Source organism: Etheostoma spectabile, chromosome 21 (assembly GCF_008692095.1).
Source record: "Etheostoma spectabile isolate EspeVRDwgs_2016 chromosome 21, UIUC_Espe_1.0, whole genome shotgun sequence".
Classification (NCBI taxonomy): Eukaryota; Metazoa; Chordata; class Actinopteri; order Perciformes; family Percidae; genus Etheostoma; species Etheostoma spectabile.
In genome coordinates, this window is record NC_045753.1 from 4,398,929 (window position 1) to 4,471,017 (window position 72,089).

A 72,089-nucleotide genomic window follows, 5' to 3' on the forward strand; every position below is an offset into this window, starting at 1 on the left:
ATAAAATAAATAAAATAAAAAGTGGAGTATCTAAAGTGTAGGATCTAAAGGCTTAATGTAGTGGAGTAAACAGGACAATATTTCACCCTGAAAATGATTAGAAGTAAAAGTGTCATTAAAAAAAACGACTCAAGTACAATTACCTCAAATTTGTACTTAAGGACAGTACTTGGTTGCATTCCACCACTGGCAATAATGAACACTGTTACATATTCATACTCCATAATACACTCCAAATGCTAAATGGTTTCCTTCATTAAGGATAAAATGAAACTGCAAATGGAAATTTGCTATTAATTGATTCAATAGAATTTAGGGATTCAAGGCTCATGCCTAAAATTCTTGACTGAATTGACGGTTAAATATGTACGTTTCTTTCTAATCTACAATTTATAGTCCAATATGCGTTTTATCATAAACACAAACAGATTTCTGTATAACAGTCTGCTACATTTGGTTATTTCAGAATTGACTAAATCTAGCCTGCAGTTAAAAATAAACCATTACGCTGATAAAACAATAAATTTAACAACATCACTGGAAGTTAAATATCAGAAATATGTTAAAAGTAGACATTAGACCTAAATAGTCTAGATGAAAGTATAAAACCTAGAAAACGTTGATTTATCCACAATAAGTGATGGGGAGTGACGGAATACATGTACCAGCGTTACGTATTCAGAATACAAATTATGAGTAATTGTACTCCGTTACAGTTACAATTTAAAAACTGTAGGTGGTATTTAGAATACGGTTACATTGTTTAAATCAATGGATTACATGACAAAGCTCTCTGCTTGTTCATGTACACAGTTGGAACAGAAGAACACACCAGTAGTAAGTAGTACTTGATGGCCGTGTCCCTACTCTTAGAAAATACAATTCAATGTGGAAGTAATCCAAGTATTCAGAATACGTTAAATCGGATTAACGGAATACGTTACAAATTACATTTTTGGGCATGTATTCTGTAACAGAATACGTTTTGAAAGTATCCTTCCCAACACTGTCCATAATTCCCAGTGCAGATACCCACATGGGCTGCTTATTCCTCTAGTATGTTTATGATGTCTGCGTTCCGATTTTTTTCAAAGATTGTATCAATTGGGGTTCAAATGGTAACAAAATCTGGACTAACCAATACTGAACTGTAATAAGCATTACAATAATTACATTATGCATTTGGTAGGCAAACGTATCGTTGGCATTTCTGTTCCTACTTATCTGTTCAAACCTGCTGATGATCTTATTGATGCTAATGTATCTGCTAGGCTATTCCTCATAATAAATCAAATGTAATCTGGAGTGTCGGGAGTACATAAATACCATCAAAACCACAGGATCTTTCCACTGAAACTAGTTTTGCTCGTAGTTCACTGTTAAAGCAATGGTTTGGTCGTTTTAGAAATGCATTTATTGTTTTTCCCTTCCTTCCCCAGGATGAGATTAGAAGATGGATCTCAGGCCTGTGTGTTAAGTGCAGGTTCCTGAGTATAGTATATAGTACATTGTGCAGCCCTACATTGCAGTCCATAGGGCTCTGTCCCTATACGTCTCTCTACTTGACCGGGTAAACAGAACATTCTTAATCAAGAATGCTTCTACAGTCATGTTAACTTGTCTTTCCTGATTGTAATACAGTCACTCTACAACCCCAGTAAGCACCCTTTGACGTGAAAAATCGGTGGAGTTCCTCTTAACCCGTGTGTTGCCCTCGGGTCCAAATTTGACAAATAAAAAAATAAAAAAAAGGGGTTTCTTGCAACCAAATTGCCCAAAAATAACTTGGATTCATGCATGTTGTATGGAAGCCATGCAACATTCTTCACAGGTAAAACTAATTTTGAGCGTTTTATTCAATTTCATAGCATTTGAAAAATGGTTTTAAATGGTTTTAGAACAGTATCCTCACTTTGAGAAACTTTGAGACCGACTAAACTCAGAGGATGTTGAGTCATCTGATCTTAACTATAAATCCTCATAATTTCTGCTTTTATTAACTCAAAACTTAGATGTAATGTCCTTTCAATTAGGTTTATTGCCCATGGATAAAAAATAAGTGTTGAAAAAAGTGACAAAATCATCGAAAATAGCAATAAAAATGTCAGGAAAAGCGCCAACATTTTGGGAATTTTGACCTGGAAGGACAGGAAGACAACGCGAGGGTTAAACACACAGACATGACATCGATAGATTCTCTCATCTCACTTTTGTAAAGAAAGCACTGTATTTTTTTGTTGTTGCTTCTAATACAACGTCTACTCATATTATTAAAAGCCATCACAACTTGTCCTGAGTATTTGGATGGAATCAGATCAATATGTCATGACACGTTCAGTTCCATTTCACCAGTAATACATATTTAATCAGCCAATAGTGCATAACATGAGTCATACTGTAATAACACTTCTATATGAACTGCGTGTTTGTTTCAGTATTGTAGGAAAGTTCATCAGTTTGAACCTGTCTCCCATTTGTTTCAGTCAATGTGTTCGCCCACAAGAGCAAGAGCAGGATATCCTGATGTTTCCACACACACACACACACACACAAATACACAACCTCCAAAAACACAATGCACCTTTCACACTCAGGCTGACTGCGTGGTTTCTCCATTATCCTGCCAGGCAGAATGGCTTGTTCCACCCGGACACACTCAATGCCTGCTCTATCTTGGGGGATACACTATCCTCTATATTCACACACTATTAAGACCTCATAGACCTGCCATGCTTTCTCTATCTCGCTGTCGGCCTCTGTCACCAACTGTGACAGAAGGCCACACACTCTGTCTCACAGTCTTTACATACACGCACGCATAACCCAGACAGAATCAACTGCATCACTTGAGCCGATTGGCTAAAAATACACAACCTCTTTTCTCTCAGAGAGATTCCCTCTCCCTCATAGAGACAAGCCCAAAATACTCCTCTCTTCATTTCACTGGGTTTTTGTTGCACTTGGTATACTGCAGTTCCTCCACTGAAAGCCCCCAAATTACACAAACATATACTGTATATACGGGTAAAACTCCACATAGGCTACACCAGTGGTTTTCAAACTTTTTTTCCTAAATGTACTCCCTTTGAAAGATATTTTTAGCCAAGCGCATCTGAAAAAAAGCCTATAAAGAGGTAAAATGCTGCGCCTTTTTAACGGAAAAAACACTTCAATGCCAACATACATTTCAAATGTTTAGATTCATCACCAAATTAGTTTGTTATTATAGTATAATTTTAGGAATTATGCATAACATAGGTACTAATACCCCCATTTGAGCTGCATATATACTCAAAACAAGTCCCATTTCACCAATTAAGACACTATAGATTTCCCCTACTAGCCCAAATTAAAATTCTTCCAAGGCTTAAATATATATATAATATATATATATATATATATATATATATATATAAATAATAATTTAGCAGTAGTGGAAGAAGTATTGAGATCTTTCATTGCAAGCCTCAATGTATGTTAAAATACAGCATTACAAGTACTGAGTCCTACGTTCTTATTTTACTTAAGTGAAGTACAATAGTACTCATTAGTGAATGAAATGATACCTATAAAGGTGTTAGTATTTGGGATTATCATTTATCATTATATTATATTTAATGTTTTAGCTGTCTAGACGAGGCTAATTTTAAACTACTTTATTTACTTTTCTACTGCTATAATACTGCATTTTTCACTAGCTGATCATATGTTTTTAATGTAAAATATTGATCTTTAACTTTTGTGTTGTCTTCCCGTCAAAATTGAAAATCAACCCTAACTTATTGCCTTTATTTTGGAATTTATGGTCAAAAAACCTTATTTATAGGAAATTACACCTAATGTTAGAGTTAGAAAAGCAATGAAATTAGGAATTATTTATACTAAAATTAAAGGAATGGATGTCGATGCATAATCACAGACTGGAATATGTCAACTTTTACTCAATACTATTTCAAAACCACTTCAATATTTATTTCAAATGCTAATGAAATTAATGAAAAGAGATTTGTACTTACCAAAGAGCGTTGTGTGGAATCCATCATGTTATTTTGGGTAGTTAAAAAGAACCTTGATATAGGAAAAGGGGTCAATTTGACCCGAGGACAACATGAGGGTTAAGTTGTGACTACAGCTGCCAAAAAATCTAGTAAAATGTAATCAGGGCTGGTCCCTGAAAGGAGATCCTCTCAACAAAGTAAATCAAAAAATAACAGTATAGCATTGCTAATGAGCAGTTCTCAAAGCTGGACTCAACAGCAAATGGTCAAAATACTTTCAGTTACTGAGAAGCAAAACCTCAGGACCAAGCAGGGCCGGACTGACCCGCTAGGGGGCCCTGGGGCATAGGCAAGGCAAGGCAAGGCAGCTTTATTTGTAGAGCACATTTCAGCAACAGGGCAATTCAAAGTGCTTTACACAAAATCAGTTAAACAGATAAAACACAAGTAAAAACTGTTAAAAATCATAAGCATTAAAAACCGGTAAAACACAGGAATAGATAGTTAAAAAATAGACACATAAAACACAAACAACACATAAATAAATAAGGTGTGGGCCCATGTTGACACAGGCCCCCTCAACAAGATGGCCTTACTAGCTGCCTAACTTAATTTGTGATTGTAGCACGCCCTACGCTGCTCCGCCACTCTGTACAGCACCCCATGGTCCTCCACAGAACTCTGGGAACTCAGTACTCACGTCACCAGACAAGTCAATTCAGGCCATTATTTCGAATTCACTTTTTCGATTTGGTCACATTTTCTGATCTGCTCATTTTCACCCTGTTAAATATTTGTTACTGCATTATGCTGGCAACATTTCCTGTATCCATTTCCAATTTAAAGCTCTTTAACGTTTCAATGGACAGAATCCCATTTGCCAGCAGGCCTTTTATTGTGAAATGTGCAGGACCATGTTCCGTGACTTGCACGATTCCCATACGGTACTTTAAATGTAGCTATTGCCATACATTTGCCATCTTGTGGCACTTGTACAGTATACATAACAACATTACAGTGGCCAATCAGGGCAAACGCGCTGCTACGGCCAAAACCCCTTCCATTAGGATCCACGGTGGAACAGACATTAAGCCAACCGCAGAACAAGCACTGGAACAAGTTTGTGGTACAAATACAATTCACTTTGAGCTTTTCAGCTTAAGAGCGGCAGAGATGTCTGAGATGTCAAAGTAAAGCAACTCTTAACCCTTGTGTTGTCTTCCCGTCAAAATCAACACTTTTGATCGATGTTTTTAACTTTTTCTTATGTTTTTGTCCCTTTTTTTCAACATTTTTGACACTTTTTTTTCAATGTTTTAACATTTGACGTTTTCATCACTACGTTACACTGACTTACTAAGTTTAGTTTTACAGGTTTTTTTTGGAATTCATGGTCAATAAACCTCAGTCATAGGAAATTATACCTGATGTTTGAGTTAGAAAAGGAGAAATTAAGAATAATTGAGACTAAAATTAAAGGAATGTGTGTTGATGGATAATCACAGACTGGAATATGTCAACTTTTACTCAACACTATTTCAAAAACACTTCAATGTTTTTTTTCAAATGCTATAAAATTGAATAAGACGCCCCAAAATGAATGAAAGTAGAGATTTGTACTTGCCAAAGACCGTTGTGTGGAACCAATCATGTTATTTTGGGCAGTTATAAAGAACACTGATATAGAGTGATAGAGTGATGTGCTTCTTGATAGTGTGAGAGACAGCAAGAGAGAGACAAAGAAAGGGCAAGGGGTTTGTTTGGGTTGATAAAACTTATGTGCACTTAACATACCCCCGTCTCAGTAAGATTTAAGTTTGCTTGTGCATTGAAATACATATGCACCAACATGCATGCTTTGGATAGACTATACGTGTGTGTGTTGTGTGTCTCTCCTCACCTGGGCCATGGTTTTCAGCAGGACTTTGTCTGGCTCCTGGTCCTCAGCATGGCTTGTGAAACCTCAGGTTGGTTCTCCGAAGATGACGTTGAGGCGTGGGGGGAGTTTGCTTCACACACACACACACACACACCCTGTTGTATCACTCGTGTTGTGGACCCAAAGCTCACACACATCACCTCCTCTTCTGTGACAGTCCGTCCTCTGAACCGCTTGCTCTTGGAAATCACAGTATTCCTTTCTTTTTCCTCCCCTTCTTACTGTTCTCGCCTCTTCCTGACCACAACCTGCGTGTATATCCCCTCTTTTTTTTATTCCTTTCAACTGACACAGAAGGAGAGACTATGTCAGAAGAGCTTATATCCTTTTATTTCTGTCCTCCACGCTCCTGTCTTCCCCGCTTCATTTTCTGGTTGGTTGTAATCTGGGCTCACACTACACACTGCCTCTCCTTTTCCTCCTCCTCTGGCTTGCTCTGCTCTCTCGCTCTCAGCTGCTCCCCCTCCTCCTTCCTCTTAAACCCTCCTGCTTTTCCCTCCCTCACTGTACACAGCATTAGTGGGAGACAGAGGGAAAGGGAGGGGTGGAGGGATCAGAGGGATAGGGTGTGTACCATGTGACCTGATAGCGTAGTAGGATTCCCCCAGCAGCTGTCGCACTCATTCCTTCATAGTGCTTCACTCTGAGCTTCATACACTTCCACTGATGACCAGTGTTGGTAAACTGTCAGTGGAGCAGGGATACATCATCAGGTTTGACGGTTATATCCATCCACGGTCTAAAGGGTGTTCAACATTTACCCCCCATGAGGTAAAATCTTCAAAGGAACAAGTTTGGGGAAACGTATGGACGCAACGAGTCAAATTCTCAGCCAGGATTGCCTCCACACGGCTCTCACCGGAATTTGATTGACTTCATTCTCCGCACAAGACATGCTTTTATTTAAGAGGAAAAGTCAAATGCAATTGCATGTCTCATCTAGCTTTACAGCTATACAGCTTGAGTCTCATAAAGCCCCCAAAAGGTTGGCAAAAAAGCTCCTTAGGGATCAAAGACAATAGATAAAAGCAACAAAAATGGTAATAATTGCCCCAAAAATGTTTTAAAAAAAACAGGGAAAGGTAAAAATCATGTTCCAAAAAACCCCCAAGATCTTTTACCGTTTTCCTCCCCCTTAGTGGTTTTTTGTTATGCTTTGGGGATAAACTTTTTTGGTTCCCCTTGTAACCTTTTTTTCCCAAAGGGGAAAAAACCCCTGTACCCTGCAAACAAAAAAGTAGAGAGACAAAGTAAAATCATATGCTTTTTTCCCCAAAGGGGGGTCCATTTTGAGTTTTACCATTTTTAGGTTGAACCCGCAGGGGGCCAAAAAATTTATTGGTGAGATCTAGAGGAAAAAAATGTCAAGTCACTGGCAAAAAGCCCAAAGTCCCAAAAAAAAGGGGGAGAGGAAAAGGGCAGAGAGGTTTGGAAAAAAACCAGATTATCTGGGGCCCGTGGTAAAAGGGAAAAAGCAGGGAGTGGGTTTTAGAAAGGAACTATCAAAGGAAAGGGAGGGGGGGTGATGGCGCTGGGATGTGAATGCCTTTGGGTTTGGGAGACTGGGGTTTGATTTCCCCCTGCAAAAACAATTTAGGCCCCAAAGTGGCCCTGGCAAGGACACCCTTAAAAACCCCAGGGGGTTTAAAACCGTGCCCAAACCTTGGGCAAAAATGGGAAATTTTAAGTTTTTCATATATAGGAAATTTTAATAGTGGTCACTAAATGACAGTAATGTAAAAGGTAAAAGGGTTTAAAACCCAAAGCCCCCCGACAAAAGAAAAAAAAGAGGAATATTAGTATTAAAGGGGGAGGGGGGGTGAGTTTTAATTTTCAAAGGAATGATAAGGGGGCAGGTTTGAAAACCCCACGAGTTTTTAAAGGGAAAAAACCCAAAACGACAAAAAAAAAGCGGGGAAAAAAAAAAAAAAAAGTTCCAAAAGGGGGGGGGCCCGGAAAAGGGAAAGGGGGGGGGGGGGTGGAAAGGGGGGTCCGGAGGAAGGAAACCCGGGACAAGCGGGGCCCGGGGGAAGGGAAAAGGGGGGGGCAGAAGGCTGGCAGAAAGGCGAGGCTGGGGGGTAACCCAGAAAAAAAAATCCGGAACTTTTCGATTTTAGGCGGAAGGTCAGACTTGGAACCCCGGGGGGGGGCCGACTGGAAAAATAGGAGCAGGGCCGACTTAAAATGATTTGAAACCCCCGGGCCCAACCCAAAAGGGAAATTTCCTTAGGAGGACATTGGGCCTAAGTGGGCTGCGGAGAATCTAGGCGTGGGAAAAATGAGGCTCAGAAATTTCTGGGTAATATTTTGAGGACCGGGGGCTAGGGGGGATTAGTTGGAACCTTAGCTAAAGGCTGTTTGTGCTTCTGCGTCGAATCAAGGGTAAACCCCCCAGAAACCCCCCTGCATCGCGGGAAACCCCCCTCCGACCCTCTGCCCGTAGCTCAAGGCACCTCCAAAAAAGGGGTTTAATTGGGTAAAAAAAACGCCGGAAAAAAGGGCTGTGATTGGTTCCCCGTGTGTGGGGAGCCTACTGTGGGGGGAAAAGGGAACCGCTAGTTTAGACATAAGCTTTGCAATTTAATCAGAAAATTTTTGGGTTTTCAAAAAACGGGGTTTTCGGTTTGTAAAGTGGTTTAAAGTATGTAAAGTTTTGAAAAAGCATAAAACGCCTTTTAAAGGGTTGTAGGACCCCCGGGAGGAAAAGGGCCCGGGATTTTATCGCCCTGGTAGGGACGGTTTCCCAAAAAAAAATTTTTCAAAGCCTGGAAATTTTGGGCCCTTGGGTTTCCCCGGAATGGGTTCGGGGGGGGAAACAGACCCGGGGCTAGCTAACCGGGGGGGTGGGGCGGAGGCTATTTGGGGAGTCAAAAAAGGGGGGTAGGGGTTGGTAGCCCTTTCAGGGGGGTAATTAGCGTTTGAAAAAACTGGGACGGCAGACTTAAATCCGAAAAGCATTTAGGGCAAAGAGACATTTAGGATTGCCGTGAAAGTTTTAGTTTTTTTAATGGACATACAATGGACAAATTGGTTAGGGAAATTTTACTTCTATCTATTTTTCTTTCCAAAAATTTGGGGGTTTCTAAAATTTCCCGGGGGTTTGGTTCAGACTGATTGGGTTTCCCCTGTCATGTCTTTCCCTGTTGACTTATTTTTTCGTGGTGTCGCAGTATTCCCAGATTTTGGGCATTTTCTCGGTGAGTACAATGGTATTATGCCGAAGGAAACCCATGGCCAAAATACAAAAAAAACCATTTTCCAAACCAAGTGGAACAAAAACAGGGAGTAACAGCAGGGAATTAAAGGCCCGGGGTTCTAATGGTTCTTCTTTGTAACCGGAAAGTTGTGTTTTTTTTCCCCTTTTTTTGAGGGGAAATTTTGTTTTTTAAAACCCTTTAAAAAAATTTTAATGAAAATTTAATTGAGGCAGTGCATGGGGTTTGGCCCATTCAGATATTTTTATGAAATTTTAAAACAAAAGCTGTCCCGATAGGGAAAAGAAAACCCAAATAGACAATAGTAAAAAGAAAAATTTTTATTTTTCAGTTTGAAATGAATTTTTTTCCAGTGAAAAATTTCCCTTTTTTTTCATTCGACAAAGACTTGGGCGTCCTGGGAAAAATGGTTTTACTTTTCTGGCGGGTTTTGTCTCTTTTATCAACACGTTTGCTCTTTTTCCCGGGGTTTTTGGGTTTTTTTTTTTTAAGTTTTATCGGGTTTTTTTCCAAACCGTCCCCCTCCAACCCAAAACCCCGTTTTTACCGGGCACACTATTTTTGGAAATTCATGGTCAAAAAAACTCATTTACCCGGAAATTAACCCAAATACCACAATTATGAATTATTTAGACTCATGGGTATATGTCAACATTCAGTCTGTTTCAAATGCATTTTCTTTTTAGAAAACACCCGAAATTTAATGAAAGTGGCGATCCTATCTTTTGTTGTACTTGCGAAGCACAATGTGTGCAATCATCCAGGTCATTTTTTAGTAATTAAAATCATATTTTTTGATACAGACATTTTAAAAAACGGGTACAATTTGACCCGAAGACAACACAAGGATTATACACAAATGTTGCCTCATTTTTTGCATTAGGACTTTGTTGCAGAGCCGATGTGAATAATTCCAGTTTATCACAACTTGTTTTAAACAAGTTGTGATAAACAGGAATTATTCATTAAATTTGACTGATCGGCTCCAGAACTACTACGACTACCATTTGTAGTCACTGTTCCATTAGCTTTGTTGTGACTATTGTTGCCACTGTGCATCACACCCCCAACCAGCACCGTCAGACACCACCCACCAAGACCCTGGATCTGTCCAAAAAAGGGAGTTTTTCCTCACCACTGCCACTGAGGAATTCCTAGAATTGTTGGGGCTTTGTAAATTATAGAGTGGTCTAGACCTACTCTATCTGTAACGTGTCTCGAGATAACTTTTGTTATGATTTGATGCTATACAGAAAATTGAATTGAATATTCCTGGGAACATCTTAGCGTTTAGACCATGGTTCACCTTAGCTCTAAACTAAATTCAAGAGGACACTATTATATAGAAATAAATCATTGTTGTGCGCCCTAGTGTGAAATGTCAACATGTTGTATTACAGATATCGGTTTAAGGGCATCTCTTTTTCCAATTAGTGCAGTTGTACAATAACTATGTAGTTAATCAAACTATATTACATCAAGTATAGACATTTGAAACTGTGTTTTTTTAACACACACACACACACACACACCTTGAGGAATGAGGAAAAGGACATCCTGTGGTGCTTCCCTTGAGCTGTATAGCTGGAAACTCCCACCCCACAACAACAGGAACGGGCAGGCTGGCCCGCCACGTCGACCTACTGTTTTCCCCTTCACAAATCACTCTTATGACTCCTGTTTGCACAGAAGCTTCATGCGAACAGGCACATATTCTGGAAAAAAAAAAAATATATATCCATCAGACTTATTTAATTTATGGCTTTTTTCCTTCTTTTTTTTATGCTGCCGGTATTTACTAATTATTGCAACTGAGCGTTAAACCCCTGATCACAACCTTAGTTCTAACTCAGTTTAATTGGGGCGTATTAAACAACCTGTGAGTTTACCAGTGAGCAAGGAGAAATCTCCGATGCTTGAGACAGATATGAAAATGCTGCTCAGGATTGAAATTATGGAAGCCTGATGCTGCCATCTAGTGTACCATCAATGCACATAGACTCCATTGAGCCACGGGTCTGAATCATGCACCCTACCATAGATGGGGGTTCCCAACCTTTTGACATACCCTGTCCTATTAGATGACCTCAAGTCACCCTTTCCCGTAATGTTCCAAATTTGTTTATTTCAAATTTTCCTAAAATGAATGTTGGAAACTTGATTCTTTACTTGTACATAGGTATATTTCAACAGTTTATCCCTCACTTTGAGCAAACTATCAACTGTTTAGTCATTACTTTTAGCCAGTGGTGGAAGACGTTTTCATAGATTTTATGATCTTGGGTCAGAGCGAGATTTCAAAGCTGATCCGATTATTGTTTATTTAGGAAGTGTATTTAAGAAGTTGTAGTATTTTCTCAACATAAAAGGAACACTTCGTCAGTTCAACACAAATATTCAAAATCAACACATCTGGTGATACATGGTTTTCACATGGTTGTCAGATAAATGTAGTGCAGTAAAAAGATCAATGTTTATTGATCTGAGATGTAGGCCAGTCTAGTATAGAGTACAGAGTAGCATAAAATGGAAATATTTAAGTGAAGTAAAGATGGCGTACCTTGAATTGGTATTTAACCCTGGTGTTGTTTTTGCGTCAACAGTGCACATGATGAAGATCATGGATGCATTAAGAGCTGAAGATGAACCCTTATTGTTATTTTTCCGATGCTTTTGGCCCACGTTAAGTCTTAAGGCAGTACCAGGACGTTTTAAAATTTTTTTTTTTTTAATATACTTTATTAATACTACACTACATACTACACTTTTCACTCTGTTGTTATTACACACAGGGCTGAATTACACACACATGCTCAGGACCTACACATGCACTAATGGAGAGATGTCAGAGTGAGGGGGCTGCCCCGAGCAGTTGGGGGTTCGGTGCCTTGCTCAAGAGCACCTTGGCAGGGCCCAGGAGGTGAACTGGCACCTCTCCAGCTACCATTCCACCACCATACTTTGGTCCGTACAGGGACTTGAACCAGTAACCCTCCGGTTCCCAACCCAACTCCCTATGGACTGAGCCACTGCCACCCCTAATGCTTTTCTCATTTTAATGCTATCTCCCACTCCCACCAGCAGGCTATATACAGTACACCACTTACAACACTAGTTTTACAATTGTATTTTTAAATGCATGGTCAATAACCTCATGTATGTGGCTTGTACCTAATTTTTTAGTTAAAAAGACATTGTGAATACTTTGTGAATACTAAAAATTAAGATCAAAGGAAGAGCTTTGTCAAAGTTTAGTTAGGATACAGTTTTGAAACCATTTACAGTTTTTCTCAAATGCTATAAATTAAATAAACCAAATTTCTGATATAGAAACTGGTCAAATTAGATCCGAGGACAACTCGGGGGTTGTGTACAGTAGACTACTTGCTATGGAGCTAGATTTGTTTCTTTGTTACATGCGAGGAAATAAAGGATCTGAGAGAAAAGAAATGTTTGAGTGGCTGGCTGCTAGCTATCTATCTATGGCGGTGACAGTGGTGTATTGATTCAGATGGACTCCCAAGACAAGACGGTGCTCACCCCACTAGCCAATAGGAACTTGGCCCCGCCCATGACACTATTTTCACATTGAGAGAAAAATCCTGAGCAAAAAATTGCATCGAGAGAAAAGACTTAGGTTTTGAGAGCGAGAAGAAAAACGTTTTGAGAGAAACACTTTTTTTGAGAAATGTTTTTCACACTGATAGCAAAAAATATATATTTGACAGATATACTGTATATTTCTTTTCAGAAATAATTTTAAAAATTTCAAATTTATATTTAAACTTTTTTTAGTCTCAAATGTTATTATCTTTCTCTCACATTATTTATTTTCTCGCATGTAATAAAGAAACAAATCTAGCTCCATACTTGCTGATGAGGATTAGGGAAAAGTATGCTAACATTGAACAGTAGATGGCGGTAATGGTATTGGTACAATGCATGACAACCAAAGAAGAAGAACTTGCACTATCTACAAGCTAATTGACTACGCTACGTTACGCTATGTTTTTAGCAATGTGACCTTTACTGTCTATGTTTGTGACCAAGGGGGTTATTATTACACATCCATGATTATGACATCTCAACGTAAACCCGGACAATGCACAACGTAGAGCTGGCAAGTTAGCATATTTGTTACAGTGTATGCTAGCTAGCCGTGGAGCTTTTAATGCTTGCTGTCACTTCCATGGATATATTAAGAGAACGTCACTACCTGATGTGAGTCCTGTCGCTAGCTAGAAGCCGCAGCAGCAGCTTATGTCCTCGTTCTCTTAATACATACATGGTGACCTCCAGTTAGCAGTTTGTTTGTATGTAGGCTACCTAACGTTATACAACCATGGTATTAACTGGCAGCTCAGGGGGATAGCTTTCCTGTCAGCAGGGTAAGCACCACAATATTAGCTACCTGATATTCTGGTTGACAGAAGATGGCGACAGCTCGATAGCCAACTATTGGCCATTTGGGGTAACCGTTGAGTAAAAGTCAAGTTAATTCATATCAGAAATACGTAGCGTAACGTCAGCTAGCTTAAGTTATAGCATGTTTGAACGGCTAACGTCAATTAAGCCAAACTTCATTAAACTGTTGTAGCACTTTCATTGGTTGCCACTGAACGCACACTGTAACGTTACCCACATAATAGAGCATAACGTTACATGTCTAGTGGCACTCTGGCTAAGCATCATACATACGGTAAACAGCATACTTAACGTGGAATAAGGCACATCAATTTAACGTGTAAAACGTTAAATTACGAACCATACGGTGCATGTACGATGAGGCTGAATAGCAACCAAAGTATAGAAAATAATATCTTTATTTGTCATTAATGACGCCGACACAATGCAGGGCCCACAGGGCGTTCTGTCACTACACATCAAAATTTGACGTCACTCAAAGTTATAATCAAATGGGAAATGGCAGCTTCAATGAAGGGCTAGCAATGCTCCTAGTGCTGTTCCACGGAGCTGTGATGCGTTTAAAGGACATGGAAAATCCAGTTACCATATTCTTTCTGGAAATATAATTGTAACGTACTGAAAAAAGTAATTGATTTTTCGACACACATTAATTTAATTGTAAAAAAAATATATTTTTGATTTTGACAGGGCCAGCAGAGAAGGCCCTGATGGCCCTGACAGCCCACCACTGCAATTTGGCATATCCAAACATCAGCAATTACCATCAACATTCATACCGCTTAAGTCCTTAGCTAGTGTTAGCTATTAATAGGTGTTATACATTTGTGTCAATTCCTTTTTTCCTTTAACTGCTAGTGAGCTCCACAAAAAGTGTTCCCTTAATAAATAAATAATTTCCACCCAAATACATTTGCCAACACAATCCAAAACCATTTGTGTTAACTATTTATTTTTTTCAAAAGTGTGAAAATGCTGTTTGAAAGTTGCATTCCAGTGCAAAAACATGAGAATCTGAGAATCCAAAGTTTTCTTGTTAATACAATCCTGTTTGCAGATTCCAGTGTCCTGAATCACTGACCATTGGAAAATACTTCTACTGCTAAAAATGGGCTTTAACAAGTGCAAAGACAATAATATCCAAGAGACAATCATACAAAAAGACAAAAGCATGAAAACATTGAAAGACTAAAATACAGCTAAATATAAAATTTGTAAAATACAATAAAATAAAAGGGATAAAGTAAAGTCAAATAAGACCTGTAGGCCCTCCGTGAAGCCCAGGGTGTGCACGGATTAAGTTTTGGTCTAAGAATTGGTCAAATATTGAACCTTTTGCGATTTGATTATCCAAACCGTTACTGATCGGCTTTCTGTTTGTCTGCCTGTGTTTGCAGTCATGACCAGAGCAAGGTGGGATCTGAGGACACAGAAAAGTTCACGTGGAGCGATAAGGAGTGACCAGGGGGCTTGAAGGCTCATGTCTACTTCCCAAACATTAACGCCTCTCGACTGTGGCGGCGGAGAACGCCTCAGCATGGTGAAGGCAGTAAAGATGGAGCTGCTGAGAGCACTCGTCAGTGAGCGTTTGTCTGCAGCTGCCGAGGAGATCTTCGAGCTTGTAGAAAGAACCATTATAGAATATGAAAAGGAAATGTCCTGTTCCAAGTGGGTAGTGGACAGCCACCGCAGACTGCTGGATGATGCCAAGTCACATAGTGAAGGTCGGTTTATCCATGATAGCAGTTAGCAAGACACATTTTCAAAACTGTCCACAAATATTTACTTTAATGTAGTTTTTAATTTAATGGTGTTAGCATGTAGCCAAATAATATGTCATCTTGCGCTTCTACAGAGCATCTCATACAGAGGGTGAATACAGATGCAGCAGCCATGGACAGTATGAGAAAGAAAAAGTGTGTTTTCATACATTAAAGCATGTAAACATGTTCTAGCACAAACACAAAACTTTACAGACTTTACAAATTGTCTTTATTAAAGGAACACTGTAATATTAATGTTTGTGGAGCTCACTAGCAGTAAATTAAATAACTTTACTAGGTTAAATTGGTACATAATAAAAGCGTAAATTGCATGCAATATCAGTAAGTCAAGTGTCTCTTGGGCAGAATTAATAGATGTGTTACAGATGCTGTCAATAAAACATGGCTCTTCTGTGAGTAAATAATCATTTTAAAATATTTCTTACTTTTTTTTCTTTTCTTCATTTCTGGAATGTTTGACTCAAATTACCTCGGAGAAGTTACCCATCAATTGTATACCCAGTGTTACTGAACCTGACACACTAAACAAAATAAAAAAAGTTAGGTGTGATAGAGTCACACTATGCAGCTGGCAGTAATACCTGAAGTAAGTGCATCTTTACCCAATGTGGACTGTTCCCAGCAAATAGACAGAGCCAGGCTGACTACTATCTGTAGTGGTAAAAGGAGTGACTGGCATTGACCAGCACCACTATCAAGACTGTGCTTATAAATGGTGAGTATTTTGTGCAAAGAGCCAGTTAAATATTATGTAGTCCAACTTTAAGTCAAATATTCTCAAACATGATTTTTTTTTAAATTATTATTATTGGAGAAAATCGAATATCACAATATTTTGGACCAAATACATTGATGCAGATATTGCCGGAATATTGTCAGGTTGACTTGTGGTGCTTTTACAAAAAATGTACACAGTGAGATTTTAGATAAATCAGCAGTAATATGGATACAGTGACTAAGTGGGTAAAGGAAAATAATAGAACAGTTACAACAGTCTGGTAAGTTCAGAAAATTACTAGTGCTGTCAGTTAAATGTGTTACTAACGGCGTTAACGCAAACCCATTTTAACGGCATCAATTGTTTTATTGTGAGATTAACGTTCTTTCTGGCCTAGCAAAAATTGTAGTTTTTTTCACATGCTGTTGCAACAACTAGTAACATTTAAAAAAACTACAACACCCACCGGATCTAGCGAGACTGGAAACTAAACTATGTTTTTTACCCATTTTATTGATGGTCAGTATTATTATTAGTATCAGTGTGAGAGATTATTTGCTCCAAGTAAAATTGAACACTACATATCCGGGGGGGGGGTCTTTAACACTACAGCAGGCTATATGCCAATGTTGTTTTCAATAAAAAAACATTTGCAAAAAGCGAACCGATCCACTTTTCCATGTTAATAAGAATAATGGGACAAAGAGAAATCAATGGACATTTAGAATAAATAAAAATGTGAGATTAATTGCGAGTTGACTATGACATTAACGTGATTAATCACGATGAAATATTTTAATCGTTTGACAGCACTAAAAAGGACAGAACTTTACTGTAATGCAGCCTTTAAAACCAGAAAAAAAGACATCACTTGTTTCATATCATGATGTTACGATATCTAGTCTCATATATGAATGTCGATATTAATATATTGCCCAGCCCTGACTTGGGGGTTTGTAAGATGTTAGAATTGGACAAACATTTGTAAAAGCATGAAAAAGTATTGTCCTGAGGAATCAGATTAAAGAAAGAAAGTGTATTCCACTGATATAGTATTGCAGTTCCATAAAGTCGAGGTACTTATGAGCGGAAGATGAATGAAAATAAAAAGAATGGTCAAAAGCAGCAGAGAAATAAACGTTGTTGTCTCCTTTGCTTCAGACTCTTTCCAAATGTGTGCCTCGGGGGTGAAGTTGTCGTCTGGTCAGCAGCAGCAGCGTGCTGCCAGCGTGTGCTGGGCCGAACCAGAAACCACCGCGTCAGAGCCGACAGAAGATTGTCCCAACATGGACAGCACTCATCCGGACCCGTCTCCCGCCAGTGAAAATGATCAAAGTGGTCAGGGGATACTGATTGACATCGGAGACGACGACGTGAAGCAGGAGTGTGACGTCAACATGCCTCTGGATATCGTCAAAATGGAAAAACGTCCCGTTTGCGTGAGTGTTTTTTCTTCTGAAAAGACAACGGTACAACACATCAAAAATCATCCAGAGGACAATTTGTCACTTTACCAGTGCCAGTTCTGTGATCTCTACTTCTGCCACATGTCTAAATTCATCATTCACTCCAGAACGCACAATGGGGCCAAACCATACACGTGCCACCACTGTGAGAAAAGCTTTGGCGAGAGGCATAGTCTGCTTATTCACAGACAAAAACACATCGAGGAGAAACCATATCTGGGTTTCATTCAAAAGGTGGAGGCAGAAACTGACCTCAGGTCAGTGACACATGCCAGTGGGATGGAAGAGCTGGCCTGCAGACAGGAAGATTCTGGCATTAACATATTCCCTTGTACTGTCACTCCCTATGATAAAAGTGAGTTTGATCAGGAGTCTCTGCAGCCCCTGAGTCTTTACCAAATCCAGACTGTTGCCGATATAGATAAAGACTCCTCAGCTGCAGCAACAGTTGATCCCATTAAAGCCGAGCCAGCTGGAACTGATGTCGGCGTGTCAGACGGTGCCATGTATGATCAGTTGCTCCTTTCAGTGAGCCCGAGTGAACAGGGCGACGGTAAGACAGAGCCTAAACATCGCAACATAAACAATATCCTACAGAGTAGACCTTCGAGAAAATCCGCAGAGCTCAATGTTCCGTTTGAAGCAGGAACAACACAGAAACCCCACAAGTGTCCTTGTTGCACCAAGTGTTTCTCCTCGACTAAGACTCTATTAAGACACGTACGGACCCACACTGAAGACAAAGCCTATCAGTGCCACTTATGCGGGAGGAACTTCTGTCAGAAGTCGGACCTGGTCAATCATACCAGGATACACACAGGAGAGAGACCGTATCAGTGCCCAGAATGTCCCAAATCTTTTGCGCAGAAAGGCAACCTGGTGGTTCACATGAGGAAACATGCTAGAGATAAACTGTATCAGGGCCAAGAGCCCAGCTGGAGCTGTAGTCAGAGGTCATCTTTCGACTGTCAAATGCAGAGCCACAGGTAGTTTAAGGGGTTTTCAGTTTTTTTCTAAGGCTGGGTATCAAACCTCAATACTGGGTCTGGGGTTAGCTCTAGCTAAGTTAGCAACACCAGTTGATAGCAATGCATTGCACACATTTTTGTGCATACAAAACAAAAAGGACTGTGTGTACAACTGATTTATGGAGACAGAAGTGCTAATACTTTCATTTTACAGCTTTAACTGCGGTCAATGCACAACCTTGTTGGATTTTGAGTTTGGGGGGTACTGCGAGGTTTGTCCGACTTCCCAACTCGGGATTCCAAGTTCAGGAGGTGTGTTTCCGACTTTGACCTCGGGAATTCCGACCTTTGGATACAAATGAAACGCACTATGAAAGCTGGAATTGAATGTTCCGTTGGACACATCGTCTTGTTTACTTTGAATATACATTCCTGATTATAATCAAAAATTGGCCACTTAGCAAAAACTCATCACAAGGTCCAATAGTACAGTCCTGGCCATGTTCTCCTGTTTCCTGACGAGGCATGTGTAGATTTCACAGTGAACACAACCATTAAAGCGCCCATTTTATTATTGTATTTTGAAGTTGTACCAGAATAGGTTTACATGGTTTAATTAAAAAAAAAAAACACCATATTTTTGTTGTACTGCACATGGCTGCAGATCCTGTTTTCACCCTGTGTGTTTAGGAAGCTGCAGAGTGAGACATCTCACTTTCATCCTATCTTTGTTGGGAGCTGCACATGCTCCAAGGTCCATGGTCAATAATTAATGTTCAATGTTTCATTTTAGGAAGTACTTTATTTAAGTTCTTCTCCTGCTACCTGTGTTTAGACATCATTCAGTATTTGAAAACGTTGGCTTCTTTCATTAAATGAAAAGGAGAAACTTTGTATCGTATTGGCATTATATTTCTAACCAAAACAGCACTATTTGAGATTATGGGTACTTTTACTTGTGAAGACTTTTCCTCTGTCACGTTCTTTCTTTACTTTATATTGTCTTTATATTTTCTGGTAACCCCAGTGTGTTCAGCGAGGCTCACTGGGGTTACACAACCACCACCGGGATTGCTATAAATAAGAAGCAGCTGACAGTGGAGGGACTGAAATGAACTTCTGAATCATAGGGTGGGAATTGTGACCTCACATAAAATCATGGCCCTGAATTTGGTTGCTAAGAGAAACCATTGTAGCAGCACTGTGTTCAGCCTTGAGATAACCTTTCTGTACAAGCATGTATTTGTGTAGGTCAGTAATTGTATTCCCATGTATTCTTTGTATTTATTATAAGGTAAAAAAATGTACACTTTAATTTGTACGAAATATGTGTATCTACATAAAATGTCAAAATTACAGTGTAAAACCAAGCTTCTGTCTCAGCGTTTGTTCAGTGAATCCTGTGGAAAGCTACTGTTTTTACAAGATTTGGGCCGGTTTTGCCGGTCCGGTTTTGTACCAGGCTAAACCGGTTTAGCTTTCATTGTCACCCTTTTGGCAAAAAAAATAAAGATAAAATACATTTTGAAAGTGTGTAACGGCGCACCGATCTTTAAAGGGGCTCTAACCGAGGAAAAGGGGTTTTGGAGAAATTTATTTCAAATACAGCAAAATTCCCACTATCCCTAGGCCTTCCCCGGACACCTGTAAAAAAAAAAAATTTCCCACTATCTGCTGGGAGCCCGTCCCCCCAACACACTGTAAAAAAAATTAAAAAAAAAATTGAGACCACTAAAAGCACACTGGGGATACAAATTAACAAGTGACTGTTGGTCTGGTTTTGCTTTTTTTCATTTTTTAATAGACGGTCCTGGGTGACTAAAAAGGGGGGGACCCATCGCAGCGATGGGGGGGGCCCGGGCAAAATACGTCCCCTTTTTTTTTCCCTTACTACATAAAGCTACATGGAACATATGCTCCAACAAGCCACTTTGAAACGCTACTGTTTTCATGAATACAAAAGTTGGATGACTCTACCTGTAGACTAAGAAAATTGCATGGCCCTCCCCTCAAAGAATACAAAGACATGACCCTCCCCTCAACAAAGAATACAAAGACATGACCTCCCCTCAACAAAGAATACAAAGACATGACCCTCCCGTTTTCCTCCGGTGGTCCATTCCATAAATACCCAACAGTCCCTAGGCCTCCACGATTTGGGGAAAAATATGATTAATGATTTTTTTGCTTAGAACTGATATCAATTGACAGAATTGATTCTCTGCCACAATATATGCGGATGTATGTGCTGGGTCCATGCACTTTGTGTGTGGGACATCATTTGAGTCGTGGCCGTGTTGTACTTATACACGGCAGTGTTTGCAGTGAACTAAGTTGTTTTTTAAATCCACGCAACACTTCGCCGTGACCTCTTCATGATTACTTTTAAAATCAATGCTGAAACTGGCAGGTAACGGAGTATGGCGTCAAATATAGCCCCCGGGAGGTCAAATATTTAATTGCTGCCACACAGTGAAATTCAGACTCTATGCAACGCAACCTGCATTAGTTTAATCAATAACAAATGAACTGCATCGACAAAATTCTTAATGATCAATTATTGACTGATTGATTGATTAACCATGCCTATCCAGGGCAAGAAATTAACACCTGCCCACCTGCAAAATGCTGGTAAATTTTGCCATTGGCGGGTAACACTGTCAATCTACTTGCCACGTTGGCTGGTAGCCAATGAGAATTGAGCGATTCAGACGCGTAACTATCGGTAAGCAGGGTACGCCGTTGCTTACAGGCCCGGACCAATCAGGGGCCCGCATCACTGGAAGACAATGATTGACAGCTGGGGCCCCCTATCGCATTTTCATTACTCGCAACAATCCCAGCAGTCCCACGTGCATCCACTGACCAATCAGGAGTGAGAATGGGTCAAATTCATTTCCTTGTTTCTGATATGAAGACGAGACGTGTGTGACTCGAACATCTCACATTTACCAACAAAATGTACAGCGAAAGACGTCCTGCATGTATATGTATATAAATATAAATGTATAAATGACATGTACAATTTATATATAGAGACATATATATACATAGTATATAAAATATCACAACATATGTGTTGCTGTATATTTCCAAATAGAAGTGCTCCAAACCCTCCCACATGCCGAGTTAGAACCCGGGGAAACTCAAGTAGTCTTCCCACTCACACAGACAGAGAGCTTTTTACGTCTAAACCGTCCGACCTCGTAGCGGTTTGAGATTTTTGCCTCGATAAAAGCGTTCTAAATAAAACATGTAGTGATTATTATTACCACAGATACTAAGTGAGAGAGAGAAAGGATGCTAACTGGAACAGCACGGCAATCTGGGACAGGCTCCAACAGAAACATCCTGCTGAATGGAAGGCTGAAAGCACCCAGAGAAAACCGTTAATCACTAGGGACAATAAGGAAAAAGTACACAACAGGTGTAATGTGTTCAATATTAATAATTACTTGATTTACGATGACTGAGTGAGGCTATTTTAGAGATTATACCATATCTTTTCTATTTTTCCCAATTTAAGATTAAGCTAAAACCTTATTGCAGAATTGACAACACACTATTGACATGCCTGTACACTTTGGCAACACTACTGTATATGAAATGCAATAGTAATAATATAGTAGTATCAATTTTATATTCCATATAAGATTGGAATATAAGATTATACATTATTTACAGATTGTAAATCACATCTGAAATTCTCTCTATCGCTCTTTTTTAGTATGTTTTTATTGATTTTCACAGGAAATGTACAACCATGAGGGCTTATTTATTTAATTAATTTTCATCTCTCTCCCCCCCTTCCCCGAGTCTGGGTGTGTTAGTTTAAACGGAGATTAATTTTTCTACTGGAGCTAAAAACTTAGCTTATTTCATAATAAATGATCATTTCATTTATCCATCTAACAACACTGTGTGGAAGTAACAAAGCAAAAGTAAGGACAAAGATGACAGGTGGACTGCTTATGTACCGTCTGACTTAACAGACAGACACCACCCTACTGTGGACGACAAAGGAATCCCAAGTCCCAGCTCCCACTGATGCTATCCCTCCATCCTTCATCACCTGTTTGTTTCTCTGGATAACAGGCAGAGCCCTTTAGTGGAAGGAGGGGTGAGTGGAAACCCCTTCCTCCAGGGGAGTGAGACCGCTGGACACCTCAATGGTCCTCTGGAAAACAGCATGTTTGACTATTATTCTCACACCCACACACAACCTTACACACAACCCCCCCCCCCCCCCCCCCCACACACACACACACACACACCCACCTCCATGCCGGTCAGTAGCTCCTCTCTGGATGTGGTGAACAGAAGCTCATAGAGTCTGTATTTCTGAAACAGACTGCAGCCAACAGAATACGCAGGGTCAGCTGTGTCACTTGAATTATTCAGACACCATATATCCTTTAAGAGCAAAGAGCTATTATACATACAGCATCTATCTTAAATGAAACAAAACCACAATATTCTTGCTATAATGTCAAGATTTTTCCCCAGCAAATAAATGTGATGGTGTCATCCCAAATGCATGGTAAATTCTGTTCATAAATACATAAAAAGGTGGCTAAACAGTGGGTTTGCAGTGGTTAAAAGTAACAAAGTGCTTTTACTCTACATGAAAAATGGCCTAAGGCTGCAACTTACGACTGTTTTTATAGTTAATAAATATGTAAATTATTTTCAGTGTTTCCCACACAGACTAATTTCAAACAATCAACACCGACCAGCATATATTGCGTTTTATCTAAAAAATAAGTTTTAAACGCTATTTAAAACACACAGCGTATTCATTCAGCTGCATTCCTTTCCCTGCTCTCCACACACACACACACACACACACACACACACACACACACACACACCACACACACACACACACACACACACACACACACACACACACACACCACACACACACCACACACACACACAGTTTGTCTCCATGACAACGAGAGAAGATGGCTGCCAAAGTTCACAAAAGGTTGGTATCTCGTGAACACCTTTACAAAATCACACATTAAAAAGTGCAATAAAAAATATTTTATATTCTGAATACAATGTTGTCAGTGTGTTATTGTTAGAGACCCGACCCTTATTAGCAAACAAGCAATTGCGTCTGAAAAAGCGTAGGGAACAGGTCTGAAACAGAGCTCAACAGTCCGACCAGTTATTAATTTGTTTATAATATTTTCAGGCTTCAACCAGTGCTGCTCACGCAGAAAGACTGGGTCAGGGAGACAAAGACTTGTTAGGCATTGAAGAAAGACTAAAGGACAGCATAAAGGACAGCATCCAACAATGTGTCCTCCTCAGTTTTTGACACTTGATTGTTACAAAAATAAGTATTTTAAAAATGACAAACAAACCAAAAGCAAAACACTGGAACATAAACGTGTCCCAGGGCCAAAACATACTGACAGGAAAGACGTGGGGGGGGGGGGGACACACACACACACACAAAAGGAACGTAACAGAAAGAGTGACGTCCACAGCGTCCACAAATAATACATGCAGAAAACAGTCATGCACAAACAAACACATGGTGAGTTGGTATTTTTAGATACTTAGTCTATATTGTAAGATCCTAAGTCAATATTGTGAGATATTAAGTCAATATTTTATGATACTTTTTCAATATTTTGAGTTACTAAGTCAATATTTTGAGAGAATGAGTCAAAATTTGAAAGTTTCTCATTATTTTGAGATACTTCATCAATATTTTGAGATACTAAGGCAATATTTTCAGATACTTTCAATAGTATGAGATACTAAGACATTATTTTAAGAAACTCATTATTGTTAGATAGTGAGTTAATATTGTGAGATACTAAGTCAATATTTTAAGATACTAGTCATTGAGTCATACATTATTTTGAGATACTGAGTCATATGTTACGATACTAAGGCAATATTTTAAGAATTTTTTCTAATTTGAGATACTAAGTCAATAGTTTGAGATACTTGGTTAATATTTTTGAGAAAGTGTTGCATTATTTTGAGATATTAAATCAATATTTTGAAATCCTCATTATTTTAAAATACTTGTTCATTTATTGAGATCCTTATATAATAATGCCTCTATTGTTTAGCTTCAATTTATTCCTAAGTTTCACTCCACTGTTTATTTAACAGCAGCAGTTACAAGATACTTTGCATATTAAAATGTTGTGAAGCATGTTAATACCAGTTCATCCAGAATGACCCCCCCCCCAACACACACCCTCAGTAGCAGTCGAGTGAAGCATTCGCACTGTCAAGCTCTGCCTGAGACTATTGATTCCAATGGAGGAAGTACGATGCTTTTGACCCATAGTCACTAAAGTAAATATGGCATCCCATTTTTTATAAGCCAAATATCTCCAGAACATTAATTAAGTTTGTTAATATAAAGATATTAACAATATGCAAATATGACTTTTCATCCATCCACGCAGTAGAGCAATAGGGCCCACATAGACATGCTGGCTTGGATTTCTAGTGGGTAAGCATTTTTAACCTTTCAGATGTCTCTGAATGAGTCAGACACAGAGTTTGAAAAATCTAGTTTTACCCGTAAATACAGATTTAAGGATAAAACTAGATTTTTCCAGCTCTGTGTCAAATATAGTAATTTAGTATTTTAAGGATCCTCTGACCTGGTTCTGATGTAAGTTATGAGTGCTGTGGCTTCTTCTCTGTCTAGAAGCGGCGGGCTGTCTTCCTTTAAAGTCGACCACTGGCAGGCAGCACCTAAGGCCTTCGCAAACTCCATCAAGTTCTCCACTAGAACCATCTGTTTCTCTGTAAATTAATAATAGGATATGTAGTTATATCAAGCACTTACTGTATAACTACCTTTTCTGCATTGTAGCAACATGAAGTGAATTCAAATGTATAATTTCTCATCTAAATTCACTGAAATATTAAAAAGTAACACCTGCACAATCCGCTGAAATCTAATATTCCGGCATGGATGAGCCCCAAAAGCTCGTATCTGAGCAAAACTTATAATGCTTTGTTGAAACTGTATCTGACATTTAACAATTTTACAATGGCTTATGGTTTTTGAGGCTGTAATTAGTTGTGGTTTCCAATATTCTAATTTTAAAAAGGCAGGTTTTTTTTTGTAGTAGATTGCTTTAGATTGTGCAGGTGGAACCACAAAGCTGTGTCCAAAATCCTTCACTATATCAAATGAAGATAAGGTCATGCTTTTCTCTGTATGTGCTACCCACCTCTTATGTTATCCAGCAGCATGTGCAGTACAGCCATGGTGAAGGAGATCTTTATGGGGGTGAAGTTGGCCTCTTTCGCCCACCAGAAGCCATAGACATAGTAATCCAGCAGGGCAGCTTCCTTCATACAGATCTGATGATTCCTCAAGCCCAGAATCGCAGTGATTTCACTACAGACAACAGAGAGCAGATCTGGATAAATACTATTTCAAAACAGTCACTTAAATGCTGCTAAAACATCTGGGCCATAGCTACCAGTGAGAATAAGAAGGCCATGATGTCCGTATGTTTTTTTTGGGGGGTGTGAATTTGTGGTTTTTAGAGAACGAATTTAGGGTTTACATTACACAATAAAAACGTACACACTAATTCAAGTTGTATACTCAATTTGATTTAGGCCAACAAAATGATAAATAACGAAAGGCTTCAACATTTCGGAATTCAGAATCATAATTCTCCATTCAGCCTTGAAAACACCATTTAACCTGTGTTGGGAAATACAATGTCCAGTAAGTACTATTAATGATTAATCAAAAAGGACATAATATTGACAGTATAATGCAGTTGATGGACAAACAGCAGGGACACAGTATCAACAAACATGCTTTAAAAACCTAATTAAAATAAAAAAAGAATGTGAAATGCATTACTGCAGCTGTTTTCCCACAAACCGCTACAACCATAACTTGTCATACTTTGTATGAAATTAGACCATAACTAGAAATAATGTTTTTCTTAGACAGACAATGAATAATACCCTAATAAATGGCCAAATGCCTAAATTATCCCGTAATTAATAGATAAATAAGGTACATAAGCCTTACTTTCTATCAAATTAGACCAAAACAAAAAATATTTGGTTTTAATTTAGGTGAATGTATGGTTTCTTATTGGCTTATTGTTTGTTTTCTGTCTAAAAAAAAACCAAATAACTTCTTGTTAGAATTTCTCCACCAATATAACTTCCTTATTTCATTCTGATATCATGTCCAACAGTCTTTAAATACTTTGTCCAGTTTTGGATGACACATACCGAGGCAGCCATTTTATGGCATTTACAGCAGGGGTGTAGTCTACGTAATACGCAGGTATACGTACACTAAGAAAGCTCCGGGATTTCTATATACCCACTCAAAAATGCTCAATGACACGCAACAACATACTTTCCATTATAGTTGTGACATACAGTGAAAGTTCACACACCCATGCTAAAGATGCTTGATTAAAAAGAGGAATATAAAAAAACATCTTTTGGAAATTGATCTTAATGCCTTCATTCAAAACATTTAGGTAAATCCAACCTTTTAAGGACACCAATTTTCTTTGTGAATGACTAATGTATCATAAATAAATAATTGTTCTTCCTTAAAATACAGGGGGCATAGGTATACACCCCCTATGTTAAATTCCTATAGAGGCAGGTAGATTTTTCATCATCACATACCCTTCACCAGATTGGCATGGTTTTATTTCAGTTAGACTAATAGCTTGTTTGATTTGCATTGAGAGATGATTTTATGGAAAGTTCCCCATGCCTATCTCTAGGTATGGTGAAGGGTATGTGATGATATGGGGTGGGGGGGTATTTTAATTCCAAAGGCCAAGGGAATTTTATCAGGATGCATAGTATCCTGATCCATGAAATAACTGGCCTTTAAAAATAGAAATCTGCCTGCCTCTATGGGAATTTAACATAGGAGATGTGTATACTTATGCTCCCTGTATTATACGGAAGAACATTTATTTATTTACAATACATTACTCAATCCCAAAGAAAATTGGTGTCCTTAAAGGTTGGATTTTCCTAAATTTTTTGAATTAAGGCATTAAGATCAATTCCCAAAATATATTTTTGTATTCCTCTTTTTAATCAACTTTAACATGGGTGTGTAAACTTTCTCAAGCTACTGTATTTAGAATTGTCACTGTTTTTTCATCTTTGCATAGGCTAAATAAAAGGTATTTCTATAGTAAATTGGTTCATAAAAGTGTACCAGAATGCAGGAAATTAAGTCTTTGGCTCAAAATTTCCCTGGTGACCCCAGACCCCCCCACCCACCCCCTTCTGGCCCATAAACAGTACAATATACCCACTGCAATACCTTAGAGTACACCACTGGTTTACAGCCCATATTTAGCTTAATTTTAGCCAGTAGGCTAACGTTTAACGCATTCTTAACAAACAATAACTAGCTAACGTCTATGGCTAATGTTAACTAGCTAGCTCGTTGCGACCGACGCTATATTACGTTATCATATAGGAGGGCAGTGACGCTACTTACGTCTGAAGTTCGTCCATAGTTTTCTTGAGCAGCTCTTGGATTTGTTGGTTTGGCATCACTTCCCACTGGAGAAAGACACTTTCCCCTTTCTTCCGAGAAGGAAAGAGACATGCTCTAGTTATGTCAAATAAACGCACACACACGTGCGAGCATACAACACTGTTCAGTTGTTACCTGTAGCTTATTGTCCTTTGCTTTTGGTTGCTCTCTCTTTTCACGAGGTGTTGCTCCCGCGGACATGTTGTTTTTTTTACAGACACTGGTTGACGCGATAGTCGTTGCCGTGGCAACGCGCCAACAAACCGCTGTTGTGCATTGTTAGGTTCAAAGAGGGAGAGAGTTGCGACACTCTTTGATCTCCCTAGCGGGGTGGTCACGTGGTCACGTGGTATATAGCTATAGCTAACATTGTGACAAATGAGTCGTTTAATCCGATGAATCACTTTATATACAGGCCGAGCCTATTGGAGAGCTTTTGTGTTGCACATTGGATCCTGAATTACTTACATGAATCTATGTTTGAATCAGTTGTTAAATTAAATAAAATTAAACTCCGTAAATGTGACGCAGAAATGGCGCAGTTCAGTGAAGTTATGCGCCAGGTGTGCTCACATGGCTGATCTGTAACATGTGGATTTGAGCACGTGCTAAATGTCCATAGATGACCAATCAGATTGCCTGGTCTATGGATAATCCCTCTAATATTTAATAGACACAGTATTCCCCCCCTCCCCCCTCCCCTTTTTTATCGACATCATGTTTTCACTGGAGCCTGTGTGTGCATCTTTCATTAAATATAACTTTTAGAGAGGTTAACATTCATCTGTTTTACAACTTTTATACCATGTTTGGTGATTATATTGCTATATTATGGGGCGGTAATTTATTACTAGGGGATTGCTGAGCTGACTAATTAATTTAATAAGCATCCTGAGTACAGAGTGGGATTCAAGTACACATCATGTTTTTGACAATATTTTTCCCTTTTCAAATAGGCCTGAATAAAACTGCAATTTGGACATGTATTAATGTTACTGACACATTAGAATGCTTTTATTTTGAAGGGGTAATCATTCAAAGTCACCCCCTATATTATGTGTTTTAACTCTTGTTCAGGCTGCTCTTAAAACAAAACCTCCTGTTTAACCAGACTCATTTCACTTCAGAATGACAGTACACCACCCCAGACTGTCGGTCGGGTTGTCAGAAAAAATAAAAATGGCCTATAGAAATATAGGAAAATATTGGACAGAATAGAACACATGAAGCAGCACTCTGGCCTCACAAGAAGAAGGTTCTGGGCTTGAATCCAGATCGCTCCGGGCCTTTCTGTGTGGAGTTTGTATGTTCTCCCCATGTTTGCGTGGGTTTCCTCCAGATGCCCCCCCTGTAGGCCTACAAGGTTTTCCATTCAGAGCACTTGACCAAGTCACTGGCCCAGATCTGGAGTTGGTCCCCGGGCGCTGTAAATAAATGGCTGCCCACTCCTCCGTTGAGGGATGGGTCAAGTGCAGAGAATGGACCCCAGACCCCCCCCCCCCCCCCCCCCCCCTTCTCCCGTTCCTTGAATATTGTGATTGAATCTACCTCTACCTGATTTAGGCTTCTTACATGCAGAACCACCGTATAGGGTTGGAAGGTTTGACATTCCAAGGGGCCATGGGCCCCCAAAAAATAGGTAAAGACTAATATAAAATTATTATAGACCTACTAACCCAATTTGATTTTTAGTCATGGGGCCCAAAATTCCTGGGGGCGCCCCTGCTGACATGATCTCACGTCAAAAAGACTTCCAATGGCTGCCATAACCTGCAGCTGTGTGACTGTCTGCTGAAACGTCACTCCGCCTGCACTTTAGTTAACCGCCCTTCCCCTTCCCCCCTCCCCCCGCCCTTGCTGAGCTACGTAATGCGGCACATCGTTCCGGGCGAATGGAGCGCACCCACTATCTCCACTGACCTGGATAAGGACTGGATCGGCTCTGGACTGCACTCACACCGCAGGTTAGTCGGTCCTTTAATTTTCCTTATAATAACATATAACATATCGTTGTTACAGACTATTTCACACGTCATTTCTTCCGTTAACAACTTTGCAATTATGGAAAATATAACAGAATTATTGTGCATTTTCGAATCCAAAAATCACCCAGAGCGCAGGTGCACAGTCCAGCCAATAGGCTATGAAAGAAAATGATAATTTGGCATATCAGATAAATAATCTACCCACAGTTTTATCTCCTGCCTCTATTTCTTTAAACGTGATCTATCCCCCCTCCACACACACACACACACACACACACCGCCCACACTGCTGTGATGTGGGTTAAAACGACGCAGCATCCGATGCCTCTTGTGCCCATCTCTCTGATCCGTGCTGCCGTGCAGATGGAGTCGGGACCGGTGGACCGTGGCTGCCCGTCAGCGCCGCATCCGGAGCCGCCGAGCGGGAGGCAGAGCACCGGGCTGCTGGGGAAACTCCTGTGATCAGACCCTCCTCTGCTGCACCGGGAGAGTTGGACAAAAGAAACACCAACTTGAATATTAAAAAAAAAGAAAAGAAAAACCCTAAGCCTGTTACATGGAGCCGGGTGGCGCTGGGTAAGGGGGGGGGGGCAGCAAGGGCCTCCGGGAGAGACCAGAGCTTCAACTCAAGTGTAACTCCACTAAAGCTAATGGTAAGATGCGTTTAAGAGTTATTTATTATGGCATAGCCTACCTAATGTTTGTCTAACCCTTCAGGAGCCTTACCATTACCATCACCTAACCATTAGTGAGTGATTTTTATTTTTATTCTTATGTATGTGTGATATATGTGTGTATATGTGTTTGTTGTGTTATGGTTGTCTTGCTACTGGACGCCTAAAATTTCCTTCGGGATGAATAAAGTATCTATCTATCTATCTATCTATCTATCTATCTATCTATCTATCTATCTATCTATTACTGCTTCCATGGCTGTCATCCGTGTGCCAATAGTGTGAGTGCATGAGGATTTTTGAAAGAAAATAGGCTATTTCATTGAAGTCGAAAGGTAGATATAGGTAGGAAATAAAGAATGTGTCAGATTCAGATTTGTCAAGTTCTTGTAAAACACACTTTTGGGTTACGGGTCTGAACCTTGGGTTGCGAGGCTCAGAGGTGGGTGTTGGGCCCCTATATGCCCGAAGAATACGTTGTCAAGAGTGGGACCTGTAGCACGGACTCAAGACCGTTTTTCTGTGGTCTCGGGCTGGTCTTGGACTCGCTGGTATTTGGACTTGGACTTGTCTTTTACCCGCTGGTCTTGGTCTCGGTCTCTGGTCTTGCCAAATATGGCTTTTGGTCTCGACCGAGTCCAGGTGTCTTTATTGTGTTTGTTTACATATGATTTTGTCTTTTCTACACTACAACTGGAGTAGAGCTATATTGTCATTGAATTGCTCAAATGCTCAGTACTACTACTTACTGTACTACTTACTGTAGTAGTATCAGTTCTAATGCTCAGTACTAGTACCTACTGTTGTAGTATCAGTTATATTGCTCAGTACTACTACTGTAGTAGTATCAGTTCTAATGCTCAGTACAAGTACCTACTGTAGCAGTATCAGTTCTAATGCTCAGTACTACTACTGTAGTAGTATCAGTTCTAATGCTCAGTACTAGTACCTACTGTAGCAGTATCAGTTCTAATGCTCAGTACTAGTACCTACTGTAGCAGTATCAGTTCTAATGATCAGTACTATTACCTACTGTAGCAGTATCAGTTCTAATCCTCAGTACTACTAGTGTAGTAGTATCAGTTCTAATGCTCAGTACTAGTACCTACTGTAGCAGTATCAGTTCTAATGCTCAGTACCAGTACCTACTTTAGCAGTATCAGTTCTAATGCTCAGTACTAGTACCTACTGTAGCAGTATCAGTTCTAATGCTCAGTACTACTAGTGTAGTAGTATCAGTTCTAATGCTCAGTACTAGTACCTACTGTAGCAGTAACAGTTCTAATGCTCAGTACTACTACCTACTGTAGCAGTATCAGTTCTAATGCTCAGTACTACTAGTGTAGCAGTATCAGTTCTAATGCTCAGTACTAGTACCTACTGTAGCAGTATCAGTTCTAATGCTCAGTACTAGTACCTACTGTAGCAGTATCAGTTCTAATGCTCAGTACTAGTACCTACTGTAGCAGTATCAGTTCTAATGCTCAGTACTAGTACCTACTTTAGCAGTATCAGTTCTAATGCTCAGTACTAGTACCTACTGTAGCAGTATCAGTTCTAACGCTGCTGTTATGAGGTATCACCGTATGTCATTCTGTTTTATGTACATTAGATCATATAATATCAAGGGAATGGCCATACTTCCAAATCCTGGGTGTTGTGACCCTTTTATATCAACAAATAACCCAAACGTATTGTCTTGATAATGTTATGCATATGACTTTTTTTCTGACCTGGATTTGAACTCAAAACTCTTTGGACTGTCTTGACTCGGCCTTGACTAGTCCTGGTCTTGACTACAGCCCTGACTGTGTTATCTGGATGTGTCCAGTGATGTGGGCCTGACGCTGTGTCACCATGTCAGAGGTTTTCCCTCCTCTAATTACCAGGGCTGTTTTTGATTGGATCCCCATTATCTACTCTTCCTGGGGCTGTGAGACAAGAGCAAATACGTACCATTGTTTTTTTATTGAAACTGTTTTAGAAAACATGAAACCATGGATGTATTATAGCCTATTGACCACACGGACCACCTACTTCAGGGGCGTAGCACAAAATTCTATGGGCCCCTCCCTGCATCCACAGCTATTCAGATGGATTACAGATGGAGTCTGCTAATCAAACAAGGATATGAAAACTATTTTAATCACACAAGAAGCTCTTTGGGATCCTTTTGAACATTTGTTCTTCAAAATATTTTACTGAAAATGTACACTAAGGGCCTTGTTTAGGTGTGGGATATTGCAGATTTCGAGGTTTTACATCTATAGAAAGGTTCTCACAACAATGTTAAGAACATATTTTTATTTCAATAACTCCATGTCAAACAAATCAATTTGCCTCAGGTTGTTACTGCAACTGTAACATTGAACATATGATTTTTTTTAAAGATTATTTTTTACACTTTTTAGTACCCAGGGCCCTCCTCACATGAGGGCCCCGGGTACTCAGTCCCCCTTTTTCCCTCCAGTCCGACGCCCCAGGCCTACTGAATCCATAGGCTAATACAGACGGCCAACGAAATCATCCACATTGTCAAAATCATTTAAATAGGCCTATTGAGCCATTACATTGAAAGCCTGTAAGATAACAGGTGCCTATCATTTCTGTAGCCTCGGCTACTCCGAAACAACTTTTTCTTCTGTCTTCGGACAAAAAAACCCACGTCCTGAGGTTGATAATGTCAGACACTTTTAGCAACAACCTCAGCCTGTCAGCAGTACAAAAAAAACCAAGGCTGCACAATTGCCCAATTAGGTTACAATGCTGCTCAGTTCGCACCGGCCGGTCATTGCGATCTCGTGCAATACTGGAACAACGATTTTTGGTCGCATCCGTCTATTAGACACAAAAGGTATAACGGATAATGTGCAAACTGCCATCCCTAATTCCCACTGAGCCACTGCAGATCAGGCCAAATTAAAAGGGACCCATAAAGAACACTTTAACCGAGATATAGCTGAGTACATATTGGGGTTTTTGACTGCTGGTGGAGCTTGACTCAAAATAAATCAGGCTTTTGATCAGCCCTGATACATCTAGCATATTGGCTCAGGACATCCTGATGCTAATGAAATGTGTCTGATACACTCAAGATCAGTAATCCTCAAGAGTGGTTGATTTAGCTCGTAGGTCTCACAGAAATAAACAGTACAAGAGGTGAAGGCTTCCGCCTTCAGCCAGTCACGTGCACTTATTTTTTTATCTTGTACCGAGTTGTATCTGGATTCCCTGTAACTGGTGGAAGCTGTTGAAAATCTCTGATGCGCTGAAACAATCAGGATTATTACGCATGAGCCCAGGAATCACATTCAGAACAAAAGAAGCCGTATTACAAAATCTTGGCTCGTGACACAGCTCGTGGTTGGTCATCTGAGATAAGTGGAGTGTGCACAGATCTCTGCTGCTGTGTGTGCATGCCTGTATTTTTTCCATTTTATGGGATCTGCAAAGGATTTAATCAGTCATGCTCTGTCTAATAGATGGGTTGCTCAGTAGAGCGTGATGAGAGCGCATGCTGTCCCGGAGAGAGAGAAAGAGATGAGAGGCGGAAGACATGACAGTGTCTCTAAAATACAAGGCCTTGAAACACAAAGGAAAAGCGAGTTGACGCTGTCATAAAGACGGAGCCAAGTTAGCTCTTGATTCCTGCCTCCACAGGAATCTTCGGCTTGAATTATGCACATGCAGGGGGGGGGGGGCGCTCCGATGAAAGAAAGGACATGGCCTAACTGTTGTTTGAAATGCACGTTTTGCCTTTTAACACAGAGGGAATGCCAGACCTGTCCAGGAGATGCACATCACTTATTGTAGATGAGTCACTTTATCTAAGCCTCCTCCACACTGCTGCCTCCACGGCTAAATCATCGGAGCTTAAGTAATACTCATGCAAGTGCAGTGATTCACATTTCATAAAGTGTATTTTGTTGGTAGCCTCATGGATTTGCCATCCCCTGAAAAAGGACTAAATGTGCTTTATGAAATGTCAATCAAAAGTGTAGATTAAAAGGAGTACTTTGAAATGTTGCGTTCACTTTGCATTCTTACAGAGAGCATGTTACTGAGCAGTACAAGCTCATTTATTTCCCTTTTTAGAAGATATAGCTCTACAAGGTAACACAACACCATGCTAAATTCTGTTCTTAATGTATCACCTTAATGGCAGGAAAATTTCCCTTTATGAGGTTTTTTTAACATTAATATGCATTCCCCCAGCCTGCCTATGGGCCCCCAGTGGCTAGAAATGGTGATAGGTGTGAACCGAGCCCCGGGTATCCGGCTCTGCCTCTGAGGAAACGAAAGCTCAGATGGGCTGATCTGGAATCTTACCCCTTATGAGGTCATAAGGGGAAAGGTTACCTCCCCTTTCTCTGCTTTGCCCGCCCAGAGAATTTGGCCCACCAATGAGACAGAAACATCATGGCTTTCAAACGACCAACATGGCAGTTTCTCAAGGCCACACCCCCAGCCTCCACCTTGCCCCCCCCCCCCCCCCCCCAAAAAAAAAAAGTTCAGAAATGGCAAATACTAAGGAAAGCTCATTGAGAGACTGGCTCTAGTGGCTGGAATTCTGAGTTTTGGAAAAGAGACTTCGGATACAGTATTAGGGACCACTAAGGTCTATATAAAAGAGACTTCAGATACAGTATTAGGGGACCACTATTTCTTATATAAAAGAGACTTCAGATACAGTATTAGGGACCACTAAGGTCTATATAAAAGAGACTTCAGATACAGTATTAGGGGACCACTAAGGTCTATATAAAAGCATCCAAAGAGCACCATGTTATGGGACCTTTAAGGCTTTTTTTAAAGGTTCAGAACTTTAATAAAGCAACAAAAAACTATTGTTGTTATGTGTTGTTATTATACGTCATGTGAAGATGAAGTGGCGTGTAGAGAATTAACTCACACTCCCTCTGGGTTGTGTTATAATCCAAGTTCCTCGGTTCTTTGTATGCTAGCCGGTATGGCCGTGAGTGCATGGGAGTCCCACTTACTGACGACCTGCGTTAGTCCACTAGTACACATACTGAAATTTGGAACAGGTTGTTGAAACTGTTGACACCTCTCGTCGTGTTATGTCCCACACGTTAGAGGTGGGAATCACCAGAGGCCTCACGATACAATATCATCACGACATGTGTCACGATACAATATTATTACGATCTTAAACATATTGCGATACTCTGCGATATATTGCAATGTATTACCTTTTTTCACCCGACTTGTGTTACCGTGTCCCAAAAAGGCAAACATCTGCCATCTAAAAAGTTAAATTTCTCCGCTTAAGTAAAAAAGCAATTGATTTTATTATTCCAGGACCGAAAAGTCTCATAAGCAATTATTTAATAAAAGATTGATACTTGGCAGATGTGTATCAATACAGTATTGCCATGAAAAATAACCTGCATCTATTTTCTCTAGTGAACGTTTCTGCATAAGCCACGTTGCCCCAGTAGATTGAGAACGATGGAGCTAACCTAAAGGCCGATTTACAGTCGACGCATTCGAGCGCGAGCCAATGTGACGTCAATATGACATCGATCTCGCTAGCGCGCCAGGATGTGGAGTGCCTGTCCAGAGGGCGCCACCACTCAACGGCGCGCGACAAAGCGGAAACAGGAAGCCCGAAGGAGCTCGAGGGTAACCGGATGCCAGGACTCGGAGTGACCGCAAGTCTCTCTTGCAAACTCACTGGGTTAAGATGAGGTCTTCTATGGTGAATGAAAGGCTTGAGCCAACGAAGTCATCCAATCCAATCGCAGCTTTGACATCAATGCTGCTGCCAGTTCTGCCGATGTTTACCTTTTTCTTCTTCTTCTGGTCCGTAGAAACGGCAAAGTCGGTAGCCTTCGCTCATTAGTGCCACTTCTGTTCAGGAGAAGACTGCAGCTAGTGTCACGACCACCACGCAGGAGTATAGACAGCTCGGCTGCGGCTAGTATCCCGCACATTTAATGCTCCGTTTCCACAGTAGCCATTAGTGCATAGCCCCCCCCCCCCCCCCCCCCCCAGTTTCCTCCAATCTGCTAATCAGCGCTATGTAAATGGTCTTATTTACATAGGTCTGTATTTATATAGCGCTTCTCTAGTCTTGATGACTGCTAACAGAAGCTTTTATATATTGCACTTCGACATGGTACTAGCAGGGCCAGTGATCAAACCACCAGCCTTCCGATTGGTAGGGTTGGGGTAGCAGTAGCTTAGTCTGTAGGGAGTTGGTTTGGGAACCAGAGGGTCGCAGGTTCAAATCCCCCATACCTACAGCTGGAGAGATGCTACTTCACCTCCTGTGCACCTTACCCCCCAACCGCAGGGTGCTGGTCCAGCACTGGCAGCCCACTCACTCTGACATCTCTCTAATAGTCCATGAATAGGTCCTGAGCATGTGTGTGTGTATTTCAGAGTACACAAACAGAAACAGTGTAAATTGTAAAAATGGGGAAAATTTATACTATTTATTAATAGTATAAATTATTATTATTAATATCTCCTGACATGGCACCAGGAGTCCACATACACTAAGTATGACCTTACTGTGCATTCCAGTGCAATGTAAATGTCAAATGAATGCTAATGTTATATTTAAGCCATTTATTGTCACTATGCACACACTTGGGCGAAAGGAGTTGAGGTTGATGGTTATGGGTTTTCTATAAATGATTAACAGAAAAACACGTAATAATTACAATACAGTTACCCAATCACACTTAATTAGATACCCAACACACAGCAATAAGTACTCAAGGGGGTGAGAGGCAGGCCTCGCACTGCTGAAATCACAGAGTACTACAGATTCATTGAACAATGACATCAGAAATTCAACATTCTGAATTAGGTTATACGCTACAATTAATGAATCATATGCACACAATGTTATTTCTGTTGTCTCAAGGCAAACAACAAGCATTTAATTACATCCAATCTACGATAAGCATAGTAAAAAAACATATTTTTCCGATGTTTTTGCTGGTTTTTTTTTCTACACTTTCTTTTCAAATTCATAGCCAATAAACACAATTTTTATGACATTGTACAAAAACAATTAATATCGTTTTTTTCAGCACTTTTTGTTCTTTTTTTTTTTGTCATTTCTTCTGAGGTTTTGATCACTTTTTAAAATTTAATGAAAATTCGGTGAAAGAAATCATCCATTTTACCTGAACATTGTATGGTTGTGTGGAACATTGTATTACATTGTAATGTTTAAGAACATTGTATGGCATCCATGTTATTTTTAGCCAATTTGGTTGAAAGAAAGCCAAGTTCCTGATATTAAAAATGAAAAACAAAATGGTCAATTTGACCCGGCACAACATGAGGATTAAATTCATATATCAATTCATATTCAAATCTATTGAAAACATTAAATGCAGCTAAAATACAAATCCTTCACTTGATTAAGCTTTTCAACTGTAAATGTGTGCTGGTTTTCTTGGTTTTATGCTAGTAAATTGAATATCGTTGTGTTATGGACTTTCAGGCAAAGGAAAAGAATGGGATGAGCAATTTCACTTTTTTTTAACATAGATGTATATATATTAGTAGCACGGGGATTGGGGCAGTCTATCCTAATGGCCAGAATGAATGTATTATACAGTCGGGTTCTATTGATGCTTGAGCTTCAGATAATGTGCCTTTTGCTAATTCAATTTCATATTTCCGGAGAAACTGAAATCCATTTTACGTTTACATGTTTAATGACATGCCGTTATTTTAAGACGTCAGCGCAGTTAGGCAACACTACAACTACAGTAAGCCGTCATATTCATCCATATAATTATACTAATTGACATTTACATTGCACCGGAGTGCACAAGGGGGTTTTAAGGTTATAGTCACTCAGTGTATGTAGAATCCTGGTGCCATGTTAGGAGATATCATTAATGCACCCATACTGAAAGAGCCGTGAGTAATTGTGCAGGGATTTGGAAACATGCAGCACAGTCCAACCTCCAGCAGCGAGTCTGCAGGCTTCATATAGTCATTCTGAGCAGCATGAGTGAAGCTGGAGGTTAGCATAGGTGTTAGCATTTGCATAGAGGAACCTGATTATGTATTTTTTTAAAAGCATTCTTCAAGCGCTTGTCGGCATCAGTGTCAGAAACTGGAGACAGAGAGCTCCAGGTTCAGCTATTTAGGTCATAAAGGAGTAGTTTTACATTCTGGAACTGTGCTTTCTTGTTGAAAATGAGACGATAAGATTACTTCTCTTTGTGTTAAGGTTGGAGTTATAGTCAGGAACCTATTAGCCCAGCTAAAAATACACACTTCTAAGACACATGCACCAAAACTATTTTTTTCCCCGTGTTCCTTGGCATCGTGTCAAGAATATTTGCGTCCAAACGGATCCATTTGTAAATGACTCAACATGCTACTTCACGTACCAAGCCTATAGGTGTAAACGGAGAAGAAGAGGTGGAGCATGGACGTAAAGCTTGCACACTGTCACTCCCCAATGTAAGTCGACGCATGCGTCACTTAGCGACAAGTAGCCTCCGAGATGCTAACGAGAGACTTCTGCAATGTCAACACAGTAAAAATGGACCTACTTAACCAAGTTGGTTCACTGCTGGCTACAAGTTAGCATCAACCAATCATAGATAGCTACTACGTTTTTGAAATGATTCCCATCTTCTGTTGTGTGTAATGAGAAAAGTTTATTATTTCATGGATTTCACAAATTTCAGTAAGACAATTATGTCGTGAACCGTTTAAATCTGAGCACGCGCGACTCAAATCTGCACTCGACTCACATCGGGGAGATTGATCGCTCAGAAAAAAAGAAAATCTTTTATGCTACTTGTCGCAAAGTGGCGCGTGCGCGACTCAAATCTGCACTTCCTTTTTTGACACAAGCATGCAGTCCGCCATTGGTGTTGTTATGAGACGTTGTCGCGGGATAAGAGGTCGAAGGCTACAGGACAAGGGGTGTGGCGATGACATCATCGATACGCCATTATGACGTTTCGCCGTCCAAACGAAGTCACAAGGGCGGCATTTTTGAATTTTTGAACCAGGTTTCAAAGAAGTGCGTTTTCAGCCGGTGCACTTACTGGATTTGTTTTTGTGTGCATGGCCCCCAAAGCTCACTGATTAACACATTGTGTCCTGCTTTGTTTGTAACTATAGTGAACAGCTGGATGAAGCTACCACGTGCTGCTTCCTTGAGTCTTGTGCTGCTTTCACGTCATATATAATGCATTGGAAGAGATGGAAGGACTCCCATGTTTGCAACTTGTGAGTGTAGGCTACATGGTGTTGGCTAGAGGGTTGTCTATTTGCAGAGTTGATGGTTTAGGGGGTAAAAATGCCATAGCAACATAGCACAATATCCATGGTGTCAAAGCTGTAGAGTGAGCTGGAGCTTTCCCTCCTCCCTCTCGGTCTACAATCAGAAGAGCACATATCATGCACCGGCTTCATAACATAAGTTTCATAAGTGTTCACAACCAGTCCCTCATTCATTAACTCACTAATCCCTATCTAGTGTTTCTTAACCCTTGTGTCTTCCCGCCAACCAGGAATTTTTGTTTCAAAATTTAAAATGAAAAATTTTTTAAATCTTTTTTCAAGGTTATGGTCGTCGTGTTTTTTTGTTTTTACCCTTTTGTGTCTTTCCCCCAATGATTTGGTCACTTTTACAACGTCTGTCAAGTTTTTCTGAGCCTTTTGAAATGGTCGGGGCTTTTTCCCCAAATTTTTAAAGCTTTTTTTTTTTTTTTTTTTTTTTTTTTTTTTAACATTTGTCTTTATTTGACATTTTTGTAACTTTTTTCAACAGAATTATTTTCACTTTATTTGACATTTGTTCACGTTTTAGTCACTTTTATTGTCATTTTTCTCTTGTTTTTTTACACTTTTTTTTAAAAGTTCTTTTACCAAAGGTTTTTTTTCTCCAAATGCTACAAAATGCACAAAGAACACACAAATTCAATAAAAGCAGTGAGCTAATTATTTGTTTACCTTGTGAGGAGCGTTGTTGGGAACCATCCACGTTACTTTTTTTGGAAAATTTGTTTGAAAGAAATGAGAAAGAAAAGGGAATCAGAACACTGGAGAATAGTAAATGGTTATATATATCTTGCATGTTACATTTCAACTGAAGAAATGAAACCCACACACCGCTATGGAGTGTATATGAAGAAGGACAACGCTCGACCAATCACGAGACAATCCCGGCTGTCAATCATGACGTCTCACTCCGTTTTTTATAGCATCGAGTAACTAATAAAAACCAAACTGATTTGAACAAAACATTTGAATCAGCGTGATCACACCTACCTAAAACGACAGAAACAATCTTTGGGAAAAAATTTTTTTTAACAAGTACTTTTTTTTTTTTTTTGTCCCATCAGCTAACATGGAGGTTGTTGCGTGTTGATCGGGCCATCCACATGGAAACGCACATGCTTTGCATAGTTTTGGCCAATAGTCCAAAGGAATCCTGTAAACTCACCGCCTGAAGACACACTTTTGTGAAACCTGGTCCCAAGGTGGAAAAATTCAAAAACGCATACTTGCGTATCGATGATGTCATCGCCATCGCTCGTCCTTTAGCCTTCGACCCCTTATCCCGGACGACGTCTCATGACAACAACAATGGCGGACTACACGCTTGTGTTCCCGCTGGAGGAGATAATGAACCTTTTAGGCTGTATACAGCCTGGAATGTGACGCACATATTCATGACACAATTCCTTCATTTATATTTAAGTTAAAAAGTAACATTACATTTGAATGCAAACCGGCCTGACTTTGACTTTAAAAACTGGTTTCCAGCAGGTTCCTGTTCTGCAGAAACATAAAACATTGAACGTGGTTACAGCGCGTCGGGACAAACATTTGTACAGGACATCGATATGGACTAGACAAATTCGGACAACTAAAATAACAATAGAGTTTCGGTACATAAGGACAGAGACATTTACACAAGACATCAGCATGGGCTAGACAAATACAGACATACACGATGCCAGGGAAGATGGGAAAAATGAGTGTTTTGGTACATGTGAACGTGGTCTTAGAGGTGTTGGAAGCTTTTTTTTTTTACTTTGGACTGTTTACAGTCTATGTGCTAAGCTGGGCTAATGAGTTCCTGACTATAACCTGTCATTCTCATTTCCTATTTTTCAGAACTGTTCATATGTTCATACTGTTCATACTGTGATATAATAACATAATACTATTTTATCCCAGTACCCTTGCACTACGCACATTTAAATAATTGTATTGATCTCTTCATTGCACTCATGCCTCTATATTGTTTCTGTTTAGAGTATGTATATATTGTGTATGTATTAGTGTGTATATTTCTGTTTTGGTTGATATGTATGTGTAAGCACAGTGCGAGTAACAATGCTCCAAAGACAAATTCCTCGTATGTGTCCTCATACCTGGCGAATAAAGCTGATTCTGATTCTGATTCTGATTCTGATAAGCCAATTAAGATCCATTTCCAAAAGATGTTTTTTTTATTCCTCTTTTTAATCAACTTTAACATGGGTGGGTAAACTTTCTCAAGCCACTGTATATATATATATATATTTATACATACATATACTGTATACATGTATCTCTTTGTGTTTTTCATTCTTATAAATCTAATTAGTCTTTTCAATGTGTAAACTTCTGTCATTCTGCAGGATTTGAAGAGAGTGCTGTCCTTCCCTCCATACCCCGGGGATTACCTGCATCCAGTGGTGTATGCCTGCACAGCAGTCATGCTGCTCTGTCTGCTCGTCTCCGTCATGACCTACATCGTCCACCACAGGTGAGACGAACATTAAACATTAAATGACCCTCCTTTTGTCCTTGGGTCAAATCTGACCCGTTTACAAAAACTTTCTGTATCCGAACTATGACAAAAGAACGTGGAAAAAAGTGACAAATGTTGGGGAAAAAAACTACAAAAATGCATGGAAAAAATCAACAAAAACATTCTTTTTTTATATGCTGAAAAATTGACAAAAGAATGTCAAAAAACATTGGAAAAAGCGGCAAAAAAAAAAGTCAAAAATTGACTGAAACATAGTTAAAAAAACGTCAAAGTGACAAAAAAAAATAGGAATGAAATTGACAAAAACGTTGAGAAAAGTGTAGAAAAGGAACTACAAAATGTCGAAATTTTAACCCAGAAAAAGACAAAGTTGCAGGTCGACAGGAAGACAGCACGAGGGTTAAAGGATGGTTTCACATTTTTGAAGCCTATCTTAAAACAGTGCTCACATACCCATATGTACATTGAAAAGCTACTGGTTGCTTAGCACAGCTTTTTTCAACATGGGGGGGGGGGGGGGGGGGGCACATATCAAGCAAGGGGTCTGGGGGTCCTCCCCCAAGAAATCTTGAGCATCAAACACTTAATTTCCTGCATTCTGTTGAATTTCTATGCACCAATTTCTGCCTTTTCTGCATGAATTTAAGGTGGAAATGTTGTATTACTTCCTGTTCCAACATTGCATAGTTGCTTTATATTCTGTACATTTTTGGGGATTTTTGCTATGGTTGCGTCTAGCAGTTTGTCAAAATAAAAGTCCTCTTTTAAAATGTTCTTAGTGTTCACTTGTCCTCGGGTCGAATTTAACCCATTTTCAAAAAGTTTATCAGAAATTTGGGTTTCTTTAAAAGAAATTGTCAACAGAAATAACATGGATGGTTCCATACAATGCTTTGTCCAAGTAAAACAAATGATCAGTTCAATACTTTCATTGAAGTTAGCGTTTTTTTTTACAATTTTATAGCATTTTAAGAAAGGTATTTATAAAAGAACGTTGAAAAAAGTGACAGAAATGTTGGGAAAAGCTTCCAAACCATCGGGGAAAGCAAGAAAAGTGTCAAAAAAAACAACCAAAAAGATGGAAAATAAATTTGCATGGTTGATATGAAGACAACAACAAGGGTTAATTTGGCATATGCGTACGTCATTACCCATCCAGACACTCCCATTAGTGCTATTTATGTGGTTCAGAATTTTAGCACTATAGTCCACATCATATCCAAATACAGCTGTACACATTGTTTGTCATTCAGGTAAACTTTGCCTTTTCCCTGAAATACTTCTCTAAGCCAAAAATGATGCAGTGTGATTATTAACAACACCATATAGATTTCTGCAACCCACTGTTTTAGTGTGATTACCCAGCAGTGGATGCGGAGCAGGTAAAAGGACGTCCGTCTTTTTTTAACTTTGAACTCACTGTTTGCAGTGCGGTCCGCATCAGCAGGAATGGCTGGCACACACTCCTCAACTTCCTCTTTCACACGGGGCTGACATTTGGAGTTTTCGCCGGGGGCATCAATCAGATCAACTTACCTTTCGTGTGCCAAATTGTAAGTCGTTGTTTTCTTACTTTCTCAGAAGAGTGTTATCTCACGGCACTTTCACAAAAACGTGATGTATGACGAACCAAAGAGAACTGAAAGCTCCCTTTAGCTGTTGCTGAAGCCGTTTGAGGTCACTGGCAGCTGCAGGCATCGCTCAGAAACTGAGAGAGGCATCGGCGTCTGTGGGAAAGTAAATGTTCACTGAGTGTTAAGTTAAATCACTACCACGACGCCCGCTATATATCATCTTCTGGTTTCCATTCAAGCTACTCATGAATCAGAATCAGAATCAGAGGACACATACAAGGAATTTTACTTTGGAATTCTGTTGCTCCCAATGTGCTTACACATACATAACAACCAAACAATATACACACACTAATATATACATACTCTAAATAGAAACAATATAGAGGCATGAGTGCAATAAAAAATATTTAAATGTGGAGCATAGTGCAAAGGATGCTGGGATAAATAGTATTGTGTTATTATATTACAATATGAACAGTATGAACATTATGAAGGGAATGAGAAAGATGAATAAATAACAAATAATTAGTGAGATGATGAGTAAATAGTATATCATACTATTGATAATAAGTGTGAGATGTGTTCTGGCTCACATATACAGAATAATCTGTGTTTGTTATTGAACCTATTTGTTAGGGGGGACAGAAGGATGGACTCAAATGCACGGCTCACAGGGAAGGTATTTATTAGGAAAAAGGGGGATGGAAGTAGGGAGATGGACGGCAGGAGCAGGTGGGTGGCGGACCGGGGAGACTGTGCAGGAGGAGCCGGGAGCGAGGGCCGAGGAGGGGGCGAGGGCACGGCGAGCAGAGACACGGAGGACGGAGCCGGGTGGCGGCGAAAGGGAGAGATGAGAGTGGAGAGCTGCGGTGGCAGAGGTGCAGCAGTGCGAGGGGCAGAGCAGGATGATGAGGAGGAGACGCCGTGGGAGGAGGACTGGTGGGGGGTCCGAAGCCAGCCGGCCGGAGATTAACTGAAACAGGAAAACACAGGGAGAGTCAGTAACGACAGATACAAAGACACAACGGCTAGCACAGGAATTTAGCAGAGGTTCACCCATGTAGCTGATCTGACGATCAAGTGAAGAGTGGATGCAGAGCCAGGGTATATAAACAGGAGTAGATGATGATGGCAGGCAGGTGTGGATGGCTGGAGCGGGTGAAGGCTGGCAGGTGCGTCTGATGTTGGTGATTGGCGTTGACGGGAGGCAGGTGTGTGTGATCAGCTGGCTTCGGACGGGAGAGCAGGAAAACCAAAACAGGAAGGCAAAACCAAAACAAGATAGGCTGGGCAAACGAGACTTAGAGTAGTGAAAAGTAATAAGGGAGACAGACTCACGACCAGCCGGGACCCCGCCATGACACTATTATTTCTTTACAACACTATGTCAAGTGGATGAGTATGAAGTATTTTCTTTTGTTAATCACTGTCTAGTCTCGCATTGCCAGACCTATCTCCACAGCGCTGAAGAAGATAAGATAGTAAACAGTCAGGGGTGGTTTGCATTTCGTTAAACCAATCAATTCATGACCGAGATCCAGGGTACAAGCGGCCAAAATGGGTTTCCTCAGGAGGGGGGCTGGCGTCTCCCTTAGAGATAGGGTGAGAAGCTCAGTCATCCGTGAGGAGCTCGGAGTAGAGCCGCTGCTCCTTCACGTCGAAAGGAGCCAGTTGAGGTGGTTCGGGCATCTGGTGAGGGTGCCTCCTGGCTGGGAGGGTCCCTAGGGAGGTGTTCCAGGCACGTCCAGCTGGGAGGAGGCCTCGGGGAAGACCCAGGACTAGGTGGAGAGATTATATCTCCAACCTGGCCTGGGAACGCCTCGGGATCCCCCAGTCGGAGCTGGTTGATGTGGCTCGGGAAAGGGAAGTTTGGGTTCTCCTGCTGGAGCTGCTGCCCCCACGACCCCGACACCGGATCAGCGGACAAAGAAGGATGGATCGATGGATGGATTGATGGATGGACGGATGGATAAACCAATCCAAATCTTCTTAGGCGGCGCTTAGATAGGGACGCAGCGACGGCGGCTCTGCAAAATGTTCTCGAGAACAAACTTGTTTTGGTGGAACATTTGCATACAATATTAAATGAAGTTACACAATACAGTAACATGACATGAGCTATTTAAATTGGATAAACGTCGTTTGAACTTGCCAGCGTATTGCTGAGTATTTTGTCCACAGCAAAGCCCCGCAAAATGTCCCAGTTGGAGAGTAAATGCCGCAAACCTATTCCTTGAAAATCTTTACAATCTTCCAAACTTGCCAGTTTCCGCGTGTAACCTTGCTCATTCAGCGTTGTTAATGTTTCCGACCGTAGTTGAAATTAAACACGAAGCGTGACTGCAACATTGCAAGACATTAAAAAAGTAAAGGCTACAGTTGTTTCACTGTTCACCCAGTAGGGATGTGAACACAATAAAACGTATTAAAACATAAAAGCAAGTCAGCACTTTAGTTTCAGTCATTGTTTTATTTCAAATCGAATATGCCGGAGACATAACAGCCATAATGTGTCACTGTCTAAGTGTCCTACCTGATCCCAGCTTATCCTGGTGGAGACACAGGGTAGGTTCACACCACTGATATACAAAGATGGGAAGTAACAAAGTACAAATACTTTGTTACTGTACTCAAGTCGATTTTTCAGATTTTTACTTTACTATTTATTTTTGTGCCGACTTTTTCCTTTTACTCCTTACACTTTAACACAAATATCGGTACTTACTCCATACATTTTACAAAATTGGCTCGTTACTTTAGTTTCAAATAATTTCAGCTGAAACTGTCGTCCCCTGTATACTTATGATACAAGGGGAAAATACCGAATTACTGGTAAAAAACGTCGGTTAAAATGCACGAGCCTGAGTATAGTTTGTAGGGGACCGCAGATTTGGAACGAGCTTGAGGAAAACTTAAAATTGTTGCATTCTGTCTCCATCTTTAAGAAACGTGTCAAGGAAAAATTGCTTTCTTCATATTGTTGATAATTTTATAAATGCTTCAATTTGTGCTGGGATTATTTATTTGTTGTTTGGGTTTTGTTTGTTTTGTTGTCTATGGTAATTGAGTTTTGGAGGTGTGTTGGTTGTTGTGTGTTTGTTTTCGGGCCCCCTCTGAAAAGCTTTTTAGTAGCTTATTTGGGGTTCCCATTTCATGCGTCCTGTATATGATTGTTATGCCTCATGGAATTATGTTTGAATGTACAATAATGACGTGTGAAATAAACGAAACGAAACGAAAAAAAAAAAAACTAATTAGATGGGAATATACGTGCACTTCTGCACCACTACAAGACGACTCGACAGATTCAATGCGGCTTGATGGCGGTAATGTTAGCGTAGCATAATGGACGGCAACATGATTGTGAGTCTGTCTAACATATATTACATTTATTATTATTAGACTCCATCCAAGATTCAAGATTCAAGATAACTTTATTGTCCCCTGAGGGAAATTTGTCTTGGGCATCAGTACTACAATATGCTGCTGTAAACATCATTAAACACAGAGACTTTACACACACATGCAACACACAATCCACCCTACATTGCAGACAATGCACAAGTATCAATGACCCTCCCCTGCCAATTGATAACCAAATCAATAAAACCTGAATAATAAAAACAGATATTCTGTATAAATTGCACTAGAGCACATCTAAAAGAAAACAATATGACAGAAACAAAATACAACCGCCACAATACTATAACAAAATCACATAAGATCAGATAGTAAAAATTGAACTAAGCTAATTAGACCATGATTAAAAATAACTAAATAAAGTGCCGTAAGTGCTTCAAGCTATTTTGTTCCGAGCCGACTGTTTATTTAGGAGCGCTATGGAAGTTGGAACGAAGGACAGCCCATGACCTGGATGACCTGGATGACAGGATGATCCATGTTCAAAGATTTGCTAGCTGTCACTTCATTTTCTCATTTGCAAGGCTACTTTTACTTTTATACTCTAAGTAATTTCCAAGCCTGTACTTTGGTTACTTTTACTTGAGTAAAGAAGTTAAATCAGTACATCTACTTTTACCAGAGGATTATTTATCTGTACTTCTACTTGAGTACGGAAAGTGAGTACTTTTTCCATCTCTGTTGATATATAATAAAACCTAGCACTGCATTTGCACTGTATGGCCCATAGAGCAGGCACACTAGAGACCTAATCTGGCCATCTACTTCCAGTTTACCGCTCCGCTAACTTTAATTGGCAGTAAATGATTTATTCGTGTGGCTCTTCTACACTTTCCAACTGTTATTAGACAGAATTAATTAAATTCTGATAGATGAGACATTTTGTTAAGGTTGTCATGCTTAAAGAAATTCATCCACTTATTTACATGTACAGTAAGTCTATGGGAAAAAAGGCTTTTTGGGCCGGAGGGCATCACTTGATAGGCCGGGAGTCGCAATTCCAGTTGGCCGCTATGTTCAATTTGCTTCATAGCCTGGCGCACTTCCTGGGTGACTGGTCCATGCATGGGGGACCCACCTGTCAAACTGGGACACACTAGAGCTTAATAAATCCAAATTCATGTAAAAACACCTCTCCTTCTAAAATATATGACTAAAGAGGTACTAGTTGACTGACTTTGTAGACATTTCACACAGACTTTATAAGCACATATTGAAATGAGGTGCAAAATATCCAAGGAAGTGAGGAGAGACCACAGCACCGCCACGTTTTTATGGATCCCAACGCTTTTCTTATGCACTTAAACAAGTGTGTAATTGCACTCACTTCTTTTTAAAGATTACTTTTTGGGGCTTTTTCCCCTTTTCCGCTGCAAAGGACTCAGCCAACATGGGGTGAACACTCTTACTGAGTGAGCTAGAGACCGCCCCCAAACTCCAGGTTTAACATAACAAATTCGACATCAGTGAAACATTGTCCGTGCACTTTCCCCACCTTTGAGCACCAAACATCACTGATGCAAACATAGAGTCTGTCACTTGTCCCACCTGAGTTCTACACTCTATCGGCGCAGAACACACCGATCCTGGATGCCACGATGGAGCCCTGTCTCTGCCAGAGGTGGGACCAACAGTCTCCTGTCTCCCGAGTACTAGTTCATCCATTCCACTTTCCTGTGATCTGACATCCGCCAGGAGCAGGCTGTGTAGTGGAACAACCCTAGGTCCAATCTGGGCCAGTCTAGCTCTTATCCCGGCTCTCTTCCCTCTCTTCCCGGGGCGGTCACTCCACCCTCGGTGACGCTTGGTCCACCTAGTCTGGCTGGGTTTCCCACTACACTAAATCCAATCTCTGCTTTTCATTCTGGATGGATCGCTACCCTCATACATTTCCCCCCGTATAGCACGTATGAAGTTTTCTTATTTTATGCAACATTATCTTAGCAGCATAATAATGGTATAATAGGGTGGAGCGCAATCTGTGGTATCATTAATACACATTAATTTTAAATTCATCTGCAAAACACTAATACACCCCCTTGCAAATTTGGACAATGAACTCATATTGCTTTTAATAATCTTTGTTTACAACTTTATTTAGGTTGGCATTGTGCTCCACTATGCGTCTTTGTCTACCATGCTGTGGCTGACATTTACTGCTAGAAACATCTGTAACGATGTGTCCAAAGACCCACTTCGGCCCCAGAAGAGGAATGGGCCAGCCCAGACTCGCACCAAACCAACCGTCCTCAGGTAAACATGTGTGAATTGACTGACATGACTGCTTTACTGTGATGGGACTGCCAGCAAGCAATACCCTGCCATTCAAAACCATCAGGATGCTCAAATGTGGAATATAGCAATGGTGTGCGTTCCATTCGATCTCCGTCTCTTTTTTACAAGATTTTCAGCTGATTTAGAGAAAGACACATTTTTGGAGTGTTAAGCCAAAGGTCCTTAGCATATAAAGTCAAATTAGAAATTTGAATTTGAAAGAATTTGAACAAATGTTACAACTGAGTTTCTCCCATAAAGGTTTTGCATCACTAATTGGTTTTAATTGGTGCATCTTGTGCCAGTGAATCACCCCCACTGTTTTTTAAGATTTTTTGGGGGGCTTTTCCCTTTATTAAAGTGACAGTGGACAGATATGAAAGGGGGAGAGAGATGGGGATGACACGCAGCAAAGGGCTGCAAGTCTGATTCGAACCCGACTATATGCTAATGTAACACGACAAAAAGCTCACAATGACAATGTTACATGCTAATCTTTGGCGGTCAGCTTGCTAACTTTGCGAGTTAGTATTAAACACATTGTACAGGCTGAGGCTGAGGGTATTGTCAGTAGTTTTGCAGATATTTGGTCATAAATTAAAGTATTCAACACATTTTGCCACAATAATGGCACTAGATCAGGGGTCTTCAACGTTTTCCAGGCCAAGGACCCCCAAACTGATGGCGAGATGGAGCGGGGACCCCCTAATTATATATATTGTATAAAATGGTGTTATATCAAACTGGTCCTATAGTGCCATGTGTGCATTGATGACTGAAAGACATCTTCTGCCTCCATTTATCTGTTTACTACAGTGTGTTGAATTCATGTTAATGTGGATTTAAAGACGTTTCAATTAGTGGAAAAAATTGCAGGGGGGTGGGGGGAATATAAAAAAAAGTCTAATCAACCAAAACTTTCGCGACCCCCCATGCAGTACCTCCGCGGACCCCCTAGGGGTCACGGACCCCCTGTTGAAGACCCCTGCACTAGATGAATAGTCAGAGGACCACCAAAGTTATTACTATTCGTCCTGAAGGAAGTATAAATGTCAGAACCAAATTTCAAAGGCAACTCATCCAAAAGCTGTCACCATATTTAAAAAGAAAATGTAAGTGGTGCTGGATGGAGGGGATCACCAAAGCCATTAGGAATTATCATCCGAGCACCATGGATATCTATACCAGATTTCACAGCAATCCATTCAATAGTTTTAAAATGATAAAAAAATAAATTAAAATAATTTGATTTAAATGGATTTTCTTCTTTCTTTCTAACCCACTTTCACCTTAGCATTTAGGCTTTATCATTTAAAACATTTTTTGCAGATTTTATCTTGTAAGTGATGGAGTCCCTCTCGTGATTGTTGGAGTTACGGCAGCATTTGGTATGGATAACTATGGCAGCAGGGACAACGCTTTGTAGTAAGTACTCATTATATCTGAACAATCATGTCTTCATTCGTTCTTAAGTGAATAACACACCTTTTTGTCACTGTCTTTTTCAGTTGCTGGATGGCATGGGAACCAAGCCTGGGAGGTTTCTATGCCCCCATGGGTCTTCTGGTCTTAGTCATGTCTGTGTACTTCCTGTGTACTTACATCCAACTTAAACGCCACCCAGAGAAGAAATATGAGCTGCGAGTTCTGAGTGAGGAGCAGCAGCAGTTATCATTTAATGAGCCAAACCATCACTGCCACACCGACACCGGGGGAGTTTCTGGGCCCAGCGGAGACTGTCCGCCATTTGCAGCAGGTGTGTCGGTGCTGGCCAATGAGCACTCATTTAAATCACAGCTCCGAGCCACAGCCTTCACCCTCTTTCTGTACCTGTCTACCTGGGCTTTAGGAGCATTGGCGGTATCAATGGGGCATTTCCTGGATATGATATTCACCTGCTTGTATGGGGCTTTTTGTGTCACTTTGGGACTCTTCCTTCTCATCCAGCACTGTGCCAAAGTGATGAGTTGGCCCCGGGGGTGGGGCCTGTTGCCCGCCCAAAGTCCAAGTAGGGAGTGAATGGGTGACAAGCCAAAGGCAGGGCCCACCCCCACTGCCCCAACCCCCCTGCTCAGGCAAGCCCCTCTGCCTCCCCCACCCGTTCGAGTTCCCCCCAAAATAACCACTTCCCCAGAGCCTGCCCCTCACAGGTCCGTGCGGGTGGCCGTGATGAATCCCCCCACCCCATCTCACCTCTCGCTAAACCGTGTCCTCACCTCGTCCCAGTCGTTTTTTGCGGCTCCCCGTCCCACTCGCCTCTCAACTCCCTTTAATACAAAACAAAGCCCCCCTTTTAACCCCCCCCAGGGGCCCATGCCTCCAGACTACCGTTCCCATAACGCCCGCAGTAGGGAGGGATGTGCCCACCCCCCACCAAACACCTCATCAGGCCCACCTTGAAGACTCCCCATGGTTTCCATCCCCCAAGCCGACCCCACCCCCTGCCCGCCCCATTTGGTAAGCACTGGTTTCCTGCCCAGTTTTGAACCCCAAAAATCAAGATCCTGCCCCACACCCGCGCACACGCTGCAAGACAGCTTTTTCCTGTCACACCTCCACCTCCCGCCATGGGGCCACACCCCCCAGGGGAATTACGTCAGCAACACGCTCCCACAACGCTGCGAAAAACCTCCCCCTTTTCCCTTGCCTTTCAGCGACCCTGACGCGTACGCTGCATGTCAAAGACAACAGTAAAAAAAAGGTAATCTCTGCGTAGAGGGGAGCAAAAAATTTTCCCAAAGGGAAAATACTCTGCCCGCACAGGGATTTTACCCCGGGTCCCCTGGGCCGAACATGAGCCTGCGGAAGACAGCCTGTTGTTGACGCCCCAGGAAAAATACGGACTGGCCCCTTGGAAGAATAAAACCCCCGTATAGTTTTCTCATACTTGCCCGTATTTGCCAACCTTCCCCACCCGAATCAATTTACCCGTAAGTGTTTGGGTTTAAAGTTTCAGTTTTCCCCTTAAAACCACAGGTTGAGTTTCGTGAGGCCTCTTTTGTGTACTCGAACCCCTTTTTGACAAAAATTTCTAAAGTGTGTTTTCTTTTCATTTTTTTAAAAAGAGGTTATTTTGTTAAAATATTCGCTCCATGGTTTAAAGTTGCAATCAGTATTGTTGGGTCCGTAAGGGGGCGCGGCTCAAAGGGGTGCGGGTCACGCAGACGCCCCTGATTCGAACTCTTTTATTCCCGTTGGGGTTTTGTGTGGGTTTTAAAGTTTCTCCATGTGTGTGCCCGTTGTTTTTCCTTTCCCCTAATCCCACAGGGATGCAGGGCCTGCAAGGAATCCCAAACCCAAAGGGGCTACGAGTTTTAAAAATATGGACCTGTCCCTACAGAGAAGGGAAAAAAACCTAAAATCAGTGGGGAAAGACTTTTAACATGAGAGACCTGATCTGCAGCCATCTAAAAAAGACCCCGGGTTTCATTTACCCTTAAAAAAGACTCTCTAACGTAAGAGACCCGTCCAAAGGGATCGGGACTTGACCCAAACTAAAAAGACCCAAAGGTTGTTTTACCCCTAAAAGACTTGTCAAAAAGGACCTGATCCAAAGGGACTTGAGGACATTAGACCCCAATTTAAAAAGACCAAATTTTTATTGACCCCCCAAAATGACTGTCTAACATAGAGACCGTCTGTCAACCCAATCTAATGACCCAAGGTGGGATTGACCCTTAAAAGACTCGTCTAAAGTAAGAGACCTGATCCAGAGGGACTCGAGGACAGTTAGACCCAATCTAAATAGACCAAAGGTTGTTTGACCCCTAATGACTTTCTAAAATAAGAGACCTGATCCAGAAGGACTTGAGGACAGTTAGACCAATCTAAATAGACCCAAAAGGTTGTATGACCCTAAAATGACTGTCAAAAATAAGAGACCTACCCAAAAGGGACTTGAGGACAGTTAGACCCAATCTAAATAGACCCAAGGTTGTATTGACCCCTAAAATGACTTGTCTAAAATAAGAGACCTGATCCAGAATGGGACTTGAGGACGTTAGACCCAATCTAATAGACCCAAGGTTGTATTGACCCCTAAAATGACTTGTCTAAAATAAGAGACCTGATCCAGAAGGGACTTGAGGACAGTTAGACCCAATCTAAATAGACCCAGGTTGTATGACCCCAAAATGACTTGTCTAACATACAGAGACCTGATCCAGAAGGGACTGAGGACAGTTAGACCCAATCTAAATAGACCCAAGGTGTATTGACCCCTAAATGACTTGTCTAAAATAAGAGACCTGATCCAGAAGGGACTTGAGGACAGTTAGACCCAATCTAAATAGACCCAAAGGTTGTATTGACCCCTAAAATGACTTGTCTAAAATAAGAGACCTGATCCAGAAGGGACTTGAGGACAGTTAGACCCAATCTAAATAGACCCAAAGGTTGTATTGACCCCTAAAATGACTTGTCTAAAATAAGAGACCTGATCCAGAAGGGACTTGAGGACAGTTAGACCCAATCTAAATAGACCCAAAGGTTGTATTGACCCCTAAAATGACTTGTCTAAAATAAGAGACCTGATCCAGAAGGGACTTGAGGACAGTTAGACCCAATCTAAATAGACCCAAAGGTTGTATTGACCCCTAAAATGATTTGTCTAACTTAAGAGACTTGATCCAGAAAGGAACTGGAGGACAGTCAGACCCAATCTAAATAGACCCAAAGGTTGCATTGACCCCTAAAATGACTTGTCTAACATAAGAGACCTGACCCAGAAGGGACTGGAGGACAGTCAGACCCAATCTAAATAGACCCAAAGGTTGCATTGACCCCTAAAAGGACTTGTCTAACATAAGAGACCTGATCCAGAAGGTCGTTGAGGACAGTCAGACCCAATCTAAATAGACCAAAGGTTGCATTGCCCTTAAAGTTAAACTGGCTCATGAATACTGTTGACCAGCAGTCATTACCCAGCAAGCTGTGCTGTAACATCAGCTATATGGACATTTAAAATGAATGATCTCATGGGGAAATGTTAAGGCCGTGAGTGACGCACTAAGTCAACCTTGAGCCGCGATGGACCGGCTGTTTCTGATGGCTGGCGTCGAATCTGCCCAAAAAACACAATATGGCAAACGTACAATGCGATATACATAGCTACTTTTGTAGTTATTTCAACAATAACAAAATAACAAAACTTAACAGACCTCCCTCTTTCGGCACCATCTACAACATAAACAATTATCCCTCCGAGCAAGCAAGCTACCCTACAAGCCAGCCGACCAGCCTCTAAATCAGTTGAATAACAACTTAATGTTTCATTCACACACTCTTGTCACATCGTAGGAAAGCACATTACTATCGCCATGTGACAATTTTGTTCAGCTAATGTAATTCCACCATGAGCTGCAAACGTGTATTAAAACTCTATTGTCACATGCAATTCTACCATAGACTGCAAAAATAGTGGATGTAGCAGCAGTGACCTCACCCATTGGTTTGTGGACTGCCGTTTTGAAGCCTCGAGTTTGGCAATTTGGCGTGGCCATCTTGGTTTATTGAAACCGGTCTTGATGCCATCAGCAATGGTGCAGCGCTAAGCTAAATGCTAAAGAGGGAAAGGGAGTCATCCAGTGGAGATATACCGACGGTGAAACTACATGAACGGCTGTACGGCAAATCCAAATCGGTAGCTGGCTAGCTTGGTTGGCAGAACGAGATATTTTTAGGTGACAAAAAGGTTCCAATCAACTTTGATGAAGTGTGAGAAGATCAAAGTTTGAGATGAAAACACAGACAACACCCAAACACTAGTTCACGGCTATTTTGATGTCAACATTAGCATCGCTAATCCTCTGTCCTGATTGACAGGTCCTGAAGTATCCTCTGCTTTATTGTCTATTTAAACTTTAAAAATGGCCCCATCATTTACTTATTTAATTTAATTTTAGATTTTATTTATGAACAAGTTTATTGAAGTAATGACTGAGTGAGAAGTAGGGTCATTTCCTCATAGACATCTATTGAAACTGAGGTAATACTTCAAAGTTGAAAAAGTTGAAGTTTTCTACATAAGAGTGACATAACTGTCATGAACACATGACACTCACATGACACATGAACCCTAACCTTAAACTCTAACCCTAACAATAACCATAACTTGTCATGACAAAACTGAATGACACTTACTAAACAAGCTTTATGTCATAACCATTTATGACTTGTTTATAGTGTTTTATGACACGTTCATGACAGTGTCATGTCATTGTTATGTAGAAAACTTCAAATGTAGCTGAAACGGAGTACTTTTTGAAGTCAGTGGAGTAGTTCCTCACTCAAGGACACAATGGACATGTGGTTAAAGGAAGACCGTTTTGAGATGTATGGAGCTAGGTTTGTTGTTTTAAAAATTTTAAATGTACATTTAAACTTTAGTTAGTCTCAAATATTAATATTTTTTGCAATTGGTATCACTCAAATATTTTTTTTCTCTCGTAAAATGCTTTTTTTGCTCTCAGTGTGATAACGTATTCCCTCAAACATTTTTTTTTCTCTCAGATCATTTATTTTTGAAATTATAATAAAGAAACAAATCTAGCTCCATACACATAGATATGGCCAAACAAATATATTATCAATATGGCTGCTGAAGAACAGGCGCTCTGTCTCTGAAACCTGTCTTATGAAGCCTACATTAAAGGACTAAGCCGTGAAACAATGCACCTGGAACACATCTCAGCCAGATGCTTAAAACTTAGTTACCTCAATGTTTTACAGTTTCCACTCATAGGCTGAACATTGTATTTATAATTTCTTTCTCATTCATTAAAACCAAAAGCAAAATATACTAATATTCTTTACAGATCTCAAACACTCATCAACCAACAAGTGGAAGAACCTAAGGGTCCTGTCTTGCACCCGGCGCAGCGCAAATCCCGTTTCAGCATATACACCTGCGCCCATGGGTGTTCTGGTCTTAAAGGGAGGTGTGTTCAGGTGCATTCTGGGCGTATCGCTATCTTGAGGCAGCGGGAAGTGATCGATTGACCAACAAAAACCTGGTCTAAAGTCAATAACGCAGCATTTCATTGTTATTTTAACAGCGCATTAGTAAAATGCACCTAGGCTTATACACAGCGTGCACACACTATGCTTGTTACACAAACACACACACACACAAGCAAAAGATCACAAATAAAAATATTACAGTGCAAATCCTTCATCTCCATCATAATAGCAATGCACCTTGGTCCATACGTGCTTTTAAAGGGAATGGGAGATGACTTCTGATTGGTTGATTGCATGTTGCGCCCAAAACACACCCATGAATTAATGAAGACACTGAGTACAACCTTTTTGAACCATGGGCCCGACGCACAAACCCCTTATTTTCCGCGAAAGTGGATTTTGACACGCCCTAAACGCGCCATGCGCTTCACGCCGTGCACTTAGATCGCTAAAACAGGGCCCTAAAGCTCCTGAGGGTTTTGGAGAAAATACCGTGCCGAGTGCATTATGAACAGTTGAAGGGGTCTGTTTAGAAAACTTGAAATGTCAGCAGCCGTTGAGAAATGAATCATCGACGTCTGCAAACCTCCGTTGACACACATCGTCATTCAAAGAAGCGGTATCGCGTCCCTGATTGCACCTTTAAATACGTGGATTGATCGTTTCAAAAAGATCTGTATTTGTCATTGCTAGACACTTTCATTTTAAATGTGAGTGGTCACACATGTGAAAACACTTTGGAATCGGTGTAAGCATGTGTGTTTTTTGCAACAGTGCATGAGTAGGTACGTACAAATGTGGTGTGTTTTTGTGTTATATGTATTCATTATTATAGAGTCACCCTTGAGGAATTTTACATTTATGAATATCTTGATTCATTTATAAAGCCTTTGAAGATTTTCTATGCGGGACACTTTATGTATGCTGCCAAAAAGAGTCATATAGACTCTTGTCTGACAAATATTGCACTAGTATGTACAGTATTATAGTAACTCACCTGGTGAGGGGATAATTATCCAAAATAACTGCAATGTGCTTCAACGCACAAACTTTGTATCGTGCCAAAATGATGTGCCAGCTTTCACTGTGATGAGAAACTACACAACTCTCAGTGGGTTTTGAGAGATCATATGGTTTGTAGCATCATACAAACTTGAACTCAGGTTTTAAAAGATCATCAGCAACTTTTTCAAGACGTTCCAGAAACGCTCATGTTTTCTCTAGAGAGGTGTTTCGTAACGCAGGACTGCAGTGGAGCCCGGGCTTACGTCAGTACAAATCGTTATTTTCTAGTTTCATAAAACCGGTTTGAATAAGTCTAACCTAAGTTACTATGGAAACCCAGCCCTCCAGACCAGCCTAGTTCAGGTAAGGCTAGTTTTCAGGCTGCTCCAGTGTTACAATTGATTAGTCAGACTAAAAAAACGTCTTCTGCAGGAATACACTTCTCTGCTCTCTGTCACCTGAGCGAGATGATGTGTGTGTATGGAGCTACATCCAGGAGGCCATTGGCCCAGCCTAGCATAAAGTTCCCCTAACAGTTTCAATATAAATCAGAATCAGAATCAGAATCCGAATCAGCTTTATTTGCCAGGTATGAGGAGACATCCGAGGAATTTTTCTTTGGAGCATTGTTGCTCCCAATGTGCTTACACATACAAAACAACCAAAACAAAAATCTACACACCAATATGTACACAATATATGCATACTCTAAACAATATAGAGGCATGAGTGCAATGAAGAGTTCAATAAAAATTATTTAAATGTGGAGCATGGTGCAAAGGATACTGGGATGAATAGTATGTTATTATATTACAATATGAACAGTATGAACATTATGACCAGTTGTGAAATAGGAAATGAGAATGATGAATGAATAACAAATAATAAGTGAGACATGAGAATGAGAATGATGAATAATACTAACTAAGTGGAATAATGAGTCATAATTTCAGTCAGCAACACTCGTGTCATAGATTTAACCATTTATTATGATAACAAATGGAAATACAGCTATGCTTGGCGCTGATGGACCAGCCCAGCCGCACGCTCAGCTGAAACAGGGAGCGTCATGCAACAAAAAAAACCAAATCAGTATAAACTAGTGAGTCAATGAAAACAATGAAAACCATTTTTTAAACTCTGAACTTTGTGTCCCATTTTTGAGCACATTGTGCAGTCCCTCCAGAAAAACGCCATTGCATAACTCAATGCATAACCAGCCAAAGGCGCATTTTTCAAACACGTAGCACTTTCAGCGCATAAATTGCCGATTTCCGCGCAAAATAATGCGGGGCTTGCATGATTTCATAATCCCCATTTTGGTAGCAGAAAGACGAAAAATGGTGCATTCAATTCACACAAGAGCAGCCGTATTTTCCTGTTTCCATGGGAACGTTGTGGAGTGACGTAGTTACGCGACGAGACAAACGGTCTCTTTTTCATCAAACCGCAATTTTTGTGAGTTGCCGCAATTTCATTAAATAAAAATTGCATAAATAGCCCGCATACTCCATCTCTTTTTTTTAAGAAAACATGCCGCATAATCAAGGATTGTTGCCCACAACAATCACAAAAAATAAAAATAAATGGATATTTCTGGAAGGACTGAGACCGATTGTTAAGCACAGAATGTTTTTTTGAGCACATTAATTACTTTGTAGAGAAATTAAAAGCATGTGAAGACAATATTTAATTCAGAAACAAAAAAAAATCTATTCTGTGCTATTATGCGCAAAATAAATAACTCTGTACCTCTGCTACACGGTGCACTCTCACAGAAGACACACAATTATCTTGGAATGCTCAAATTAAATTCATGTTTTGTGATATCGTCAAATATAATTTCAAAAGTATTTTTTTGCTCTTAAAATGTCCCATCATGCACTAAGAAACGAGACCCAGACGTAATGCCCCAGAGTGAGACGCAGATCCAGAAGATCTGATGAGAGTTACATTTATTTTGTTTCAGTATGCTAGGATCAGACTTGTCGGTGTGGTTTGAGGCGGTGTGAGAGTCCCGTACAGGAAACAGGAAACAGGAAACATCACTTCCCCTATAGCTGCCACAAAAAAAAGATCTATAACACTATGAGGTTAAAAAAAACCTGAACTGCCCTGGAGTTTATGTAACAGCTGGAGGTTTCCTGTAACAACAAAGCACTCGCTGCGTCTCGCTCGTCTCTGTTCTTTCTCTGTCTCCTGTGAAATGAAGCTGCCTTCAAGTGCAGTCGTAAACATCGACATCTATAAAGGATCTGATGGAAAACAGTAATTAATAACAGAAATACAGTGACTTGAATAAGTTAACACACCCAGGCTAAAGATGATTAAAAAGAGGAATAAAAAACCCTAACCCTTCAAAAAATTTAGGAAAATCCAACCTTTTAAGGACACCAATTTTCTTTGTGATTGAATAATGTATCATAAATAAATAAATGTTCTTCCTTAAAATACAGGGGGCATAAGTATACACCCCCCCTATGTTAAATTCCCATAGAGGCAGGCAGATTTTTATTATTAAAGGCCAGTATTTCATGGATCAGGATACTATGCATCCTGATAAAGTTCCCTTGGCCTTTGGAATTAAAATGCCTCTATGCAAATTTAACATAGGGGGGTGTATACTTATGCCCTCTGTATTTTAAGGGAGAACATTTATTTAGTGACAATACATTATTCAATCACAAAGAAAATTGGTGTCCTTAAAAGGTCGGATTTTTCTAAGTTTTTTGAATTAAGGCATTAAAATCAATTTCAATCAATCAAAAAAAAATTTTTATTCCTTTTTTTAATCAACTTTAGCATGGGTGTGTAAACTTATGCAAACCACTGTATAACATCTACTTGTGCTTTGTTGGGGGGGGGTTAAGAAAACAACATGGCCCCCCCCCTTCACCAGATTGCTTTTTTGGTCTGAATGCCCTGTAAGTCCTGCTTTCTGGAGCCTTCTTTATGAAACACCTCTGGTTCATGGTATTTAGCGGCACATTTGGAACAATTGAAAGTGCAAGTCTTGTGAATTTCACTCATCCTAACATTTTATTCTACTTTTAAGCCATAATCAGGCCTTCATACTGGAACTAATGTTTCAAAAAAAAAGGGATGAGTCATATCACTCTGTTATGTATTGTAGGTTAAACACAGACGTTCACTTAAATGTCAGCATGTCCCAGTTTTGATGTAGGCGTATGGGTGTGGTGATCGCCACACTAACCCTCGGCCTGACGGTGATGACTGTGTACGTGTGATGTGTCGTGTCCCAGTGTTGCGACAGCTCGAAGCGTCCTCCCGGGCCCGAGGCGGGGATCACCTGTTAGTGGGGAAATGATACTGAAGGATGCTGTCCAAACATGAAACCATTTAAATCTGGCATTTGGTTTTTTTTTAGTTCTCACTTCTATTGTAGATTTTGTCAACTGTGTAAAGAAACCAAGTGACACCTTGTAAGACAAAGGGAATACCAATATGAGCACTGTGCGTGGTCTGCACTACAAATAAACATTTACTGTGATACACTGCATGAGTCATATTATTGTATGTTATTATATGGTATTATTATATGAGTCATATATTTTGGATCGGATGAGTTGTATCTCCCAGGATACGTTTTATTTAATGAAGAGTAGAGATGGTCGCTGGTCATATACACAGAACAAAATTATAAACGCCACCCTTTTGTTATTGCCGACATTTTTCATGAGCTGAACTCAATGTAAGACTTTCTACGTACACAAAAGGCTTATTTTTCTCAAATATAGGTTTAATACCGATTCATTCCCACAGACACAACAACACATCTGTTCTCTATTTCTCTGCTATCTATGCCACGACAATAATGTCGAAAAGCTAAAACACCTCATTTTATTTGTTCTTTATTGACAACTAACATACTGGTGACATGAGTAGTCTTTGTGAGCATGTTCTATGCACAACAGCCAGCGTTGTATCCATGACTCAGCCACAGCCACATTCACCCAGTGACTATGTGACATAATGTGACTAAACATTGAGAAGAAACTTAACATTTCATATTTCCTAGTCGGGAAATAGAAGAAGGTGGGTACGGGGTGGCACCGCTCCCCCCCTGGAATATGACGCCTCCCCCCCAGTTCCCCCACAATCTATTGGATCAGAGTACTGTCACTTGGTCCCATGACATGGTGCTCTTTGGATCCTTTTATATAGACCTTAGTGGTCCCCTGATACTGTATCTGAAGTCTCTTTTATATAGACCTTAGTGGTCCCCTGATACTGTATCTGAAGTCTCTTTTATATAGACCCTAGTGGTCCCTAATACTGTATCTGAAGTCTCTTTTATATAGACCCTAGTGGTCCCTAATACTGTATCTGAAGTCTCTTTTATATAGACCCTAGTGGCCCCTAATACTGTATCTGAAGTCTCTTTCCCAAAATTCAGCCTTGGTGCAGAATATGTGCCATTTTCTGAGTCTGTAGCTTTTGAGATAACCTTGCTTCTTATGACCTCATAAGGGGCAACATTCCAGATCGCCCATCTGAGCTTTCATTTTCTCTAAGGCAGAGCAGGATACCCAGGGCTCGGTGTGCACCTATCACCATTTCTACCACTGGGGGACCATAGGCAGGCTTGGGAAATCGTATTAATGTTAAAAAACCTCAAAGTAAAATTTTCATGCCATGGGAAAATTTGTATTTTATTCTAAAGCCCAGTTCAGAGCAATGATTTGTGACAAAACAAAACCGTTTCAGAACGTTGCTGAACCGGCCCGTCTCAGCTCGACTCAAACCAGCTGATGGTGTTGTTGCGACTCATCTGTTCAAGTCTCCAGAGGCTGGTTTTTCAACATAAGGGACGTCAGCTGGTAGAGTCAGCTAAAATAATAGAAATGAAATGATCCATGATCCATTTTATTTTAATGTTAGAAACAGCTGCTCGAAATGGCAGAGTTTTAACACAGTAATGTTTTATGGGGATAGAGATAGAGACGGAGCGCCCAGTGGCGTTACAACAAAGCAGTGAATCAGAGAAATTAATGTTTTTGCCGATTCATCACTAGAATTGCAACTATAGCAAGCATCTTAATATCACTTACTTTATCCACATTCATATTTAGATGCAAAAAATGATATATCTAGCTTAAAAAAAAAAGCATAAAAGTTGGAAGTTAGAACAGAACAATAACGAGGCATAGAGATGAGTCTTTCCTTGTCTCAGTGGTGTGAACCATAGAGTGTATGTTAATGGACAACACATCCGGTTTGTCAAAGTGCTGCAAATGCGGAAGTGCCTTAAACCTGCATTTCATCTGAATTCCTGCAGGGGGAGACTCCTTAAACCTGCATTCTATCTGAATTCCTGCAGGGGGAGACACATGTGGTTGCAAAAGGAGGTCGGTTTCTATAGAAGTCTATGAGAAAGTGAGCCACTTCTCACTTGATTTATTACGTCAGTCAACATTTTCATAATGAGATAATGATCTCAATCTCTAGTTTGAAGTCTTCTGCAACACAGAATGATCTTCATTTTTTTATTTAGGGTCCCGTTGTTTTTTAAATGGGCGATAAAGCAGAGGGTGTTTTAGGGCGTGGCTATGATGTGATTGCCGGTGAAAGTGTGTATCGTAACGTAGAGTGTAAGGGCTCCTCCCTCTCATCTAAAATTGTCACAGCAGATCTCCACAACCCAGTGGGTGACGTCACACATGCTCTGTCCGCTATTTTTTACAGACAATGGTGTGAACTGGCAGGTTTGAGAACGCTGCAGACCGACTTGTAGCGAGAAGTGGCAAATTTACACTCGTCTCGTCACGAATCCTTGGTCTGGACTGAGCTTAATAAATGTTTAAAAGGAAAAGAAGTGAAAGCAATAATGAATGTGATGTTTTATTTAGCAGCATTACATCATGTTGTTCTATCTTGCAGGGTTACTTGTGGTTCCTAGAGTCTCAAAAAGTAGAACGGGAGCCAGAGAGTTCAGCTATCAAGCTCCTGTCCTGTGGAACCAGGTTCCAGTTTGGGTTCAGGAGGTAGACACCATTTCCACATTTAAGAGTAGGCTTGAAACTTTCCTTTTTGATAAAGCTTAGAGTTAGGGCTGTCTCAGGAGAGTCCTGAATCATCACTTAGTTACGCTGCTAAAGGCCTAGACTACTGGGGGACTTCCCATGATGCACTGAACACCTCTCTCCTCCTCCTTCTCTCCATCTGTATGCAACCTCATTCCATTAATGCATGTTACTAACTCAACTTCTTCCCTTTCCCAGAGTCTTGTGCTGTCTCGCCCTCTGCTCTCTCCTCCTATCGCTTCCTGCAGGTGTTTCTGGATCTGGATCTGTGGTTGGAGTCACCTGCTGCCTCCATGTTCCTGTTCGACACCCTCTGCTACAATTTTCCATGTCTCTCTCGTCTCTTCTCTGTCTGTCTCTTTCTCTCACCCCCAACCGGTCGAGGCAGATGACGGCCCACCCTGAGCCATGGTTCTGCTCGAGGTTTCTACCTCTTAAAAGAAGTTTTTCCTGCCTCTGTCGCCTAGTGCTTGCTCATGGTGGCAATTGTTGGGTTTCTGTAAATAACATCACAGAGTACGATTTAGACCTGCTCTTTTATGAAAAGCGCAATGAGATAATTGTTGTTGTGATTTAGCGCTATATAAATAAAATGGAATTTAATTGAATTATCTTATCCAATATTTCCTATATTTCTAAGCAGATGTCCAATGCTCTGTTCTGTATTCAGACTTACGCCCCCCGACTAATTATTAGTCCCCCGTTTGCCAAACCCACATACAAAATCCTGTAATCGCATATTGACAACCCATAGCCCGTTATCACGTGTTTGTGTCACAGCATCTCTACCGATTCTGTTTCGTGTGGAGGTCTCCTCCATCCATCCCATCCCCCACACAGTGCTCTCCTCCACAGCTACGGGCCACTGGACTGAACCACTTCAGCAGCTGAGAAGTCAGGAAAATGATGCCGACGTCCTTGATGTGGACATGACCTATTTTGAAGCCCTACAGAAGCCTGCAGACCTGGCTGTCTTCCTACTGCGGTGGCCTACTGCTCGCACCTGCCTACATCACATCCTTATACACGGAGTTAAAGATTAACGCTTGCATTTAGTTTTACATAACAATATGCATACCTAATTATTGCTGCACAAATGTCCAGCCTTTCTGCTGCCCAGCCTTCCCTCTGGACACATTTGGGCTGTTTCTATAAGACCCTATTTTTATATTTTTTTTATATTTGCACTGATTCTTAAGTTAGATATTTAGAACACAGTCAAATATTTTGAATTTAAGTGGGCATATTGAACAATTGTGATTTTGTAAGTGGGTTTGTCAAATAGGGGACGTAAATCTGATCAGAATACAGAATTGAAAATCTGCTAAGAAATATAGAAAATATTGGATAAGATAGAACAACATGACATAACTTCTCTTCCATTTAAACACACACACACGTATTTGTATATATTATATTATTTATTTATTTTTTTCTCTTATTCTGTTTATATTAATTATTTTTTAAGGACGGTCACCAACATTTTCATTTGGGAAGCACTACATACAACATAAACAATGATACTTAAATATATTAAAGCCAGTGTATGATGCATGATAATGTAAGCGTGAGCATTTAAACCACATCCAGTCATCAATATAGCAATATAAGTCGCATGTTGGTCTCATTTGTAATGAGACTTAATACGGCAAAATTATAGTTGGACTAGCAAAAGAAAGAACTACAAACCAAGTAATCGGAAGAAAACCTCTTCTACGTCCTCACCACAAAAATCAGCATTTGAAGTTTGCAATTGAACATATTGACAAGCCTGATGCATTGTGGGAAGAAGTTCTGTGGACCAATGAGGTTAAAGTAGAACTTTTTGGCCAGAATGAGCAAAGGTACGTTTGGAGAAGAAAGGGCACAGAATTTAATGAAAAGAACCTCACTCCAACTGTTAAGCGTGGGGTGGGGGGGAATCAATCATGCTTTGGGGTTGTATTGCAGCCAGTGGCACAGGGAACATTTCATGAGTAGAAGGAAAAAATGAATTCAATAAAATTTCAGCAAATTTTGGACACTAACTTGATGCCATCTGTGAAAAAGCTGAAGTTAAAGAGAGGATGGCTTCTACAAATGGATAATGACCCTAAACACACCTCAAAACCCACGGTGGATTACATCAAGAGGCGTTAACTGAAGGTTTTTCCATGGCCTTCACAATCTCCTGACCTCAACATAATTGAAAATCTATGGATAGACCTTAAAAGAGCAGTGCGTGACAGACAGCCCAGAAATCTCAAAGAACTAGAAGACTTTTGGAAGGAAGAATGGGCGAAGATACCTCAAACAAGAATTGAAAGACTCTTGGCCTGCTACAGGAAGCATTTCCAAGCTGTGATACTTGCCAAAGGGGGGGTACTAGGTATTAACTCTGCAGGGTGCCCAAACTTTTGCAGACGCCATTTTTTAGTTTTCTGTTATTTTGAAAGTGTAAATGATGGAAATAAAATCTAACTTTTTGACATATTAAACAAATGTCTAATCGGTCATTTGATGCCTTTTGAAGATTTTTCCATCTTTTCTGGCTTCCTTATGCACTTTAATATAAAAAAGAATTCCCAGGGTGCTTTTGAGCCCCACTGTAAGGGTATCATTCACACACATTCATACATTTAAGGTGCCACCTGCTTATTACATAAACATACACAAGAGTGAAATGTTTGCTTCATAAGATGAAATCATATGATGTGCAGCTTCTGGTCCAACTTATTCATAACACTAAGGAAAGTTCACATCAGAATTATTTCCAGTATGCCAACAAAAAAACGTTTTTTTCAGATTTAGGTCCGCATAAAACAAAAGTTATGATATGAATTATTCAGATGAATAAAATTCAGGTATAGGAGATCCTGCAACATTTGTCTTGTGCTGCCCTCGTGTGGATCTTTTCAGCATCACCACCATTAGCCATACAGCTGAGGGACAGCCCAATATTATTATTATACAGACATTATTTCACCCCCCCCCCCCCCCCAAGACGTTTTAACCAGCCGCAAAGAAAACTATCCTCAGCACCAAAATGACAAGAATTGACAATAAAAATTGAAATTCAAATCCTCTAAATATGATTAAAAGCAATTTACAAAACAACCGTTAAACAAGCAGATCATAAACTTGAAGTGCTATAATATATATAAAATAATATTTAAATAAATCAGCAGGAGAAGCAGGCTGTACTGGACTCTCCCGGTGATTTATATTATATTCCTGTTTTTTAAACCAGTTTTATTAATTGTGGCTTTATTAGACTTTTGTCAAATAAAGTAACAGACTCACTGTCTACTGTACGTGGACCGATCATGTTACTCCCTCCCCCAAAGATCCAGTCTGAGCCAGGAAAACCCCTGCTATATGAAGCATATTCCAATTACCAATTATTGCTATTAGGTGTGTCATTATTTTTGATAACAAAAAACACAATGTTTCCATAAGGTATGCACATTTATTATAGGAGTGAAACATTAAGTTGAACAGAAAGAATACAGTACACATTGTCAACCTGCCAAAGGACGTTTGAGGCACTTTGCATGAGGAAGGATTCAGGGAATATTTCAACAGCCTGCTGGTCAGGAACGGGCATGTTAGGGTTGAAAACTACAATCTAATTTGTGGTGAAGCATCGTCACTAACAGCTGGAGGGGCGCAGCAGGAGGCTAAACCATAGCAAGTGTCTGTGTGTATAAAGGGAAATGTATTTCACTTATTGTTCACATTTTAAGTTCATACAACTGAAATATGAAATAAATTGATCAAGTAGTGTATCCCCCATATAATGAGTGGTTTTCATCACAGTGCAGAACTCATTTGTACAGTTAGAAATCCCATCTTATTTTTGAATTTATATACACACACAGGCCAAAAGTTTGAACACACCACCTCACTCAATGGGTTTCCTTTACATTAATGACTATTTACATTGTAGATTATCACTGAAGGCATCACATGAACACATGTGAAATTATGTACTTAACAAAAAAGTGTGAAATAACTGAAAACGTGTCTTATATTCTAGTTTCTTCAAAGTAGCCACCCTTAGCTTTTTTGATAGTGCTGCAAACCCTTGGTGTTCTCTCAATGAGCTTCATGAGGTAGTCACCTGAAATGATTTTCACTTCACAGGTGGGCCTTGTCAGGGTTAAATAGTGAATTTGCTTGCCTTATTAATGGAGTTGGGACCATCAGTTGTGTTGTGCAGAAGTCAGGTTGAAACACAGCCGACAGCCCTATTGGACAACTGTTAAAATTGACATTATGGCAAGAACCAATCAGCTAAGTAAAGCAAAACGAGTGGCCATCATTACTTTAAGAAATGAAGGTCAGTCAGTCTGGAAAATTGTGAAAAAGATTTTACATGCCTGGTTCCCACCGTGAAGCATGGAGGAGGTGTGATGGTGTGGGGGTGCTTTGCTGGTGACACTGTTGGGGTTTTATTCCAAATCGAAGGCATATTGAACCAGCATGGCTACCACAGCATCCTGCAGCAACATGCAACATCCCATCCGGTCTGCGTTTAGTTGGACCATCATTTGTTATACAAGAAAGAGTGATGGAGTACTGCGCCACCACAGTCACCAGACCTGAAGCCAATTGAGATGGTTTGGGGTGAGCTGGACTGCAGGGTGAAGGCAGAAGGGCCAACAAGTGCTAAACATCTCTGGGAACTCCTTCAAGACTGTTGGGAAACCATTTCAGGTGACTACCTCTTGAAGCTCATCAAGAGAATGCCAAGAGTGTGCAAAGCAGTAATCAGAGACAGGGTTGGCTACTTTGAAGAAACTAGAATATAAGACATAGTTCACACTTTTTAGTTAAGTACATAATTCCACATGTGTTCATTCATAGCTTTGATGCCTTCAGTGTCAATCTACAATGTAAATAGTCATGAAAATAAAGGAAACGCATTGAATGAATTGTGTTCAAACTTTTGGCCTGTAGTTTGTGTGTGTGTGTGTATATATATATATATATATATATATATATATATATATATATATATATATATATATATATATATATATATTTTGCCATCATTGATTTGGTGGGTCATTTCAAGCGGTCTGTATTATACAGGTTCCAACTTGGAATCAAAAATTATGATTCCAATGGGATCCTGTTTTTGTTTTTATTATTGGAATTGTTGGGAAAATGAAAATGAATCCGATCATTGTGGGTGAGCTACGAAATCAATGAAAAAAGTTGGGTGATATTAGATATAATACAGACAATTTCCATTCAAGTTTCAAGAATGACAAAGCAATCAAAAAACTGAATCTCGACACAAAGATTGCAATGACAAAAGGTAAACTATTAAGAACCTTTAGCTACTTTACATCCTGTTATTTTACCTAAAAGTATTGCATTCGTAAGCAATATTTTGACTGCAGCCCAAACCAGTTTGAAGAGAGAAACACCAACCACATGAATATTTTAGGATAAGAGATACATTTAATCATTTAAACAAAGTTATAACAGTTATCCTTGTGATGTTAGACATTTTGCATTTTGAAAGTCAAGTTGTGATTTTTTTTAATACAAACGAAAAGTTAACGTTAATTTGAGATTTATTCACTTGTAAATTTTCCTTAAATTGTAAAGAACAGTATATTTGCAATAGCTTTTTTACTGGGTTGGGATGTTATTACATCTAAAAAGGGAACAAAACAAGATTGTTTGGGAAAATGGGACAACATGACCAAGAAAGTTAGCTTTCTGCTAAGCTAGGTTGGTTCGAATTAAGGAAAAGTTCAACATTTTGTGAAATAAGCTAATTTGCAGTTTGAGTAAGATGAGACGATGAATATCAATCGCATGTGGTTAACCTAGGTTAGCATAAAGACTGGAGGTAGGGGGGAAAGGCCAGTCTGGCTTTGTCCACAGCAACCAACAACCCTAAAGTTCACTAACCGACACTTTGACAGACAACAGTCTCTGCTCCGGGTCTTTATGCTAAGCTAGGCTAACCACGACCCAGGCTCCAGCTCAGTACTTAACACGGACATTTCAATCTTTTCATGTCACTCTTTAGAAATAAGGGAGTAAGAATAGCCCACATATGTTGAACATTTCCTATAAGAAGAGAACTTCCAATGAAGAAAGTAAAGGTTGAATGCTTGTTTGGTTTCATTGGTAAAAATGAGTGAACTGTAGCTACTACCCGTGCTACATTTGTAGGAGTTTTACAGGAAATGATTTCATGGAAATTCACTTAATGTACAATAAAATGTCCAGCTGATTAGAGCGGTTGATTAAAATGAACATTTAGCAAATGCTGGTTAAAAGCGGGACCTGCTGAGGTCCGAATTTCATCACTTGGAGGCTGGCTAAATAAAACCATTTTGAAAGTATAAAAACATTAGCATGGCTTGCATTGTTCAGTCACTTGCATATTGAACGGAATAAAACGCCACGGTTTGACTATCATGTAATACAATCATTAAAACCCATGATGAAAAGCAAAGCCCATGTCCTGTTGTCATTAAGAAAAGGGTGCAATGTAACATTAAAACATATGTATGTACAAAATACTGGACTTGTTGACGCCAGTGAGCCGATATATAGTACAACATTAATGCAATAACAGGTGAAAGCTGATGCAGAGTTCAAACACATGGATTAAGTTCAGAGCTCTAACACCTACAAGGTCTACAGAGCATAAAAACAAAAATGACAGTAACTATCCAAAAACCTCTGAATGTATTTGATACCAACAAAAAAAAACCTGTTGAATCAAGAAAAGTTTAAAAAGCTATGAAATGTCTTATCTGGGGTCTCTGCACTTTGTTGTAAGCAAATTACTATGCCGTTTTACGTTTTCATTTATCCCCTCGTCTATCCATGTAAAGTTTATTGCCATCATAAAAATTACCTTGTCCTTATTCTAATCAGCATTAACACAGGTTGAATATCTCCATTCCCCAAAGGGTTGTGGTAAGTGTTCAAGTGCCTACAATTAGTTGTTGTGTAATAAGACGGTTCGACATCATTGGCTAAGCCTTCCAGCGGCTTAAAAGGGCATAATTTTGATATAAAATATCTGCAGTTTGACCAAAAGCAATTGGAAATTTGTTGTATTATTGTTTGAGACTTGGGCCATTATTCAAATAGAATTTACAGTAAATGTTGGGACCTAGAGCTGAAGAGATTTATTGATAAATCAATTTTGACAACATGATTAAAAAAAAAAAAAAAACACACCAAACATTGCCACGTTCCAGTTTCTAAATTGAGATGTCTTGCTGCTTCCTCGTGTTGTGTGAGAAAAACATCTTTGGGTTTGGGACGTGTGTTAGACAAAACTCAGACAGCCAATGATGTTACCTTGTTCTTAAAAAAATACATTTAATATATTCTGGCATTTAATAGACGACTAATTGAGAAGATTATTGACAGATTGATTGATCGGGAGTTTAATTCCTGGTTGCAGCCCTAGTTGATATTCCTTATCGACACGTTATACTACATTTATGAATGATTAAAAGAATGCAGCTATTTTGTCAACTTTGACATCATAAAGGTTTCAAAGTGGATGTCAGATCTTCCAGTCAAGCCCTTTGACAACACTCGACTAGCATTTCTATGTTGTTTCTGGCAGATTTTCATATTACGTTTCTCTTGATGTTACCATCCCGCATCATAATCTTCAATTAAAAAAAACATTGCGACTCACAAAAAAACCTGAAAGCAATTCATGGACCTTTAAGATCTACAGTAAACTCGGAAATCAAATTGGAATTATATGATTAACATGAGCATGAGTAAACAGTCTGATCAGCTGATGACAATATCTTCGCATGGAAACTGCATAGGGTGCAAAATGGGCTGTATAATCTGTATTTCTCAAGTACTGACAGGGAGCATGGTTAACAGATATAGGATTTCTCTTTTCAGCAAAAGGAATTTATAAAACTATCTATTTTCAACACTTGGCAGATTTAAGATTACTGTGAAAAATATCTCTAGTTATGACAAGTGCATGCTACAGGTTGACAAAATCCTGACAAGGAAACTTAACTAATTCTGAAGACAGAGTAAAACAATAACGCCTTCAATTAAATCAACTTATAAAATGGAATAATTTAGACCAAAAGCACTAAACGAAAAAGGAATTTGTCTAAAAGCTTTAGAGTTAAGCTATACAAATGGATTTCTGTCTTCATGTGCAGGTCCAGGATAATAAAATAACAGAAAAGTCCCTTGGGCCACTAGGCCTCCGTTTTTTTGAAAGTAATGGGCAAAAATGACAAACCAGATTAATATGAAATCACCTGAGTAATTTAATCAAGCTCTACGTACAACCTTTGCTGAT

At 40.0% G+C, this 72,089-nt stretch overlaps 4 protein-coding genes and 1 long non-coding RNA gene across 10 annotated transcripts in view; 3 read left to right on the top strand and 2 right to left on the bottom strand.

Moving 5' to 3' along the window:
* The first annotated feature begins 13,065 nt into the window (after positions 1-13,065).
* On the top strand, positions 13,066-19,799 carry LOC116671521 (zinc finger protein 182). Of its 4 annotated transcripts, none has more exons than XM_032502875.1 (3): positions 13,066-13,272; positions 14,975-15,301; positions 17,241-19,798. In XM_032502875.1, exons 2-3 carry the CDS (start codon positions 15,058-15,060, stop codon positions 18,533-18,535), a joined length of 1,539 nt encoding a protein of 512 aa, XP_032358766.1. In that variant the 5' UTR covers positions 13,066-13,272; positions 14,975-15,057; the 3' UTR covers positions 18,536-19,798. The 4 variants fall into 4 exon arrangements, with proteins under 4 accessions (XP_032358766.1, XP_032358768.1, XP_032358767.1 ...); XM_032502877.1 differs by having other exon boundaries at positions 13,103-13,373; XM_032502876.1 differs by lacking the exon at positions 13,066-13,272 and adding an exon at positions 13,376-13,540.
* A 2,442-nt stretch (positions 19,800-22,241) lies between these two features.
* Positions 22,242-28,363, bottom strand: cabcoco1 (ciliary associated calcium binding coiled-coil 1). 2 transcript variants are annotated; one of them, XM_032502919.1, is made up of 6 exons: positions 28,193-28,363; positions 28,019-28,107; positions 25,737-25,906; positions 25,158-25,302; positions 22,792-22,864; positions 22,242-22,710 (listed from the first exon to the last, which is right to left on the bottom strand). In XM_032502919.1, exons 1-6 carry the CDS (start codon positions 28,256-28,258, stop codon positions 22,582-22,584), a joined length of 672 nt encoding a protein of 223 aa, XP_032358810.1. In that variant the 5' UTR covers positions 28,259-28,363; the 3' UTR covers positions 22,242-22,581. The 2 variants fall into 2 exon arrangements, with proteins under 2 accessions (XP_032358810.1, XP_032358811.1); XM_032502920.1 differs by having other exon boundaries at positions 22,248-22,690.
* Positions 28,364-29,932: 1,569 nt separating this feature from the next.
* On the top strand, positions 29,933-52,160 carry adgra1a (adhesion G protein-coupled receptor A1a). The gene is made up of 7 exons (XM_032502906.1): positions 29,933-30,021; positions 30,406-30,695; positions 42,365-42,492; positions 43,928-44,051; positions 49,597-49,748; positions 51,099-51,194; positions 51,278-52,160. The coding sequence occupies exons 2-7, from the start codon at positions 30,693-30,695 to the stop codon at positions 51,786-51,788; spliced, it is 1,014 nt and encodes a 337-aa protein (XP_032358797.1). The 5' UTR covers positions 29,933-30,021; positions 30,406-30,692; the 3' UTR covers positions 51,789-52,160.
* A 1,837-nt stretch (positions 52,161-53,997) lies between these two features.
* LOC116671552 (uncharacterized) lies at positions 53,998-59,343 on the top strand. The gene is made up of 2 exons (XR_004327286.1): positions 53,998-55,755; positions 56,025-59,343. It is a non-coding gene; the product is annotated as an uncharacterized LOC116671552 (long non-coding RNA).
* A 10,023-nt stretch (positions 59,344-69,366) lies between these two features.
* si:ch211-214e3.5 (zinc finger protein 518A) overlaps positions 69,367-72,089 on the bottom strand; it is an 18,572-nt gene continuing 15,849 nt past the window's right edge. For both annotated transcript variants that reach the window (XM_032502835.1, XM_032502836.1), the window contains exon 3: positions 69,367-72,089. This exon is cut by the window's right edge and continues 4,423 nt beyond it. The gene's annotated coding sequence lies outside the window, so the exon portion shown is untranslated.

Excerpts from the sequence above, each read along its gene's own strand:
- LOC116671521 (XM_032502875.1), top strand. The coding sequence starts at position 15,058 with ATGTCTACTTCCCAAACATTAACGCCTCTCGACTGTGGCGGCGGAGAA. Across the intron at positions 15,302-17,240 it reads TGCCAAGTCACATAGTGAAG|ACTCTTTCCAAATGTGTGCC; the intron begins GTCGGTTTATCC and ends CCTTTGCTTCAG.
- cabcoco1 (XM_032502919.1), bottom strand. The coding sequence starts at position 28,258 with ATGTCCGCGGGAGCAACACCTCGTGAAAAGAGAGAGCAACCAAAAGCA. Across the intron at positions 25,907-28,018 it reads ACTATGGACGAACTTCAGAC|TGAAATCACTGCGATTCTGG; the intron begins GTAAGTAGCGTC and ends TGTTGTCTGTAG. Across the intron at positions 25,303-25,736 it reads GCTGCTGGATAACATAAGAG|AGAAACAGATGGTTCTAGTG; the intron begins GTGGGTAGCACA and ends ATTAATTTACAG.
- adgra1a (XM_032502906.1), top strand. Across the intron at positions 44,052-49,596 it reads TACCTTTCGTGTGCCAAATT|GTTGGCATTGTGCTCCACTA; the intron begins GTAAGTCGTTGT and ends AACTTTATTTAG. Across the intron at positions 51,195-51,277 it reads AGCAGGGACAACGCTTTGTA|TTGCTGGATGGCATGGGAAC; the intron begins GTAAGTACTCAT and ends TGTCTTTTTCAG.